The following is a 71679-nucleotide window of genomic DNA, read 5'->3' as shown; positions in this document are numbered from 1 at the left end:
TGTCAATAATCACACCTGGGTATGTCAGTGGAAGGAGATTGGTTTAGAAAAGGTCTCCTTATCCAGGCAAGAGATCTCACAGTTCTTCACAAAGGCCAGTCCTCTTTATGGAGCAATGATGCTCAGCACCTTCCAGGAGCAGGGCCAAAAAGATTTGAGATACTCTGTAAAGGAAGAACAGTAACATGGAGCCTTGTCACCACATGGTGGCTCATGAAGCAAGCTCCCTGTACCCAGAGCTCCAAGCACGCAGGCTTTAAGTGGTAAGAGAAACAAACAAGTTCTTGTCCAGTACCTTTTCCAGTACACTGCCCTAAGTGCTAGGATAGGAGACTATCTTATTTTTCCAAGAGCAACATTGTAAATTCATTTTGGTTAATGAATAAGCAAAAACATCTTCAGATATTAATCACACTGAAACAACGGCAAGAGGTTATTCCCATCTTGATATCCTGTAGGTGGCTTTGCTCAGCGAGATAGCATCAGTGTTCCCTTAGGGTGATTAATGCTCTCCTTGCAGGTGAGGTTTTTATCCAGTTGATAACTCATAGTTATTCCCAGGCCCATCAGAGACTGACTTTTTGAGTTCACAGGGTGAAGCTGACACTAACCATGCAGTACTTTGTTTATGCAGCTCTTCATACTGCCTCCTCCCAACTTTCTGTGAGGTCCAGGAATTGGCAGAGGCAGGGCATGAGTCGCTGAGGTGGTGGTATGCATGGTGTCCTTCAAGGCACGTGTCTGGAGTACTACAAAGTTAACTCAGTTTGACACTTCGCTGGCTTCTGCATCTGAGCTGGGTGTCTCAGAGCTGCAGCCTCTGAAGAAAGGCTTTTCCGTTGCAGTCCTCCTGTCATTGAAGTGTATTTGGGAGAAGGCCAAAGCAAGCAGATAGGTTCTTCTCTTGACGAATACAAGTTGCTTTTAAATAGCTTAAAAATGAAAGAACCCGCTGTTTATACATATATATGAATATATATATATATACACTCGCAATAGTGTTGCATCTCATGCCAACAGATGTTACCATTGCGAAGTCTTTGTGATAGTGACCTCCTTAGGGAGGAGTGTGAGATATTTCATAGCTCATCTCTCCTATCAAAGTGCCACTGACTATAACAAGGGTAAAGCACCTGCTTCAAGAGCCCAGAGCAGATGCCCATTGAACTGAGGCTCTGCATGTGGTGAAAGTTTTGTGGAAAATGTGATAGCGACTCCACAAAAACAGAAAGACAGATAATTACAAGACTGGCGCCTTTGGTTAGAAAACTAGTTTCTATCTGGACATCTTAATTAAACACCTGCACATAGGCACTGAGCCTACTAACAGCTGAGATGGATCCACAAGTACTGGATCAGGCTCTCCGATTGAGCTGCTATAAACCTGATTACAATTTGTTTGGAAAATAGTTCCCTATCTATGTTATAAGGGTTTAGACTTAAAATACTTTCCCTACAGACAAGTATTTTTGCTCTCTTTGTTACAGTGTTTTCGAGCTGAGAAGTTTCTCATGTATTCTAAGGTCTTTCAACAGAACTGTAGCATGTGCCTTGACATGACTTAAAAGGCAATGATGGCTTTTCATTTTTATTATTATAGGAAACCAAACATTTAGAACTATTTTTTTTTTTTTTGGTAGCTCTTAACGTCTAAGAAAATGACAGTTCTGCAAATCACTGGTTTGGATATAAGCCATTAATCCCACACTCCAACTGTCTAAATCCTTCTTTAAATTATGAAGTTTTGGGTTAAATATTTGAGATAAGTCATGAAGATGCATAAAGTTTGTATTCCCTCACTCACTGCACTTCAGAGGGAATTAAGTTCTCCTGTGAACTAAAATAGAGAAACAGGGGAAATCCCATGATAATATTTAAAAATGCATTTAGGTCATCAGCTATGAAAGATCAAATGCACAAACAGCTGTTAGAGAAACAGTTTCACCACATGTTCCTTCCTGGAAGCCAGTCTTCAACAGGAGCACAGCTTGGCCAGGTAGAAAAGTATCTTCTCCCCATTTGCAGCAATCTATGCACCCTTTCCTACAAGATAGGAAATGGGAAGACTGGGGAAGGAATTGCATCTTGGATATACATTGCCTGGATGCATGCTTGAGCAACAAGACTCTTCGCGCTGCAGATGAGCAACACTATCACTGGCCTTAGTTTCATCCATTTTTAATAAGAGTTTCCTGATCAGGCCCCTAAATACAAGGTTATTATCACCTACCTCTGAGAGAAGGTGCTGGGCTTTGCATACCCTGCCTAGTTGAGCATTAGGACAGCCCTCAGCTCGCTGCCTTGGCTTGCAGAGCCTCCTGATAGCATGGACCCATATCTGATACATTGCTACAGGCACTGCTCCCCACTGCAGGGCTCCAAGTTCCCCTCCAAGGCTCATTCCAAACTGATCATCATCCGAAGCCCTCCCTAGTAGCAGGAAGGCAGCCTAACCAGGTTTTCAAAATCTGACCCTTAAGCACAAACCACACCAGTCTGACACAATGATTGCTTTTGTTTCTCAGTTATTTGTACCACATTGTATTCGTTGTTTCTTATATGCTGGAAAGACATAGTCAATGGTACAGCTGATGGTGCCTTTAATGACAGAATCATTTAGGTCAGAAAAGACCTTTAAGATCCAGTTCAACTGTAAATCTGAATCCATGGCATGCAATTACATAGAAACTGCCCATAAAGAAACACTGAAAATTTAGACCCAGTATTTTTTTCACTTCTTCTTTATCCATGTGGAAAACCCACAATTACCTGTGTCTTTTGCTATGCCTCCTTATCAGAATACATTCTTTTTGTTTAGATTTTTTTTAATTTATTTCTTATGCCACAAGCCAATATCTTATATTACAGAAAAGGAACGAAAAAGCCATATTCTGATGTCCCCTTACTTTCCCATGGTGCCTTCCCTCATTAAGGCTATAGAGTTGAGGATAATTTGTTTTCATGTTGATTCCTACAGGGAAACTGGCTGGGCAAGTAGATTCCCACAACAAAAAGCTACCTGAGGAGCATACACAACCATACACGCAGGTAATTTAGCACAAGAAAACTGGGACCAAAGACAATGGCATTGGGAAATGGACCCAGTTTTTCTGTCACATTTCAAGAAGTACAAATATGTTTATAATGTCAGCCTTAGTTTCTCCACTTGCAGCAAGTCTGCTTCCACCTATCTGATCATTCACTACTGGGGTAAAGAAAACGTTTTTACTGAAAATATTGCTAGAGGCAACAGATACGTCCATTTCCAGAGCAGTAATTACATGAAGAACTCATATAGAAAAAAATAACTCTGGAACATGATAGATTTAAGGAGTCAAAACCATCCATTTAGCACCTTGTGAGAGATCTTAGCTGAATACAAAGGTGTCAGAGATGTTGGATCCTTCATCTGTGTGCAGCCTTCCCAGATACAAGTAAACATTTCTTTTATCTACCTAGACTTGCTCTTTTTTACCTCGGAAGAGAGAAAAATAATGCAACTCACACAGTTGAGGCTTTAGGTAAACTCTGAAAGAAAAGGAAAAAAAAGAGGGTCCTTTTTTTCCTCAGTTTTCAAAGAGCCACATTTCAAGTAAAAAAAAAAATAAAAAATGTCAGCCTGAAGTAGTGTGACTGATTCCTTTTGAATTATCTCAGCATGGTGTCATCTTATCTGGAGTTTTCATTTGTTCCTGTGACTAGTAATTGGGCCCTAAACCGACTAACAGATTTAGCAGGATCAAGCTCTCAAATTCAGAGCACTGTGAAAACATAAAGAGAATTTTTGATCTTTAAACTGAAAGATAAATGAATGTTATCCAGGTGACATGTGCCATTTCAAGTACTGAAGTAAGGGGTTTAGGGAGCAGGCTTTTTGGTATTTGGTGTCTTCCTTCGCTAATAGTAAGATCTAAGTCACTCTTTGCTCCTGCCATCTTGAAAACTCTCTGAATAATAATACATCTGTGAAAAATGAGTAACAGGCCAAGCTTATACATTTATGTATCATTTGCCAATATACCTGCCTTTCCTGGAGTAACCAGTTCTCCCAATTCAGAGACTACAAAAGAGGCCTTTATACCATTAATACCATTTTGCTGTTTGTTAGTTTTGACTTGCAGATTAACTTGATACATTTAAAGGACTCAGGATGGCATATTAATTTCTATCAACACAGATAAAATTACATTTGGAACAGACTAGTTGCAATCTGTATTTTTGCATTATAATCTTACGCGAAGTGTGTGAAATTAAAATTTACCATCTTGCTCTATGATAAAGCAAACAAGTTTCATTTGAATTCACTATATCCTCTTCTTTTGATTTAGATCCAAACTTAAAGCAGCTCTCAGGTTCATAGACCACTTTGGTGTTTTGTCACCCCAAATACTTATATTCAGCAATGGAAAAAAGACTCATTAATGATAATTATTTTTGGTAGGCATAGACTCTAGTTATTCAAACTCAAAAGAAAACAGGTGCATATATCTAATGAACAGATTACTAAGAACTTCTGGATACATTAGCCTTACTTTCTAAACATAACTGGGTGAAAAGACTGATGTATTACAGGCTGTATGCTATTGAAAAAAATAATATTTTCCTCTTCAAACCCCCTTGTAATTTTAGTGCTAAGTCTAATTATTTTCAGAATCTTTCTTCCACATCCTTAAGGACTGCTGGCCTATTAGTGGCAGGGTTTGTGTCATTAAAACATTTTTTCATATGAATCAAATTATTGGAAGCAGCTAGAGGAGCATTTATTACTGAGGCATTCTCAGTTCCCTCTAATGAGGTCAGAGAAGCTGAACTTATTTTACATTTGGAACAGATAATGCTAATCAGCTGTTACTGAGCACAGCTTCAAGGTGATTGCTGTGTCCCAGTAAATCTGTGTCATATTTCCAAGTAGATAGACGTGGAACTACAACACATTAAGAAGTGGAATGTATCATCTTAATTATTAATATTTTATGTTGATGACTCAATTACCTGTCATATCCTATAGGAACACTTTCACAGAGTGGGAAATGTAATACAGCATAGTTATCTCTTAATTTAATACTCAGTAAATTTCCATGGGAAAAAACACCTCAGATATGTTTGCTACTTTTTAGTGTATTTCTATTTTACCCATCAATGCATGCACTTAACTGCAGTTAAAAACAATATTTTATTACCCATTTCTCAAATCCCTTCCTCAAAACTCCTATGAACTTAAAATTATTTCTGAACTGGCCTCAAGTTATTTAAATTTCACCTATGAGTGTCAGACAACTCCAAGTAAAACTTCCAACAATTAAGTGCAGCTTTACAAACTTTAAAGTCATAACCATTAAAATATCATTTCCAGTTCAGTGCAAAGGAACATTAGCAGACTAAAGCCTAGAAGCTAATGAATTCTAGCGCTCCATACTCTAGGAACATATCTTTATACATTCACTTATATCTCCCTCATAAAGCCCTTTATTTCTGAGACCTACTCTCTACCTATGTTTCTCCCAAGTCTCTTAGCATTCAAGTTATCTTTATTCACATCTTTATAATGAAATTCTCTTGCCAGACAACAGAATTGGTAACCCCTGCATGCCTGAGCTCCTGATGCAGTATTCCCCCTTCTTGATTTTTATTTCTGAATCCATCTGATCAGAATTAAAACTGCCTTAAAATAATCACAAGCAGCACTGTGTCTCCCTGTACAAAAATTTAGGATATAGTTGGCAATGCATTACAGGATATTTTGGAAATACTAACAAGATTCAAAGCTGTGCAGAAATAAATCATTTCCTTTTGTTTTATTGATTCTCTGTTTGACAACTGATTCCTGAAAATGACATGCAGACTATACTGTATTTTGAATTTATATTGTATTCTTGTAGCTTTCAACTAGAGTCCTCCAGCTAAGTGTTCAACACCATAAAAAAACCTAAAGAGATATGTCTTGAACCATTTAGAAGTGCCTTTTGTCTGATGCCTTTAACGTCTGGCATTTCCACAAATTAAAAAGTAGTATGTTTCAGTGGATTTGTAGATACAGCTGCTCTTCTGCCCAAATTTTCACTGGTTGCTGTTCACTCAAATAGTAAAGAGGTTAATGGAGAGGAATTTGGGGAAAAAAAAAAAAGTTACATTCTTCCATTCCATTTAGTGTTATTACACTGTAATGCCAACTTCCAAAAACTGAAAACTGTTGCAGCAGCAACTACAGAGTAAAATTGAAGGTCGTTACCTGTTAGCAGTTTCTGTGTTAGAATTAGAACTAGTCTTTATACAAAAAGAGGCTCAATCCAGTCAACATGTAACTATCACTTTATAAAATGAAAGCCTGGTAAGATTTCCAGAAAACTCCATGGGTCCCCCTTGCAGGATTAGTTCTGCCATGCGAATGATTGGGGAAAATGGGAGTGGGGGAGCAGAGACAGCAATAATAGCAGAGAATACATGAGGCAGGCGAAGGGCAGGTATTCTGTACTCTGCATGCACTATTAAAAATCCATCAAAACCCCCATAATTTTTGCATTTAAAAGGTTTCTAATAATGCAGCACTAAACAGTTGATAACGGAAGAGAAAAAGATGTCAACCCATTACTAGTACAGCAAGACAGTCTAAACCAACACCTTATCAAAGGCATATTTATAAATAAATAAATACTTTCCAGCACTCTAGCTTTCAAAAGTCTTTTGCAGCTGTTGTACTACTTTAGCACTTTAGTTAGTTTAGTTCTATTGTTGCTTTCTGCAAGTCTAAGGAAGAGTTTAATAAGGACTCTGGAAATTAAGCAGCAGCATCCCAGAATTCTCCCTACTAGCATTTAAAATGGTCCAAGGCAATACAGCATTTATTCTTAAGTCTAACCTTGACTCCTTTACTATTCACTACATCAACATTAGATCCATTAAGTACTTCAGAAATGTCATATTCAATTTCATCATATATCTTAGCATCTACCTTGGAATTAGGAATTGGCTACAATTTTGCATATATTAACAGCTCATATTTGCAATTCCATTTACTTACTCTGTCAAAAATAGCAAGGAAACAGTCCTCCAAAGATTCACCTTTACACGAATACATTTAACATTTTTATGCATGTTTTTATTTACATATACATAGGCAGTAACAGCAGCCTTCAAAGGATCCTTCCTTAAATACCATTCATACACATTGCTTATGAGCACCTAAACTTTATTAAGGCTCTTTCAGTACAGACCGGTGCATTGTGATTGACGACTGTAGGGCACACAGATTCCTAAGCAACATCTAATAGAAGAAATGTCTCTATAAGAAGATTTTCTTGAGTATCTAGTAAGTGACCATATTTCAGTGTTGAATATTTCAGCATTTTGTGCTGTGGATCAAATTTGTCGCAATAGTGCGGTGGGTTGACCCTGGCTGGATTCCAGGTGCCCACCAAAGCTGCTCTGTCACTCCGTTCCTCACCTGGACAGTGGAGAGAAAATATAATGAAAGGCTTATGGGCTGAGATAAGGGCAGGGAGGGATCAGTCACCAGATACTGTCATGGGGAAAACAGACTCGACTTGAAGAAATTAGTGTAGTTTATTATCAATGAAATCAAAACAGGATAATGAGAAATAAAACAAATCTGTAAAGCGCCTTCCTCCCACCTCTCCCTCCTTCCCAGGCTTAACTTTATTACCAGTTCTCTACCTACTTTACCCCAGAGGTGCAAGGAGATGGGGAACGGCGGTTATGGTCAGGTCATCACATGTTGTTTCTGCCTCTGCTTCCTCCTCAGGGAGAGGAGTCCTTTCCCTGCTCCAGCATGAGGTTCCTCCCACAGAAGACAGTCTTCCACAAACTTCTCCAGTGTGAGTCTGTCCCACAGGCTGCAGTTCTGCATGACTTGCTGTAGTGTGGGTCCCTCCCATGGGGTGCAGTCTCTCCCACAGGCTGCTCCAGTACGGTCCCCTGTAGGGTCACAAGTCACAGCAAACTGGCTCTAGCATGGGCTCCCACCCCATGAGTCCACAGGTCCTGCCAGGAGCCTGCTCCAGCATGGGCTTCCCATGGGGTCACAGCCTCCTTTGGCCATCCACCTGTTCTAGCATGGGGTCCTGCATGGGCTGCAAAGGGACAGCCTTCCTCACCACGGTCTTAGCCACAGGCTACAGAGGAATCTCAGTTCAGGCACATAGAGGACCTTTTGCCCCCCCCCCTTCACTGACTTTGGTGTCTGCAGGGCTGTTTCACTCACATATTTTCACTCAGTTCTTCTCTGGCTGCAATTACTTCTGCACAATAACTTTTCTTCCCCTCTTAACTGTTTTGTCCCAAAGGCATCACCACTGTCACTGATGTGCTCAGCCTTGGCCAGCAGCAGGTCTGTCTTGGAGCTGGCTGGCATTGACACTGTCCAGCATAGGGGAAGCTTCTGGCAGCTTCTCAGAGAAGCCACCTCTGTAGCCCCCCTCCACTACCACAACATTGCCATTACATACATATATATATACGAATATATATATATGTATAATACCACAAACCCATTACATAGAGATAACCACCATGTAGTTACGCTTCACGTTCACAGAATCACAGAACATGCAGAGTTGGAAGGGACCTACAAGGATTATCAAGTCCAGCTGCTGGCCCTGCACAGGGCCATCCCCAAGAGGCATACCATAAGCCTGAGAGCATTGTCCAAACACTTGAACTCTGGCAGGCTTGGTGCTGTGAACACTTTCCTGGGAAGCCTGTTCCAGTGCTCAACAAGCCCCTGGGTGAAAAACTTTTTTCTAATATCCAACCTAAACCTCCCCAACACAACTTCAGGCCATTCCCATAGCTCCTGTTGCTGGTCACCACAGAGATCAGTGCCTGAACCTCCTCTTGCTCTCACGAGGAAGTTGTAACTGCAATGAGGTCTTCCCTCAGTCTCCTCTTCTCCAGGCTCAACAGACCAAGTGACCTCAGCCACTCCTTATACGGCTTCCCCTCAAGACCCTTCACCATCTTCGTTGTTCTCCTTTGGACACTCTCTAACAGCTTTATATCTTTCGTATATCGTGGTGCCCAAAACTGCACACAATATTCAAGGTGAGACCACCCAAGTGCAGAGCAGAGCGGGACAATCCCCTCCTTCAATTGGCTGGCGATGCTGTGCCTGATGCCCCCCAGGACATGGCCCTCCTGGCTGCCAGGGCACTGCTGACTCATATTCAACTTACCATCAACCAGGAGCCCCAGGTCCCTTTCTGTGACACTGCTTTCCAGCATCTCATTCCCCAGTCTGTACAAACATCCGGAGTTGCCCTGTCCCGAGTGCAGAATCCAGCACTTTCTCTTACTGAACATCATGTGTTTGGTGATTGCCCAGTCCTCTAATTTGTTGAGGTCTCTCTGCAGGGCCTCCCTACCTTCAAGGGAGGCAATAGCTCCTCTGAGTTTTCTTCTTCTACAAACTTGCTTAGTATCCCTTCCAGTCCTGTGTCCAAGTCATTTATGATGATGTTGAAGAGCACAGGGCCCAAGATGGAGCCCTGTGGAATCCCACTAGTGACAGGTCACCAGCCTGATGTTCCCCCAGATGTTCCCCCATTCACTGTTACCCTCTGTGCTCAATCCATGAGCCAATTGCTCACCCACCACATGATGTGTTTATCCAACTGTGTGCTGGACATTTTGTCCAGAAGGATTCTTTGAGAGACAGTATTGAAAGCTTTACTGAAATCCAAAAAGATTACATCAACTGGCTTCCCTTGATCAGCTAGGTGGGCTACCTTGTCATAAAAGGAAATCAGGTTTGATAAACAGAACTTTGCTTTCATGAAGCTGTGCTGGCTGTGACCAATGACAGCCTTGTCTTTCATGTGTTTTTCCATAACTCCCAGATTAATCTTCTCCATAACTTTACCAGGCACTGATGGGAGACTGACAGGCCTGTAGTTTCTGGGTTCCAGCTTCCAGTCAGCTGGGACCTCTCCAGATTCCCAAGACCTCTCAAAAATCATTGAGAGAGGTTTTGCAATGACATCAGTCAGATCTTTAAGGATTCTAGGATGAATCCCATCAGGCCCCATAGATTCGTAGAGATCCAGCTGGAGCAGCAGATCTCACACAATTTCAGACTTGACTGGGAGTTGATAATTCTTGCAGTCATGGTCCTCCAGCTCAGGGCACTGAGACCCCCTTGGTCCATCATCTGTGTTGAAGACAGAGGCAAATAAAGAGTTAAACACCTCTGCCTTGTCTCTGTCCCTGTTTGTGAGGTGACCATCCACATCCTGTAACAGGTCAATGATGTTTCTATACTGACTATTGCCATTAATGTATTTGAAAAAACTCTTTTTATTGTTACCCACATTTCTGACCAGCTGCAACTCCAACTGAGCTTTGGCTGCACGAATTTTCTCCCTCTAGAAGCAAGCAGCATCTCTGAATTCTTCCCATATCACCTCACCTTGCTTCCACTGGGCATAGACCTCCCTTTTTTGCTTTATTTCCAAGAGAAGATTCATTTTCAGCCAAGCTGGCCTTCTGCCTCACCTGCTTGACTTCCAACATTTGGAATTGCCTGCTCCTGTGCCCTTAGGAGATGATGTTTAAAAAGCTGCTTTTCCAAAGGAGAGCACAGCACAACAGCAAGGACAAAAAAAGCTGCTCAACTGTATTTATTATTGCATTTTTCAGTCTAAACAGCAGAAATATCAGAGGTCCATGAGCTGTCTCCATGATTGAGAAGAACATAAACCTGCACAGACAGGAGGAGAACAGGGCATACTGATGTTTTAGCAGGCCTATTTCATTGGGATGCATCTTAAGCAGTCCTTAAGAAATCCTGGAATCACTAAGGATATACAAAATTAATAGAAAAATGAATATTTAAAAATATTAGAAAAAACATGTCTTAGCTTGTCATAACCTAACATCATGATGTAAAATGGTATGATCAAGCTAGCAAGGGACTAGACTCAAAATTATCCTCTAAACCTTCCTGTGTAGCCTAAGTAGATTCTGTGAGGAGTGATTTAAATCCCCTGCCTAACTTTATTAATTATCAGGAAGGCAATTTATTCACATTGACTCCTCATAATGTAAATGCATATATAACACATGAATCTATTATATTTTAATTGAATGAGTTCAGATAACATTGAAAAAAATTGTAATGTTTTTGAGCTAGCAGTTTGACAGACTGAACAAACTGGAATACTTTATCTAGATTAGCTCTATGTTATCTCCACTCTTCACATTGCTTCAAGGTCAAGATCACAAAGCCGAAGCTCTTAAAGTTTTGATTTAGTTAGTACATCCAAACTCATTATGCTAAACCAAAGTCTGCTTTGCAAGTTAAAAAGTTTCAAATTAGGAAACATTGTGCTTGAAATGGAAGCCTGAAATGGATGGCATCATAGATGAATGGATGGCATCATGTGCTCGAAACTTGCACATCAGGGCTGTGTTTTTAATGTGTATGCTTTTGTTTCCCAGAACACAAAGAGTAAAGAAAAATTACATTTTAAATGGCTTATTCATTTAGAGATAATAGCTTGTAATAACTCCAGCTGCTCTTTTAAGTGCATATGACATGTCAAGATGCACTGTCATGGATTTTGCTAAGACACAAGAAATCTAGTGAGCAATGAGGTATTGCAAGCCAGAAGTCCATATTCTCAGTTTTGCAGTAGCTTCACCCTGAGAACAAGTGGTTGTAAAATGCAAGTTGTAGATCTCCATTTTTGGAATGGAAGAACTGAAAGTACAAGCCATCTAGACTTTCTGACAGCCACATGCCACTGATCAAGAGATGTTTCATTCCTACCAGGAATCAAGCCATCATTCTACATCAGGAAAAAGGATGGAAGAAGGTGTTTTGCTTTTATGGCATACAGATACCCTTCCTTTTTTTTTTTCCAGCTGCCTATTCATGAAGTCATCCTTCTGCAAGTAATCCTCCTAGGCCTCAGAACTGCTTTCCAGGAAACTGCTGCTGCTGACTTGAATAACTTAAGAAGGAAGAAATAAAAAATATAGCAAAGTGAGGATGTACAAATCTCCTCATTACTTTCAATAAAGCTCAGCTTTCAAGTAAAGTAGTGTTACCCAGTTCCTTCAAGTTGGACTAGAAGGCAATCTAGGCAAGAAAAGCAAAATTATCTTGGGGTTGAGGGTACACACAGGGTACAAGGGTGATCCAACTACTTTAAGTATTTTGATGTAACTTAGCTAAGCAGAGGTTCACAGGAAAAATCCCCCTGATTTACAGCTACATGCCCTTTGGGTCAACTGGCAGTAAGTTGGGCCCCTACTTGGTTACCCCTAAGAGGCAAGTCGTAGACAAGTAAAACGTGGATATGAAAAAAAAATCTTGAAGCAATACTTGCCTGCTTAAGTTTAGTCTAAGCAATAAGCATGTCCCCCTTCTGGGCCCAGCCAAAATTATCAAAAGGGATGTGGTTAGAAAGTTTGCTAATCTGATAAGCACCTGAATTTTGGCTGGGTTGCTTGTAAACAGAGCTGACACATTTTTCTCTACTCAGGACATTGTAGCTGTTCACATTTGTAAAGTTGCTGCAGACATAGCTCCACCCCAGACAGACTATGATGACTGTATGCAAAGGCCATAAGGAAGAAACTGCAAAACCAGCAGGAAGATTTTTTTGGTGCTTACCAGTGGGTAGGAGTTACTTAGCACAGTAAAGATACATAGCAGCTACCCAGGCTAACCAGAACCGCCTGAAACTGCTGCAGTCTTGCCCTCCTTCTGGTGGTACCATCCTCTAGCTACAGACTGGTCTGGCAGTTATGTCAGTTCACTTAGAAGTCTTTTAATGAGTACCTATTGAGGGATATTAATTATACAAGCTTTCATGTTATGTATTAACTGGACCTGGCCAAGCCTTTCAGCAAGCCTTTACCTGTAGCAGGTAAAGCAATGCTGTGAAGTTCCATGTGGGAAATGCCAAGCAGCCTTTGCACTCCCAGCAGATGGTGCCACGAGGATCTGTGCTTCATTGATGCATTTTGGTTTTCATGAGCAGTTCCCACTCTCTCAGGTCAGGCACTTCTGTGTTGTACAACAGTGCTGTTATTCAAACAACTTGGCCTAAGCAAACTTCATACCAGGCACAAGCATTTAAGGATGCAGCAAACCACATCTCTGCAACTAGAAGTCTTCAAGGAGTCAGGTCTGAAGCAGGCAGGCTACAGAAGTAAGCTGGCACCATTAGTTCTTTCTGGCTGTATTGTTCAATCAGGCCAAGTACTACTGCTTTTGTGGTCACCTTCAGCAGGGACAAGAGAGGTTACAGCTAAAACAAGCTCTGTTGTAGCAAGGTAACCAATACTGCTGATTTCCAACTTTAAAATTATACATCTAAAGAAATCTGAAGTCCCATTAAATCTCAAAGTACTCAGTATTTTAGCAGCTTACTCTTGTGTGCTTAAATAGACCCCTGCATTTTGCTTAGGCCAAAGTCCCATTTTAATCTCCTTTTCACAGCGTTCTGGTACTCGCCCCATGACAAAATATTTCTGCTTTACTTTCAACACTATCTGTTTCTCAGGCTTTTCTACAGACTCCTCAGCCAATTAACTGATTCTCAAAAAAACTGTTACAAATGCAATAGGACTACTAGATACACTTTCTGAACATAATACAGAATATAATGCATAAACACTAACAGCTTTCCTCCTGCCCAAACAGCTTTTTCTTTACATCATGAGAAACAAGTATTACCTCAGTCCAGGATCCAGATTTTCTTAAGTTTTGATGCTTTTCAGGTTGGTGAATAGAAAACAAGCAACATAAAACCACCAACAGTGAGGGAATCATCTTTTTATGTAACCATTGCCCCATTTAGAGAAGTCTAAGGTGCCAACTCAGTAACCAAGGAAGATACATTGACTGCTAGGACTAGTTACCCTGATCTCAGCATACAGATGACCTTCAAATATGCTGGTATGCCAGTCTTGTCCTATGTGCATCCTGCATGTTTTAGCAGAGTAGTTCCACTGTCACTGACAGGTGAGAACCCAGCAGCCAACTCTCAGTGTTGTGCAGGTGCCTGGTGCTCACAAGTACTGATGGAGGCATATGACACGGGTCTGACTGTACCCCAGCTGCATCTGCAGAGTTTAATGGTACCAGATTATCTCCAGCCATTAACTCCAGTGACAAACCAAAAAGAACAAAATTAGACAGAGACACTTTAGAAGCTTCAAGGAGACCAGAAGACTCCCTATCCCAACACTATTAAGTCTCCAGATCAAGCAACAGTGAAAACCAGGCAGAGAAGACTCTCCTGCCTTCTGCCCCTCAAGGGAGGAAAGCATGACATGCTGTTCACCTATGTCAGGATATAGAATGCACCATACTCTCAGAGCAAAGCATCATCATTTGAAATACTTACCTAGTTTAGGTTGCTAGTGCTGGTCAGGTAATTCAGAAACAGTGATCCCAATCTAGTTTAGATTAACACACATTTAAGAGGGTTTGGTCTTTTGACATAATAACAGGTGTTGGAGTTTAATGTATCCAGAAGACAGCTTGAAGTTGTACCTTAGTAGTTGCAACAATTAGGCATAAGCAGGGAGAGATCACAAATCCCACCCACTCCCTTCCAGGATCATCAGCTGTGCTACAGTGTGATGATCTGTCTTACAGAACCAAAATTAAACATTTTGAGCTTGCTTTCTCTCAGGAGAACAGAATTTTGCAACATCTGCTTCAAGTCAACAAGCTGTAAATAGAGCCAGAGCCTAGGAATAAACACTTGGATTCCCAGGATATTCCCAGGTCCGTGCAGCCATGTTGCTCATCTGCCTCTATAGTCACAGAAGTATCCCCCCCAAGTTCTGTAAGCTGCTTTCCCCTCCCAAGTCATTATTTAATCTTTAGAGAGACCAAGAGCCAAACTATAGCATGATTATTTATTATCCTATTTTGGTAATACAAAGGCAGCTTTACAAAAACGGCCAGCAGTTGTTACCACAGTGAAATTTGTTATACCCTGATTCACTGTCAATTGAAAGCTGCAGACAGGCAGAGACAAACTGCAAGAGACAAAGTGCTCTTCCAAATCACTCAGTTAGCAAAGACAGGTTTGAACACATTCCAGTGTAGCCCCATTATCTGTCACTGACTACTTACTTCCAGGACATACCCAGGAACAAGAACCTTAAATTTAGCTGGCAGTTCTACAACTGCTATGGTTGCTTAAACTGTTGAGAACAAACCATTCCTCTTCCTTTATAGGAAAAGTAGATGAATATAGCAAACTGAAGTGATACAGAGGAGACCCAGATGCAGCTCAGGACTGCTGACCAGACAAGGAATAGTCTTGTAATTTAAAGTAAGCATTTAAAGAAGTATTTTTGGTATACATGTTCGTCAAATGGAACTGCATGTTTCCCTCTCCTCCACCAAAGCAGTGGTGGTAGAGTGTTTGTGGAAAAGGGGAGCCATGTAAGTTTGGTGACTGATGACATTTTGTAAGAAAATTCACACTTCTGATCCATAAACCATAAGGTAAGGTGTCTAATTTAGTCCTTCAGCTGGGAAACCTCATAGAGATATGCACCAAGCATCTTCACCCCCTGGATGTAGTTGTACCTGGAAAGAAGACAGCTTCCATTAGCATTGTCTTAGCTGAGCTGTATTTCTAGCACATGTGGATTTTGCAAAGCCCACACATCAGTCCTATGCACATGACAAACACTGCAGGCAACAGGCACTACTCCCAAGCTTCCTGCATCTCCCCTGGTAAGACAGAAACACCACTCTGAGTAGTGGGTAGCCAAGCTTAGAGACCAAAGTATAAAACCTGCTTCTGGTTTCAAGTGTATAAAGCCAGAAACAGTAAAGAGATCGAGATCCCACTACAGATTAGTTACCCAGTCATTCTCTGCTAGGGAGAAATGGCACTTTGCCTTCCAGAGCATTAAAGAAAAGCAAGAGTTCAATTCTTAGTGTTTTCCATAATACATGCCCCCAGTAAACTCACCTTGGCACAGGGATAAAAACTCTTACCTATTTAGCTTCTCATTTTGAGAGTGGGCACCATCATCTGCAGCTCCAACAGGAAGCAGCATGACATTCTTGCCTGTTGCTTCTTGAAAAGTAAGGGTAACAGGAATGCTTCCTCCCTCCCTTGTCAGGTCTGGTTCAACTCCAAAAACTAGAGAAGTGATATTCTAGTCAGTTTGGAGTTATATTTGTTTTTCTAACAAATCCTTACTTAAGCCATCAAGTACCAGCACTAGGTGCTGGCCAAATCAGCCAGACTGCACAGGCCACAGAACCATGGAGCTTCCCCCAGCAGATGTAGCACTGGAGTATTGTTACTTTCAGAGTTCAGTTCAAACACTTACACACCAGGACTTCATCTTCATCTGAAAGCCTGTCTATACTCCAACAGAAGTTAGATTTGCTCTAGCTGCCCTACCAAAACCAATTAAGATGGGCGCTAGAATGACTAAGTTTCAAGGAATTTGGCTAAGCAGGTGATCTGAACTAACAACCTCACATGCAAAAGCAACAACACACCAACAGACTTGTTCCAGAACAATAATGAATGAATTGAATACCCAGTTTCTTTCCTTCCTCTACCTCAAACTTCAGTTTGCACATGACACACTTCATTATTTAATGAGCCAAAGTTATTAAATAAGTGCAGAACACTAAATATTCAGCAAAAATGACCTCTTCAGTGTTTCTTGAGGTGGTGGAACAATGTCACAGTTGACAGCAGGTCTGTCATCACCTTGGCACATACTGACGAAGCAATAGATGTTGACCAGATCAAAGTATACCCCTGAGACGGACTGAAAAGAGAGGACTGAAAATGGAGGCCCTGATCCTGACAACATACTGATGCATCCTGAAGAAGCTGTCCCGTGGGAACAGAGAACACTGTCTCATGAGAACAGGAGCACTGTCTCATGAGAACAGAGACCTGTTTTGAACGAGAGTGGTTGGGAAAAACATCAACATAAGAAAAAAATAAGAGCAGGTGCTCGGGACTGTTGTGGGAAAGAAATGGGCTGTTTTGAGAAAGAGCAAAGTTGTTATGAGAAAGTAGAGTTTAGAAAATACACCTATTAGCTGTAAGAATTCTGGTGTGAGAGTTTGAACTGTCCTATCCGTGTGCATTATGTGTGTTCAAAAACTGTACTTAAGGGGCTGTGCAGCAGCCCTGGGGTGCTGTCTTTTTCCTAGGAATAAACTTTGCTGGAACTTTTTTTTTTCGTGTCACTTTGGTCGTTCTGACATTAACAGCAACAGAACAAGAGCTTTTTAATCTTACCAACACCAAGTGAAAAACCCACTGACCTGTCTTCACGGCCCTCCTACCAGCCATGTAGTGGGGATGGTTGAAGTCTGACACCCAGGGTTTTCCACCATGGCCTAAGTACACTTTGAATTTGTTGGGACTCTGCAGCTCCGCAAACTTTTTGTTCAAGTAGTCTTCAACCTATAAGAAAGATTGAACAATCTTATCTACTGTTAGCATTTGTAGGAACACTAGTAAAGTCCATATTCTAAAAGCATCTTAGGGACTTGCAGGTCACTACAACAGTCCAGCAATACTTTTCCTATTACTCTTATTTCATTATTCCTATGATTCTCTGTTCTGAAGTCAGAATATATCCTTCAGGCAAATTAACAGTATAGTGTAGAACACTTAGCCAGTATGTCAAATACTTATGCTTTTGAACATGCATTTCTGGCAGTCCAAGTGCCCTACAATTACATTAGCATTTACTCCTAAGCCCCTTCTTTGGGTTTAGAGCAATTGGGTAGTCAGACGACAACAGTCCAGTGTGGCACCACAAAATGAATCCCTGAATTATCTTGTGTTGAGGTGCAGAACAGGGAAGACAGTAGCAAAGTAAGCAAACAGAACTGCTTTAGAAAACAGAAAAATTCTTCCCCCAGGCATGGGGAACAGGAGAAGGTTAGAGACAGTTGTTTTGATACCAGCAATCCATGTCAACGTACATGCTTTGTGACTTCTTCAGGAGTCATGTTTGGCACAAGCCTGATTGAGAACTTGCCAATCACTTTCCTAGGAACCACAGTCTTGGCTCCAGAGGCTGAGAAGGCTCCTTCAATTCCGTGGAGAGACAATGAAGGGTACCTCCACCTATGCATAAGGATATCTCTCTGCAGAAGCAAAGAGAAAGATGCAAGGTTACGTGAAGTTTGACAGCATTCCCTGAAGTATTGATTTCTTCAATCTAATTAAGAATTTGCAAGAAACAGTGCTTTCCCCCATGGAGAAATGCAGCTCATTGAAGACCACTCAGAAGCTGTTACTCCCAGTAAGCACACATTTTGATATACCAGCTGGATTCTCAGCACCGTAACAGATTCAACAGCTCTAGTTCACCTTTCTCGTAGTTCTACGGAACTTACAGGACATGATCAATCTGCTTCTGACCAGGACATTTATAAGGTGCTCAAGCAGTGTGTAGGTGAAGGCAGGTGCCTTCATCACCAAGACACACGTGCTGAAGTTCATGTATTTTCTAAAAGCCTCACCACTGCTCAGACTGAGGCATACGGTGTGCTTTTCTTTTTATCATCAGTTGTATTTAAATGCCTGATCTCCAGGTTGATTCAATTGACCATTATTGCCCTCCAGGTACACTTCCTGCATTTCCTCCTTGTTGCCTTGGACACAGCTGTTGAGTACATTGGACCCTGAATTCAACACAGCTGTTGAGTTGTCCTCTACAGACACAGCTACAGTGTCTCAAGCCTGAACCTCACTGCAGAAATTCAGGAGACTTAGGAATTTGGTGGCCTTTATGTGAACAGTTTGGTTTGTTCCAGGTACAACCTGCCCCTATTCTTCTCTCAAAGCAAATGTAACTGTCACAGTTCAAATCTCTCAAGCACATTGTTTCTCATCTGGAAGTTACACGTTTCTCACCTCCCTCCCATACCTCTCCTTGGCCTTAAAACCCTTCTTGTGTGCAGCTTAGAACTCCCTTAGCTAGGATTTCAGTTTAGCCAAGACTGAACAGCCTCAGTTCAGTATCACAAAGAGCATCTTGCCAGCTCCTCCTTATATACAAGCTATAATTCATCCATTACTTTATAGGACAAGGCTAAACAAGGAAGCCTGTGTGCTCCCAGTTAATATAAACCTGAGCGTGTAAAGACAAGGTTGAGGATATAAATTGTTACTTATACCTATTTGAGTTGAGTTTGAAGTCTCCTCCTGACAGTACTAGGACAGAATACAGACCTGCACATGTAAACTTGCCTTTTACAACATCTGTGTCTGCTTTTTATGACAGGAAATGTATTTACATCTAGGGTTTTAAAATTAGTATGTAATACCTGTACCTTGCGAGATTCAATGCTGTTAAAAGCATTCATTTGGAAAGCTCCCAGGACAAAGATTTAACTTCAGACATGAGTTTACTGACCTTGAGCCTGTTCAAAGATTTGGGTAGCTGCCGAGTTCATGACTGTGAAACAGTCCTTGCTTGCCAGTCTAGAAGGATGTTCAGTATGTCAGCCTTAAATTCACCACAACTAGATTTGAAGCTGTTTTTTCACCTAATGAGCAATCATCTCTAAGCAACTACTTTATTTCTGATAATACATTGAACTTCCTACAGATGTAGGAAATCAGATGTTTTGTGTAAATGTGCTATCTGACCTCTGAAAAATTGCTAACATTCTTATCTAGCATTAAGAGAACAGCATTAGATAAAGAAATTTTTGTACAAGTTTGAAATGCTACTTATACACAGACTAAGGAGCAAATTTAAAGTTGCCCAGGCTGCTTGCCTTAAACATGGGATAACCTAGACTAAATTTTCAAGCACCTAACACTAGCCATACCTCAGCAAAGTGTTAAGCATGCAGTCGACCACACAGTAGGCAAAACTATTTTCAAGGCATTCTCACCATTTTAAAGACATCAGATGAACCTCTGCCTTCTGAATTACTTGGTAACTACAAATATATCTACAGAAGATCAAGTTAACATAGACAGCTTGACCTAAGCAAGGTAGGAAGGAAGGAGTGCAGCATACCTTTGTATCATGCAGGAGTCTTGTTGCTCCTACATCTTTTGCATATTCTGTCAGGTCAAAATCAATCTGGTCATATGATTCCAGCTCCTCATCAGTAACAGGCGCCACTGCTTCATTAACACCTGGGATGAGGATTTTCCCTTTCTTGTCTACAAGACAACCTGTAAACGAGAAACACCTAGTGTCAGTATTCAAACCAGAATATACAAGGTGTCATTGCTGGGAACGCTTTCCTTGGGAAACACAAGTCTTGGCCTTCTGAAAGCTTCATAAATGTAATGAAATTCAGACCTCCATCTCCCAGAGCATGCACCACTGAGCATGGAAGGCACTTACAGAATTTGCAGCTATCCAAAATATGCACTTGCATGCTACTTGTATTAATTCTACTGTTACATTCTACTGTATTTACTTCTACTGTTACCTTTGGTTGGCTGAGTCCAAAGGAGTTCAATACCACATCCATAGCAGAGTTTGAGAAGGCAGCTGATTTAATTAACATGTAAATTTGCAGTAAGATTTTAGAGGAAGCTAGAGTAGATAGACAACCTTTTGGCGAGACCTTCACCATATTTCTGTATCTCAGGCACTATCTTTGCATACCTGGCAAGCTCCATTTCATTGGCCATTGCTTTTCTAGTGTAAGCAGCCCTTACCAACTTCCCCACTGCAAACTCACTCATGTTTTAATGGTTCTTATTCTCATTTTAAATGCATTTAGTGAAACCTGCTTTTTCTTACCCATTAGAGCAATGAGATCTGTCATGGCCTCATGTACTGAACCACCATACACACCAGAGTGAAGGTCTCTGTCACAACATTCCACCTGATTGAAGTGAATTAAGATTCAGGTTAATTTTAGCATGAAGATACTGTCAAATACACCAAAGACATTTACCCTAGCTTTTTCCTGCATGTATTTTGAGAATGCGTCTAGTTTTGAAACCAGACCACTCAGTTGTAGTACATTAAAACAGATCTGCTTTGTATTGCTCTGGAATACATGCCTTTAGTACTGACTGTCCCAACCTTGGGGACTTGAGTGGTGATATCTCTTCCTGCAGTCAAGGATCACCCTGAAACAACCCTCCAGAGAAGGTTGCTGGCTTCTCCTCCTTCATACATCTGAAAGCTATCCCTACCACACAAGCATCAGATAGGGTAATGAAATAAAATTATTCAGACAATTAGGAGAAACCATTTTACTTAAGCAGTCAGTTTCACCTTCTCTGAAGAAAAGTTGTTGGCATGAAAAAGTTTGAGCTACCACTCTTCTCCGGTAGAAAATTCAGTTTAATAATACTGGTTTTGTAGTGTATCTCAGCACTTACCTCTATGAAGTAGTAGCAGATGCCCCTCAAGCCATAAGTGATACAAGGCTTCTTCTTGCCTAGCCAGTAGTTGTCAGAAATGCACACATAATCCACATCTTTGAAGAAAGTATTTCGTTGAGCAAAAATCAGTTCATCAAGGCCTTCAGATCCTGATTCTTCCATACCCTCTAGGCAGAACTTAATATTTACTGGTAAGTCCTTTGAAATGAAAAACAAGAACAGACTAAGTATGAAAATGCTGTACTACTTCAGCAATCAGTAATTTTCATTTGTCATGCTCAAAGCAAAAAAAAAAAATAGACATGGGGAAACTAGATCCATGACAGTGGAATTTGTTAATTATGCACAAACTATTATAAAGTTTGGACTGCACTTACATTGAGGACACTTATACCACCCTTCATCTGATGCAATTCAAAAACTCTTCAAAAAGTTTTAACTGAGCTCTAGAACAACTCATTCCCAAGCCCCTTAACTGTGGGAACACAGCAGAAATCTGCTGCCAAAGGTAAGCCCCCAGGCTAGGAAAACTAATATTAACCACAGAAATTGCATGCCACTGTAGGAGCATTAGAGCTACCCTGTCTATTCAGACTACCATATTCTATATACCTAGACAGGAATAGAGAACTAGTCATTCTTCTCACAAGTAATAGGAACTTGTCTGGCAAGATAAGGCAGACACCCTGAGCTATTTCCAATTGCACATTTTCTTGAACGGAAACAGCAAAGCTTGCAGGTCAGTGCTACTAAGTTAACCCCTTAGAGCTCAGTGGCAGTGAGACATTAAGTTTTGATAAAGGTCAAGCTAATTTGACATCCTTACATGATAGTGATCACATTTGATTATTCATCATGCTCCACATGCTTGCATATACATTTTCCTTCCAACACATTTCATTAAAGGAAAATTGTTTAAAGTGCAAACCAAGCAACTAACAGACCAACTTGTCAGCAAGTCAACTCCGCCCTACTAGTACATAAGTGAATTTACAGGACTACTGCATCATTCCTCTGATCAGCCAAATAAGCAGGCTTCCCTCACAAGCGTTTGTGGCTCAGATAACATTTATTGCTAGAATCAGTTGTATGTAGAAAAGTAGAATATGTTTTGGGCACAGACCTGGTTAGTTTGTTGATAAGCCTCCAAGGCATTCAGCCAGGCAAGCACTGGACCTTTGTCATCTGTTGATCCTCTCCCATACAACTTTCCTGTAGAAACAAGATAAAAATTAACCAGGGTGGAAAAAAATTAGCATGAAGATTCACCTCTTGCCTACAGGAGGAAACATCTTTTTGGATAGTCTTTTTATCCCTGCTTATATAAAAACTTTCATTTCTGATTCTTCTGAAGTAGCAATTTTGCATCCTGCTTCATACACTCTTGCAAGTGGGACTGCTATAGTTCTCCCACTTTCAGAGCTACCTCACCTTTTTCCCCCCAGCTTTTCCCCGGACAGGAATTGAATATAAGTCTGGAAAAGATGTAACTGCCTTATCATTCACAATAATACAATTTTCTACAAACATAGTAGTAAGTGTAAGAAACGAGCTCCCTCCTTTTAACAGAAACCTATCCAGTATTAGCTACAATTCAATAACTGTTTGAAGAGTAAGAATTCAGTAGCTAGTGACAAATCAGTTCACCGGATTCTCCAGACAAAACTGGATCTCCTTAGAAAAGACTTTAGTCAAAGGCAAGTTTTACAGGCTCCAGGGAATTTCCAGAAAATGTAGCACATGGGATCACAGAGGCAGATATCATTGCAACTCAGAGCTGCAGCTACAACCCCTAAGCACCAGGTGTAACCACAGTGACAGAACAGGACAGACAGCTTGCAAGGTAAAGAGCCATTGGTGAAAATGCCTCTTGCACTCCTAGGCTGCACAGAGACAAGCCACAGCCCAAGGTAAATCTAGGTCTTGCTATCAGATGAGAGAATCCAACTTAGTAACTTGGACTCTGCTGCCTATGACCAAGGGCCCAAGTAGAAATACTGGTTACCACAGATACTCCTTTTTCTGGCAATCATTACACTTATGCAAGACAAGTGGTTAATGTCCTTCTATTCATATGACCTTTGACACTAACACTGAGAATGTGGAACAAGGAAGAGGCTGTTGGTAGCACCAGCTTTAAATAGAAAAGAGTTTTAGTCATCTTGGCTACTGGCAATGCTGTTTCGACAGGAGTTACTGCACCATTTCTTCATTCCCATTTAGAGGAGAGGGACAGTTGTCTGGGCACCAGCTCTGCAAAACACAGCTTCTGCAGTACTCATGGCAGCACAGTTTGCAAACGCAAGGCAATCCAGGGAGACTGCTGTGACACTCCTGTCTCCAGGCATAAAGAAGTTGTGTTGAGTATTTTTCCCGGCTAATGGTTCAAAATCCCTGTAGTCTTGACATGACCTTACAGGCTGCAAGTTGTGAACAGCACAAGAATCTAGTTCTAAAAAGCTTTCTGGCAACAAACTGTTACCATGGAAAGCAGCAGTTAAGACTGTGCTGTAGCTACAAGGAAGATAACATGCAAGTACATCCTAGACTATCAGAAAAGGAAACAAGCCCTGAGACCAGCTGAGATTTTGCAGTTCTACTTTTTTACCATTCTCCCTCCTGCATATTTTCATCTCAACAGTATTAAATAAACACTCATACCTGTTCTTACTCTCCTCCCTTTCAATCAATAGCACAACTTTGGAACAATTGGGGAATACCACAGAAGTGCTCACAGTGAAATCCACTGCTCTTACCGTCTCTTTCTACCAGTGTGAAGGGCTTACTATCCCAGCCATCCTCTAGTACTGCTGGCTGAACATCCAGGTGACCATATACACACACTGTCTTTTTGCGTGGATCTGTGCCAAGCGTTCCCAGAACAACTGGTGGTAGAGGGATCTTTGATCCATCAGGCAGCTAGAAATAGGAGGGAAGAAGTTTTATTCAAATGTGGAATGTCAGAGAAACATGTTTTTATCAGATAAATGAATTATTTTAATACTGTGGAGGTTATGACACTAAGGGGACAGACAGCTAAAAAAAACAACTAAGCTACTTTAACTGATTGCCAGAAGCAGGGTGCCAGAGGAGGTATCGTGCCAGTTAGCTTTCCAACAAGTCTCAGTAACAATGAGAATGTTCCAAGCCACTCAGAACTGTTAGCTTTAAACTACCAATCCTACATCAGCCTTTAGCAGAGCAAGCTGACTGCACACCAAACTGCCATGTCTAATGCTGACCTCAGCATAAGCGATAAACTCCATTCAATACTGCATTCTGTGTTGCTTATCACTGCACTTTCGTCCTGTCTACAGTATAGCTCCCTAGACAAAAATTTCCTGACAGTGGTATCTCTGAGTGTAACGTGCCTACACCCAAATAAGATCAGCATAACAGCTGTATTTCTCTATACAAGCCTATGCTGTTAAGCTAAGGGCAGAGTAGTGCTGATGAACTCGGTTCAAGAGTTCAAGAGTTGAACTTGGCTTAGTTCTTTGGAATACCCCATAAGCAATTATCACATGCTATTCTCAGTCAGCATGTATTTCCCTTTTGGTGAACACATACTCCTACACACTGTTCAGCAGATCAAGATCAGCTTGCACTTTTTGCTTATATGGGCTCCAAACTCCAGGTTTTTTATCAACAGGCTACATGGTCCTTGGCCAGCTGCAGCTCTATATGATTAAAGAACTACTGCAAGAATTTACAGTAATCAGTACACAGAACAAACTGCTGTGCAGCAGTAAACTTTGATCAGGTAAGTTCACCAGTTGCTTTACATTGTCCTTCATAGATATAGCAGGAATGTACCTAATACACTGACTAGCTCTGTCTATACTTAATATAAAACCAAACACTGGAGTTAACTTTTGCAGCTGGATTAAAGTTTTCTAAATAATAATGTTATGCATAAAACTTTAAAATAAGCTACCAAAAAGTTAGTGATGAAAGGAACAACTTTGTCTCTGAATTAACTGAAACACTTTTGAGGGGATTTTAGGCTGTATGTAGCAGCAGAGCTAGAATTATCCTACAGATTCTCTCCCAAGAGGGCACACGAAGTCAGCTGTTTCCTTGCTGGAACCTGCAGTCCTACAAACAAGTGTAATCCAGTTGGCAAAGGCAAGAACTGCTCAGAAGGTCTCAATACGTGCAGATTTCACTCAGCATTCTTTCCCACCAACTACAGTGATAATCTTCTAAAACTAGCAAACATTCCAGCACAACAGGATTTTTAATGCCACTATCCAAATGCTCGTCTAATAATTTTGGTATGGGTCTTATTCTCTGGCATATAGTGACTAGGCACTTCAAAGGAGCAGTATATCAAGTGGATGGTTCCTGAGGACAAGATTATTATTATCATCATTCTCATAAGCACATACATTTCTTGGGCAAAAAAGCAGTCCAGATAGCTAAAAACAAGGAGGGAACTCATTCTTTTAACGATACTTTTGTATCTGGTAAGGGAACAATGCAATCTAGTGACAAATGTAACACTTTAAAAGAGCCCAAAGGTCTTTTGGAAGACTTATTGAAACCTCAGACAGTATCTTTACACTCTATGAGCCTAAGGATCAACACCAGCCTGTCGTTAAAAATGACTAGCACTTTTGTTTGCAGGTGTTCTGTTCATTCAGAAAAGTATTTAAAACACATTTAATACAGTCCAAAATTTAATACAACATGTTTAACTGATCTGGATCCCAAAGTTCACTGTAAAGAAAGGTTTTTAACAGAAAGCTCAGACTGTGTGGCAGGAAACACACCACACCCCAGCAGGTTCTGACTTTTTAGGCCACTACCCACAAGACCCTTGCGTGGTGATCCTGAGCAGAAGATTACCAGACATAAAAAATTAGCAATCCACATAGTTAATCTGAGTACACCAAAGCCTGTGCTAGGCTATGCTGCACATAGAACATAGTTTTGCTTTCCCACCTGTATTGTGCTGTGCGTATCCCTGGACTGCAGGTTAAACTGAGCCACTTGATGGTAACCTGAAGGCAGTTCCCACTTGGCACTGGTGATTACACTGCCTGCATGTCCTTGACTTTATCTAAAAGTGCATCAAGAAGTTTTCATGTGAATATCCCTTTTGTCTGGCAGTGGAATCAGACAGCTTGAAAAAACAGAATGGTATCACATTCCCATGAATGGGATCTAAACAGCATGCTGCGTGCTGGTTGGATGCCTGCTAGATGCTGCAGGGACATGAGTATCTATACTGTCCTCTTTCTTTATAGTGGTAACTCTAATAAACAGCATTTTAAATTATACTTTATGGAGACTAAGTGCCTTTCTTACTGGGAACATAAGAAATCAGCACCTTCTTGTGCAAAACATCTTGTCTTCCAAGTGGACTTTTTCCACTAAGCTGACATGGAGATGTTCACGTACCTTTTGTTTCCCAATATCCATAAGTTGGGTTGTGCCTCCCAGTCGCTCAATATCCCTCGCAGCAACCTCCATCATGCGTTTGATTTCACCCCTCTTCTCCGGCCATGCTGACACGCTCTGGATCGCCACCCACTCAGCCAGGCGCTACAGAAACATGGAAGAGCTACAGGTTTTACTACACATGACAGGCACTATACAAACACAACACCTTGTGATTCAACAAACACTGTTTTAAGTTAAGCTTTAATTGAGATAAATCCACTCTGTCCTCTGCTCAAAGAAGTACTCTAACTGCTAATATTACACTCAAAACCTCACTCTGCCCCTGCAGTACAGCACAAACTCTACAGATATGTAAGGTAAGGTTAAGAGTATGAAAGCTTGTGCATACTGTGCTTTTTTGGTTGCTGTTCTTTAAGTATCCAGAACCAGCTGATGTCTTTCAGGCCTCTCAGAAAGGACACTTGAGCTTTTTCTCCCTGTGTGAGACCAGCAAGAGCAACTGGCAGAAATCAAGCTGAACACTTGGCATAGTTCTTGCCTGAGTTCACGGTGCTGTACCACTGATTCCTTCACAGGTAAACAGCACTGCAATACAAGCTGCAACTAAATAGCAGGTCAAGCAGCAAAGTATCTCTTTGGAGAGGGTAACATCTGCCTCTGTACCCCAACATAAATGGTTTCATACAAGAAAGGTTTATTCCAGCCTCATTCAGAGCTTTCATCTCCCATTTCAAAAGAAAAGAGACTACAAACCTAGCTCTGCATTCAGGAGCCAGTATCAAACTTCTCATACCTTTAAATAAGTCACTGTTTGCACTATACAGTAATAGATCATTTCCTAATAAATCTAACATGGACATTTATGTTTTGGAACAGAACCTATGCCTAAACTTAAAGAACAGTTTTCTAGCTTGACTCAAATCAGTTTCACCTGCTGCTTGCTCTCCCCTCTCTCCAATCACTTCAGATTACTCTCTCTTATTGGGTATATTATACAGGTGCAACAATAAGCTTGAAGATGACCATCTAACTTTTAATATCCCATAGCTGCCCATGCTGCAAGACAAAACTCAAAGAAAACTTACCTGAACATAGAGGTCCTGGTGTTCATCAATGTATTTAAAGACAGTTTTAAGAGTGGACATTTTCTGACTAGAAGTGTTGCTGAAGATCCTGTGTCAGAAAAATAATTCAGCCTTCACAGGTTTAAGAAGCAACAGTCAGTAATCAAGCAGCCACACAAGACTTTCACCTTTCAACTGCTAATGCTACACACCAAAGTGTAATAACATAAAACTTGAGGCCCCTCCCTTCCTTGAAATCACCCAGTGACAAAAGCATATTTAAATTTCAACACCACTTTTTCTGCCTCTCCCCTCAAAATAACTTTTGAAGTTAAACTGAGCAAGCTTATATAGAGACTGTATATATAGTATAGTATACCTGATATAGTATATCTGTCTGTAGAGATACTTCAATTAAATCATACACTTCATTTCACTGCAAAATTACAGGCAAAATGTTACTCAAATGAAATGCAACTTCAAAGAGTAGATTTCATTATGAGTTCAATTACTAGTGTGCCACAGGTTTGAATGCTAGGAGCTAGATGCAAGAAAGCACCACACTTAATGTTCTACAAGGGCACTTAAAAGCAGGCAGCTTAAGAACTGTGCTTTCTTCTGCTTTAAAGTCCCAACCTGCCACTCAGACTTCCCAAGAAAGGTCAGAGTGAAGCCATAGGAACAGAAGCCAGCCCCAGCAGGCCATGAGCAAATGGTCACTGACTACTTCAATGCTACCACTTCCTTCTTTTGTTTTAGTTTCAGCTGAACTTCACGAGAGAACCCAAGACCTTTCCCCTTCTCAGTTTTCTGTCTTCCTTCCCAGTCTGAAATCAATATTGAAAAGATATACTGTTCATTCAAGCAACAAAACCAACAAGCTGAAACTCAGATCTCAAGTTCAAAAAAGATACAGCATCTCCCCTGAGACAGGAAAATCATGAGCTTTACAAATCACAGAATGGGTAAGGTTGGAAGGGACCACTGGAGGTCATCTGGTCTAAGCTCCCTGCTCCAGAAGGGTCCCCTATAGCACATTACTCAGGATTGTGTCCAGGAGGCTTTTGAATATCTCCAGAGAAGGAGGCTTCCTGAAATATGCCTCTGAAATCCAAGCGCCTGGACTAGGAGAAAAACTCCAGTTTTTCTTGTAATACACTGAACAAGCACTTTCAGCAGCACCAGTCACTGTGACTCAGTATGTTGCTGAGTCAGCTTTACACCAGATCCTTTAAGCCTTTCTTCTACTTCTACACAGTAGTCACAAGACAAGTATGATAGTTGTTAAAGCATCTGACTGCTTGTCTTAGGATTTCTTGAACAGCTGACTACTCTGTATAGCTGAAACTAATACTTTTAAGCTGCAGGTTTCCCACACAATATACTGCAATACATGCACCACCCCAAATTTAAGACGCACACATTTTCTTTCAAGCAGGGTTGTACTTACAGAGATACTGGTGTTTGACATACAAAAATCCTTTCCCTCACCGGAGAGAGTTTCTATTTAATTTAAAGCATCCATCAAGTTTAAATTTGGATAATGACTTTTAAACACCAATTAGAACAACTCTAAACCACCAGACAGGTCAAGCTTCCTCTTTAATAGCCAGGAAAGGTGAAAACTAAACACCTTCAGAAGGATTATATGGACATAACTAAGTTAAAGGAATGCTTCTCAGTGAAGCTGGGCTTCCATAATGAAACCACCATCCTCACATGCAGTTAGAGCTCAGGCAGGATTCAACTGGAGCTCTTCAGAGAAACCAGTACACAGGCATCAGTCCAGTGCATCTGACTCTCCCCTTCACTCAACCGGTTCCTATAGCAACATCAGGACTCTCGCTTCACAGCACAGACACAAAATTACAGACAGCAAATTAGAGGGAGGCTGATATCCTGTCCAACACAAACAAGATCTGAACTATTTACTAAGGTGGAGACTACTTTAAATATCACCTTAAACATAGCTAAATAGTCTTAAAAACCAGAGGGGCATTGAATCACTCGTCACACTGCAGAGCTGCAAAAAAGCCTGCTCCAGAAAGCTCTGAACTTGGAAAAGCAAATGCTGCTTAGTGCACAGCAAAAGGCTGGATGTTACTTCCTCTTCCCTCTGCAAAACCAGGGCTAGAACTTCCTGTAAGTCCTTCAGACTGGAGTACTGAACCCTTCCTACCTACGCAGAAGAGACTCCACTCTCTTACCTTTTCACAGGACTATACAACAGTGGCACTTTGAAATAAACTAACCTAAGAGATTATCAGTGCACGGAAACAACCTGGCCCTTCTTATCCACAGGCATCGTTAGTGCCCCAGAAGAGAGCAGCGAACCAAGTTAGGAGCGGTCCGTAGCCATCGCCGGGCGCTCGCCGCCCCCCAAAGCCACTGCCAGGAGCGGCACACAGCCCCGTGCCCTGCTCTGCGGGAGGTTTGACTTAAAGGCTAAATTTGCTATTTTATAGGATTTTGCAGCACAAGGGCTCGGGGCGGAAGGGAGGGAAGCCCGCCGTGGGCTTCCTAAGGACTGCGCGGGGGAGTCTCACGGGGAGGGACAGCGAGCGTGGGGGAGGTGACGGGGGGCCAGCAGCAGCACCCTCCGAAGGACAGCTTCCCTCCCGGGGCAGCCACAGCGCCGCCGCGCCCGGAGGCCGAGCAGACGCTTCCTACCGCGGGATACAAGGCAAGGCAAGGCCCGGCCAGCCGGGCACGCCGCGCAGCCGGCATTCCCGGCGCCTCTCCGCCAGGCCGGGCCAGCCTCGCCCGCCGCGGCACACGGGGAAGGGGCCCGGCCGCTCCCGCCCCGCCACTCACTGTTCCCACACCGTCCCGGCTTCCCCTGCGAATGGCTCCGGTCGCCGCCACCACTGCGCGTTAAATACCCCGCACGGCCCCGCCCCGCGCCGCGCGCTGCAGCGACCAATCCGCGGGCAAGGAGGTCCCCGGGGGCGGGGCTTGTAGCGGAGCGGGGCGGGCGGCTCCTGTGGGACGGTGGGCGGGGGTCGTCGGTGCTGTGAGGGGGCGTCGTTAGCGCCCGAGGTGTTAATGAACTTACCACTCAGCAGTGAAACGGGATGGGTCAGGATGTGAGAGAGAGAAACACGAGAAATATTACGGGGGATAATAAGCGGGAATATCATATATAGGCGAATATAGTATGGGAGAAATTTGGGGGGGTCTTGAGCAGAGTCTGTCTGGACAACTGAATTATCCCAGCCGAGGATAGGAGTATACTTATGCTCTTCCTACATTTGTTGGTTAGGTAGGTTAAACAGATTTAAGTAGATTTAGATATAGTTTAGCTCGGCCCATAAAATAGAATTAGTTATAGAATAGAATAGAATTCTATTTTTTCTATTCTGTAGAATAGAATAGAATTCTAATTATAGAATTAGTTATAGAATATCCTGGGTTGAAAGGAACCCACAAGGATCATCTAGTCCAACTCCTGGCCCTGCACAGGGCCATCCCCAAGAGTCACACCTGAGTGCATTGTCCAAATGCTTCTTGAACTCTGTCAGGCTTGGTGCTGTGAACACTTTCCTGGAGAGGCTGTTCCAGTGCCCAACTACCCTCTGGGTGAAAAACCTTTTCCTAATATCCAACCTGAATCTCCACTGACACAACTTCAGGCCATTCCCATGGGTCCTGTCACTGGTCACCACAGAGAACAGATCAGTTCCTGCTCCTCCTCTTCCCCTCGTGAGGATGTTGTAGACTGCAATGAGATCTCCCCTCAGTCTCCTTTTCTCCAGGCTGAACAGACCAAGTGACCTCAGCCACTCCACATGTGGCTTCATGTGCAGCCTATGGGTGGGGTGGGAAGCACCACTGCACCTCTAGACCCTTCACCATCTTTGTTGCCCTCCTTTGGACGCTCTCTAACAGCTTAATGTCTTTGGTATATTGTGGTGCCCAAAACACACCATATCCAATACAATAGGCACACAATATTCAAGGTGAGGCCGCCCCAGTGCAGAGCAGAGCAGGACAATCCCCTCCCTCGATCAGCTGGCGATGCTTTGCCTGATGCCCCCCAGGACATGGTTGGCCCTCCTGGCTGCCAGGGCACTGCTGACTCATATTTAACTTACCATCAACCAGGACCCTCAGGTCCATTTCTGTGACACTGCTTTCCAGCATCTCATTCCCCAGTCTGTACGTACATCCAGGGTTGCCCCATCCCAGGTGCAGAATCCAGCACTTTCCCTTGTCAAATTTCATAAGGTTGGTGATTGCCCATCCCTCTTAATTTGTCAAGGTCTCTCTTCAGGGCCTCCCTGCCTTCATGGGAGCCAACAGCTCCTCCCAGTTTAGTATCCTCAGTTGGATAAGGGAAGTGCAGTGTGAACAGTAAGTTGTGAAAGTGAAGTAAGGTCATCTAATGAAGAGTTCTCTCAGCTCCTAACAGCGGCAGACAGGAATAAAGTAATTCTACATGCAAAAAGGTAAAAAATCAGATAATGCTTGCTGTTACCTTGTGCCTGCCCTAAATAAAGCCAGCCCTTTTAAGACAGGAACTGCTGAAGCTGCTGCTGTTTGTGAGTAGTGGAATAGCTCTGATACATATAGCTGTTAACTATGCATGGATGTAATAATTCGGTAACTCATACTGCTTTACAGACATTCTTGAAATAAATGTAAAATGGTGGTTGGCCCTTGGCTGTAGTAAAAGTAGTTGTAACTTGAATTACTGAGGGAGGTTCACCTCTCAGTCAAACCTATTGGGCAGTGTGCTTCCCAGTGCCACAGATGCTAGGAAATGTGCTGATGAAATTTGCTGAGGGTATAAAGCTGGGAGATGGAGTCAGGACAGGGAAGGAACAACTCAATGACCCTGAGGATCACAGAAATAAAACCAGGAAAAAATTAGGTATCTGGGAGCTCATGAGGTGGAAATGAGTGAGAAAGAGAGGGGTATATCAGCTGGTCACAGGAGGTCTACCGTAGGAGAGAACTACATAATTTGGTAACTCAGCTGGTGGTGCCTTGCTGGGTGAGAACCTTGCATGAGGCTGTGGTGAGTGTTGTCCCATGTCAAAGGCACAGCTCCAGTCACACAGGAATGATGAGCTGAAACTACTACAGCAGATCTCTGAGGGGCTGCTCAAATGCTCAGGGAAACTAAGGGTCTCTGAGCATATGAATTTGGTTTAAGTAACCTATAGAAAAGACTGAGGAAAGGCACGGTTGCAAGTATGCTTTGTAGAATCATAGAATCACAGGACGGTTTAGGCTGGAAGAGACCTTTAAAGAGACTTTTAAATGTCTGATGCCCCTGCAAGGAGCTGAGACATCTTCAGTTAGGTCAGGTTGCTCAGAGCTCCATCCAACCTGACCTTGAATGTTTTCAGACTGGTGTTAATGCTGGATTAATGCATAAGGAGGAGGAGAACTGTTATCCATAGTGGCTGTAAAGGCCTGAGGGCATCCCCTCCCCTGTAGGTTTGGCTTCCTGGGTTAGGGACCAGCCATGGATGGAGCAACAAGGGGCTGCCCTGTCCCACTGGGACACTGGGGAGAGGCTCAGGGGCAGCCAGCAGGGAGGCAGCAGCCAAGGGCTTCCACAGCCCATGGGAGCTGCTTTTGGCTGGGCTGCCAGTGCTTGGCTCATCTGAGCTGCAGCTCCAGTTCTGCCACAACCCTGGTCTGGCCATGGGCCGTGCTGAGCTGGAGATTTACAGACTGATGCCTGGCCTGGCCCAGCATTAACCTGTACCCAGGGAGGTGCCTGGAGCTGGGGCTGCCCTGGTGCCCCCCAGATACCTGGCTCCTGGCTGGGAGTGGGATGGGCCCTGGCTGCCAGGCTCTGCCCTCACAGACCCCCATGGGGAGCTCCTGCCACTCCTGGCACCCTAGATTTTGAGGAGCCCCTGGCACCAGGACTCCCGGCACTGCTCTGTGTTGGTGGAAGAGCAGATGGCAAAACGTACTGCAAATGGACCAGTGGAACTTAGAAACTGGAATAAAGTTTCTGTCCACACTTACATTAGGAAAAATATTGCCCAGAAGCAATAGGGGAAAAAAAGGTGTTTGTTTGTTTGTTTGTTTGTTTGTTTGTTTGTTTTAAAAAGGGAAAAAGAAACTGCCTCTAAAAAGCAGTTTGTTGCATTTAGGAAAAGTATTAAGTGACACGACAAAGCATGATTCCTGGTGACCTATTTTCATTCTCATGTTCCTACATGGAAGCAGTTTTTGGTACTTTTTTCTCACATCCTATAAAACACCCTCAAACAAAAATAAGAATCAAGGACATGATCTGCCAAACAAAAGCACTGGGGAAGCATACAGTGAAAATATTGTGTATTGTATTATCAGAGTTTTCTGCAAGCCTGTATTGATCTAAATCCACAAAGGATTGTGTGAAGACAAGCATGGAAACCACAGAGTAACTTACCTCAGGGAAAACAACAACAACTTCTTTTGAAAGATAACAGGCCCAATTATCAGCTTTGAGTGCCTTATAAATTGTCTTTATGGAAACACAGTTTTGTTTTACAAGGCTGTTAATTTGGAGGTGAAAAGAATATATGCATACATAAAAATCCTTTGGGAACAGTGGAGAAAGGAAGGGTAGGAAAAGACACATTTATCAGAAATGGCTTAGGGACAGGGGATGACAAAACAAGGTACTTTATAAAGAAAATGTAAGGATGCTCAGCTTTCTCTGGTCCAGGCAGAAATACCTAAACATCTAAGCTGCTCTATTACTTTTTTAATATGTTGTCTTTGAAATAGTTTTGTTCTAAAGAAATAATTCGTAGGTGGTTGTGCTATTGCTTTTAATCACAGAGGTGTAGCATGTATGAGTCAGCTGAAGTAAAAGCAGCTGAATAGGTGAGGAACCTGAAACATAAGCACTGGTCTGGGAGAGGACAACTGTGTGGATCAGCTTTTTAGATTAATGTGGACTGAGAGCCATGGGGATGTGAGAGGCCAACAGAGATATCATTAATAGCTGTGACCATGCTTTCTGAAAAATTCCATGCAAAATGATGAAATGGGACAGAAAGTTGCTATGGAAGCTACAGTAAACATGCAAAATCTCACCCTCATTTCTTTTGAAATTAATTTCAAGTGGTGGTTGTGTTCCTATATGCAGGTGTATGGCATCTACAAATTTCACTTTGCTCAATTTTTTTGTCTTTTCTGCTAAGCGAGATAAGTACACAATGGTTACTTTACTACACTTCTGAGGGGAAAAAGGAAAAAAACATAAAAAGCTGAAATTGGTTGTCTTCTGCCTCTTTGTTGTATCTTGCTACTTCCTGCTCAATCTTCCCTTTTTGTCTTTATTTTGCATGTTTCTAGTTAGGTGAGTCACAAGCCCAACTTTCTACACATTAGGCATTCACACTACATTAGGTAGACTGCTAGACTGAAAGGAAAGATTGTGTATACGGATGTGCAGAACAGTGCAGCTTTGTTGGATTTATTTGCTTTCCTGCAAACAATAGTTTTTGGACTGGTGACAGTAAATTTAAAGCAATAGCATAGGCAGGTTGTAACTAATGTTTAAAGAATTCCCCACTGGTTGCTTTAGTCCCTTCTAAACCGAAGTGTGTCCTATTTATATCACACCCATGCACTGCACCTATGTGGACATTTTGACTCCATTAACATTGTTTGCCTTAATGCATCCACTTCTGCTGGGCTTGATTTTGTTGACTGAAGATGAACAGACCTGCTTGCACCTGGAAATTGCCTTGCAATTGACCTTCCAGCAAAGTAAGCCTCACCCATTACCCCTGGCTTTTCAAAACCAAGTGGCCTCAAAGTCCAAACTCATTTAGAGGAATAACACTAAAGTAAACCAAATCCAAGTATCATTTACTGTTCCCTCTTTTCCAGTCAATACTATGGCTCCTGAAGTAACCTTGCCCTGGGCTCCACAAAAGCAGGGCTGCTTATGTGATGTACTGTAATTGTAGAGTGCTGAATATTTAGGTATATTCATTAATTTATATATACATGTGTGCTTATGTAGTAATTAAGGAGTTTGGTCCTCGCAAGCTTCTTCCAACAAATAAATACTGTTTTCTTTTTATAATAGGTAATTAAAATACAGGGCAGATTACACGACCTGTGTAGAAAATGTTGATGTTTATGTGACATAGCCCAGTATGGGGTGCCCATATGTCCAAGTGCCTGGTCAGAATCCTGTTGGAGGGCTCCATGACACTTCACTGAACTATGTACCAAGCTTTTGCTGATGTAAACATAAATGTGGACACAGAGGAATGCTGCAATTGAGACAAGAACTGAATCAAAGTCTAGAGACAAGGTCCTGTGATCCTTCTTCCCATCCTTGCATAATGGAGACTACTATGAAATGGAGCCTGTGTGGCTCAACAGCCCAAGTAACAATAAACACCAAAGAACCCTTTTTCCTCTCTCTGCTCCTTCCATCCCTGTGTCCCATCATTTATTGGCTGCTCCTTTCATCACCTCCAGTGTCGTCTCACTATACTGAGCCTGGCGAGTAGAGGATTTACATTCCTAGGGCATGTATTTCCCTGTAGATCCATCCAGTCCAACTCAGAAGAGTTGCTGCACTGATCTCCCATGAGCCCCCATAACGCCATGGAGCAGACAGATGTGCCTGCCTGTGCACAGAGTGGCTCTGTGCTGCTATACTAGGTTGACTTTCTGGCTTGGTTGCCACAAGCTTGAGGAGCTCTGCTCTGTGCCCTTCAGTGGAGGGCTGGATGATCAGGATGCCCAGCATGCTCAGGGATTGTCTCCTTCCTCACCAATCCCTACAAACCTCTTCCTGTCCCCCAGCCTCCTGGCTCAGTAGTTGATGCACCAAATTTTTCTTCAACTCTGATAGCCCGTGTATCAATAAGGTTGTAACTTTGCTTGTAAAAATGTACTCGGAAGTTTGTTGTAACACACTTCAGATCCTTTGTTATCTTCAGAAAGTACCAAAACATCCTGGATTACTCTGAGCCTTCAACAGTCACCAGTCACTTAACTAAGCCAATTCAGGACACCATAGGTATTGAAGTCTCTCATCTTAGGCACTAGATTTGTCTGCAAACCATGACAGGGAAAAGTAGAATACAAGGGTCTTGCTATGCAACGCTTGCTCCTTTTTTCCACCATAAGGTGGTTTTGCCCTTCCCCACAAGTGATATTTTGCTGAGTCTGTACACTGTATTGCAACCCGTGTTTTCCCTGTCCTCTTGTCAAGATGCAGCAGTGACGTGTTGGCAATGTCACTATCAAGAACCTCAAAATAACCTGAAGACTAACTAAGCTGTCTAGAGGGCTAGAGAGACTGCCTCAAATTAGAGAGAGAGGCAGAGCACCAGCAAAAAAAAAAAATAAGAAAAAAAAAAGGGAAAAAACCCACCTCTCTTCTAAATTCAGTGTACAAATTGCGCAAATATCAGTGTGCTTTTGGCAGCATTCTCCCAATTCCACTAACATTGCCCAGAAACAGGCAGTCTTTCTATTTTGAGGATCTTGTGCTCAGAGAGAGCGGGTACGGCTCCCACTTCTGATTCTGAGGGACAGATGAAAGAATGATGTCAGAGGCTGTTAGTAAATTCTTCAGTCCCAGCACCTTGGAGGACTGGCATGCAAACTGCAGAGCCAACATATCTTAGAAAGTCATTGAATTGGCATGCCAAATGATTCCTTGTTTGCTGAAGTGTTAGTCCAGCTGTGCCAGTGCTCTGAAAGGAGTAAAAAATGCACCTACATTCCTTTGTTCATTGTCTGTTCCTCTGCCTGAGTGACTAAAGCACTCTGCTTCTGCCTGCTTGTCCTGGTACTTTGCATTAATATAACAAGTCCATGGCTCAAATGGGAGTGGTGGGATGTGTGTCATGTAACAGGACACGTGTAATGGATGGGCAAGAAAAGGGTCAATAGCTCAGCTAGTTGTGGTCTGACTGCAAATGAGAACCACAGCCCTTGGAGACTGCTTCAGTCCAACACTTTTCTTTGGAATGACCAGAGAGCCCTTTTTCTTCTTAATCTCAACTACCTTGTATTTCATCCCAGTGTTTCATCTCAACACCATGCCTGGGTTATCCATGCTGAAAGCACATGGAATGTGCCATATGCATGAGGAGATGTCATTTTCAATTTCTCCTTGAATATATTTTGGATTGTTGGGAGACTTCGTTTTGGTCTTTTGTAAGTTGTTGATTTGCCAAAGTGAAAGAGAAATATTAAAGTGACTTGGCCAGCACTGCATGCTCTCCTTCATGAAATGGAGCCTAAATGCTTCCCCAGCTGGAATTTTACTCCAAAGATGCAGCTCTGCAGGACTGCTTTTCTGTGCCTGTTGCGATTTCACTGTAATTCCATTCCCCCTGCCTTTGTGGATCTCCTCTCTTCCCAGACTGAGAATAACATCCAGAATAGTGCAATCCCTGTTTTTCACTTTTGGACACTTGCTATGAATTCTTTTGCTAAGAACATATGTATGTGCATCTGTACATCATGGACTAAAAGCACTATTTGGTTATATGCAGAAAACAGGGAGCTGCAAAACCAGGAAATTTTAAATGCTGTCTAATAATGGCATCTCTGTGTATTCCTCCTTTTATACATTTCAGTGTAAATCAAAAGCAATTCCACTGATAGTAGGGAATTAATACTAGATACAAGAATTAAGGCCTTCTTTGCTGTTGTTTTTCAGAAGAAGCCTCTCAGTAGAGATGTGGGAGAGGGACTCCTACAACACATTCTGAGAAGAGAGGCTATTGTGGTAGATAACTAAGGCCTATGAAGAACAGAAAAGGTAAATCACTGAAGGATAAAGAGAACTGAAACATGTAAATAGGGAAGAAAAGGGGATTGTACTGAAGAAAAATGACAGAAAATAGAAGACAGGAAAAGGATGAAAACATGTCACTTCAGAAAAAATAAGAAAATTAATGCCAAGTTAATTATAAGAAGTTCTGGAGCAAAAGCTTCATTACAGAAGGGCATTTTCCAAGCTTGTATGAAGTTCTGCTTTTAAGAAAAAGGACAAAATTTTGATTATTCATTGCACCAGTGTAGGTAGGAACAACTGGCTAACTAAGTGGTGACTTTTATAATCACACATCCTTAAAGCTTAAAACCAACTGGAAACCACAGAATGACTCCAAGTGCAGTGGCCACCGGCTCCTGCCTGTGACAAATTAAGTTTGTTCAAAAGATACGTTATTGCTTTAAAAAGTATCTCCCATTCAATTTAGTTTCTCATCAAAAGACAACTCACAAAACCCAATCTGGCCTGATAGGAAGAGCTGCCTCAATGCCAGGTTTTAAAACAGCATAGGAAGAGACTTAGAGGAATGTTGAATCTCCTGAAAGACCCATCTACTGGGTAAACCATACACATCAGCTTGGCTTTGATGAGAAGGAAAGACCTCTCTTTCTGGTTTTTTTGTGTGATGAAGTGCACTGCAAGCAGTGTACAAAGATTGTGCCTGTGGAAGAAGCTATGGAAATCCATTTCTGAAGCTTCTCAGCCACCATCAACTCTGTTCAAAGCAGGAGGCAGCACCATGGCACTCCTTGATTATTATATTGGCTATTTAAGCTTATGTAGCAATGACCCCTCAGAAACAGGCCTGGCCACCAGAACTACTCAGATTCTCGGAGGATGCTTGCATGTAACAGGAGGAATATCATACAGCAGTGTCACTGCTGCTGCTCAGGCAGCTGGGCAGGATCCCACACTCAAATTTCTTGCTCAGGAGTAACACAGGAAAGTCACTCGCACTAATGGATGCTTAACCTTGGGATAATTATGAGCTGTTCATTGCAAGCAGTACAGAAACTGAATAGTCTACTCTTCCCTGAACAAATGTCAGTCAACATTGGATGCATGCAAACTAGCAACACACTACCTAAAGAAAAGCTAATTACTTGCAAAGTCTGATAGAAAATTAAATTTCACTAATGGATCACTTTGCAGCTTGCTCCATGCCCAGCCATTCATAATTTACAAAGAAACTGCAGAGAACAGCATCAAGGAAATAACTGAAAGTAATTAAGTTTTACAGAACAGATACTGAAAGTCATCTGTGATCTTCCTAAGTCCTCATTTTTTTTCTACTTCAGATTTGGATTTTTAGAAGAGAAATCAAGAAATGGGCATACCCCTGTGTAAATGCACTGACATCTATCGTATGTGATGGCTGCATTTAATTTGATTTGCAAGCATAGACTACTATGGTAGGCAGCCCTTGAGCCAAAAGAATAAAACAAAACAATCAGAAAAATGCTATAAATTCAGATTTGCTTATGTGCTTTCTCCCTGGAAAGTCAGTTTTCAGTTTACAAAACCTTTCCTGTGCAATATCCTAAGTATCCACTTGGCGGTTACTTGTGTCTACAACGAAGATGCTTTTTTCTATCTCTGAGAATCAGTTGTTTTCCACTTCTCTTCTGGTAACAGAGAGCATGCAAACCTCTGGAAACAGCTGGGCTGCCTTTTAAATCTATGGCATAACAGGAATCGAGCAGGTGGTCTTTGCATATCTTAGGTCACTCTTGCCAGTAGAAACAAATTTAAAATCATCCCGGTGTAAATTCCTAACATAAACTCATTTCAAAGAGACTGCAGCCATAGAGCTGGTCTGATTTTAATATATTTGACAATATGGTAACTTTTCTGGCAGTATTAGCTGTAGAAATACCTTAATGCACTGAAATGTAAATCGGGTCATCTGACTGGAGAAGATGACACAACTTTTACTCTTTTGAGCTACCACATATCTAAATGATCACAGCCCTGTGAATGCCCTCTGTATATTATGGAAAATATTCTCCCATTTAAATTACTTTGGACTGTTCATGTAAATAACAGCACAATGCCACAGGAAAATAGCTTATTAGATGGTGGGGTTTTTTTTCTTTCTACATAACCCTAGTGCAACTTCTAAGTATTTCTGGCATTGCTTCAGAGACTCATAAATGGAGGCTACAAAGAGCCAGATTCAGTATTGGCATAATGAGATCACTTGGCTTGAACTTGGTGCAAAGACTAGAAACTGCATACAGAAAGACTGGAAAAGAATGTCAGCATTTTCCCTTCTTTGTTCTCCCTTTCACCATGGACAGACACACAACATGCCACACAGCAGCAAATTCCTTTGGAGAGCACCCTTTTAGACTAGGAAAATTGTTCTTAAGTCACTGATTCCAACTTTGTCTTACAGCTAATTTTCTTTTTGGTGACTGGTAGCACAAATAGGCAAAGAATGTAGCAGAGAACCAATAGGCAATACTGTGTCAGGCGTCATTTGTGATATTTGTACAAAAATTCCAGAAGATATTTTACATCTTTATTGTTCCACCTCATTCGAAGAATTGCAAGTGAACCACAATCTGCCACAGTGATTGCCAGGGTATCTTACTGGCTTCTCCAGGCAATACTGTTTCCAAATGAGAGGGGAAAATTGGCATGAGGTTAATAAAGAGATTAATTGGAAGGGGATATATGAGAAGAGCAGGACAATTAGAATCTACCATTTAGAATCTAGAAAGCTGTAAAAGGGAAGGAGAAAATAAATACCTTTGGCTTTCCTAGGCAACTATGCCTAAGAAATACCTGATGAAAGTAAAAAGCAAACAGGACAAAGCATATTACAAATTCTTTATTCTATATATGCACGGGAAAGCCTTTTCTGTCCAAACACTTTCTGTTGTTTAAATTGGTGAATTACCCCAGGCTTTTCCCTTGTCCACAAAGGTATACTCTGCATTTTATATTGTGCCATTTTTCTGCTTCTGGTTCACAGTGTGACCCAATAAACTCACTGCTCTCTGATACCATAAAACTTCTGTGAGTAGTTTGCAACACACTCTTTTTGATTAATGGCATAAATGAAAAAATACATTTGGATTCCTCTGGTAGACACAGTGCTCTGCGGGGGAATTTCACTGCCTAAAGGACATAGGCTCATGTTCAAACCTATGTCTAACCTTGTGATGTTTTTCAGTTGCTCAGCTTGGCCAAAGAAAATCAGAAAGAAATATTTGTGTTTTAAAATAGGTAAATCTGAACAGCACTCAAAAGTTTTTTGAGCTCCTAGCAGGAAAACAGTAGGTTCGTATGTGCTCTGTGAAAGATTGGCAGACACATACCCGATTTCCACAGACAACCTGGTGCTAATGACAGCGGGTGATAAAATCAATCAAATAGAACAATAATTCCTAATGAACCAGTTTTACATTTCATTAACTCGAGTGCCAAGGTAGTTCTTAATGACTGATTTACTTTGTTTCTTTTAAACTCTCATGAAGAATTAGGTAATTAGGAAAATAAGGTCTAACAGCAGCCTAATACAACTTGAGCCTGCAATGCAGTTTGTGTCTGCAGGTGATGAGAAACGTGTGGGCTTAGCAGCTCCTTGGACTGAGGACTCCTCATGGCCCTTGTCTGAGGAGCTGCTCAGCCCACACATGGACAGACAGCACAGGTAGACACCATGCCAGGCTCTTCACCGGTGGGTGTGGGTCAAGGCATCTCACTCCTGGCCACTGAACCCTGTGGTTATTCCTTCTCTGAACTGACATTATTGATGCACAATTTTGTGATATGCCCAACGCAGCGATGAAGAGGAGACCAACCTGATGCTGACATTGTGCTCTAACTAGTAATTCAAAGATTAATTGGGTAGGAACTTATACAGTTAGTCCTGATTATTTTTACTGTCCTTAGCGTTGCTTGCCTTAATTCAAATTCTACTGATTTATTTTCATCAAGTTTAATTCTGAGTTAAAATAAGAATAGGAATATAGCTTCCTTTGGGAACACAGGATTGCAACGTGAAACGGTCACATTTTAATACATACAGGAAGGAAAATTTCTCTGATGCAGAAGCCTTTTTTCAAAGGAAAATGTATATGGCACAGAGAGACACTCATACATATTTTACAGAAGTTGGACTACAATTAACTCTGTTAGTCTAAGAACCTTGAAGTTTAGGAAAACCTAAAACTAGACTTGAATTTCTCAGCTACCAATAAATTGTTATTAAAGGGTAAACCACCTGATACTAAAGCACCTAGGCTTTTACCTGTTATTAAATCCAAGCTTTCTGGGTCAATTCTTGATCTGTTCTAAAGGTCTCTGTGTACCTGCTACAAGAAGGTATGTATACACACACATATACATGTTTACCAGACTTGTCCAACTTTTCACACTGACTGAAGTCGGTGAGATATTTGAAAGTTCAGAGGCTGAACAACTAGATACAGTTGTTCAGCCTGAATGCTATATCAAAATCTTTTGTGAAGACAGGGCTTTATTGACTGCAAATGCCTCCTATGGGATTAACTGCACAATGAAACTAGTATACTATCTACTATGAGTATCATGCAACTTGCATTTGCTTCATTAAATTCCCTTCATCTTATACTTTTATTTTTTAATAAACTGTTAAAAACATTATTAAGACTACATTAAAACCCATTATTATTTTCTTAGTCTATTTCTTCACATTCCATAATCAAAGCAGCAGACAACTGTATGTTACAGGTAGAATTGCTCTTGCAGTGTGTAGCAGCTGTTCCCAAATCAAAGACGAGGATGTGGACTCCTTACAGACTGCCAAATTGAGTGAATTTTAGCTGGTATCCTGGGAGGAAATGAAGAGTGCAATCAAAAACCTACTGATGCTGACTGCTGATCCCTGATCCAGCTGCCAAGGGAGCAGTGGCAGCACATGGCTGGGGTGAAAACAGGGACAGGACTACTCCTTTCCACAACCATTTCCATTTAGATCACCGTACCCATAATAAGTCATTGCATCCTTAAGGGGCAGACATTTGATACAGCTGAGCCAGTGGGACAGTTCTGCCTCCAGCATCCCAGAGTGCCTGGCCCTGCAATGTGCCTCCCTGCACCAGCTCTGCCAGCATGCCTGGCAACATCTCCAGGGCCTGCTGACCTCTCTGAAAATAATCTCAGCAAGAAACAGCTTTACGTTTCTCTGACCTGTTGGTGAGTTAAGAAAGCTCATTTGGCAGCGAGGAATTTCTTTCACTGGCAGAAGGGGCTGGACTATGCAGGCAAGGCAAAGAGGAAAACAGGGAGGTGGCAGTGGAGGAGGAGAAAGGAACATCCTTGTTTTTTTTCAGCAGAAATTAGAGCAGCTCAGCTATGACACCTAACCAGGCCAGAATTATCTATATTTTATTCCTAGCTTAAAGTCAGAAGTAATTAAGATCTGTTTTCAGAACTATTGTTGAAACACAAGTAACACATATACAGAATTTTACGAACATGATATCTTTTGGGGAATGCTAACACATAGAAAAGTCAAGATCTACACTTTAAAATAGAGGTGGGTTTGTAGTGCCTAAACTATTACCCAGACAGCTTAGGACGAAGCAGTAGGGAGATACTCTGGTGCTTGAATTTCCCACAGCATCTGCATCCCTCTTATATGTGGGTCACACCTCAGGATTGTTCCAGGTATTAGTATGGTAGATCTGCAGTTTTCCCTCCTAGGTGGCAGCAGTCACTGGTGAAGGTTGGCTGAACTCAAGCCTAGCTGGTATCCCTGCAGAGGAATGGCTAAGCAACTCTCCCTCTTGCCCTTCCCCACTTATTGTCCTAGGAATTTCCAAACGAATACTCCAAACTGATCAGTGACAGCTCCTAAGAGCATTTGGTGTCAGACTGAGAAATAGGATTAAAAGTTTTCAGTTCCTAGCTGCCTAGTTGGTCTTTGCTGCTGGCCACATTTTCAAGAAACAGGCTGTATTGCCAGTGTCTCAAAAGGAACCCTCTCAGTAAAAGGACCAAGGAGGGAAAAAAGAAAATTTGAAAAGGATGGCCAAAAGCAGCTTCTGCAGGTGAAGAAATGAGATGATGGAGAGAGATGGAGCAAAACACATTAAGGATAGAAGACGTGGCTTGTGATAATGACTCTGCTTCTGATTCTCTTTGGAGATCAAAGTAGTTTTGCTCTCCTTGCATCTCCCTCCTCACTGCCAGTCTCTAGAAAGCTGTAGTATTTTCAGAAATACTTTTATCTTTCCATTTTCCTTTCTACCACAGTCTGCCATCTACTTAGAAGCTGTATTTCAAGCTCTCCTCTGCATGGTAGAGGAGAACTGCACTGACCATGTAAAAGGTGTAAAGAACAACAAGTTTGATGCACCTGTGGTCTTCCCCTCACTGTTTTAAGAGGTAAAATTAGATCATGTCAATAGAGACTCCTGCCTTTTTAATGATTTGTCAGGGAAATATTCTCATTGAGCACACAATATATACCACATGATGGTACACAATATATACCCCTAAACCTAGCTCTCCAACAGTGAACTTTCACTTTTTAACATTAGTTTACTAACAAAATGTGCACTGGAGCAACTTACTGATTAAAATAAGTCTATTGAATTATTATGCATTACTCCATTCATGGGCCATATTCTGCTATTCTCACTAATTTGGGGTAAATAATTTATCCTCAGAGTGTTTTCATTAACTGCAATTCATCTTCCAGCTATAGGATTGCAAGTAGCCTGAGGTAACAAACCATAAAGGGAAAGAAAAATGAACATGTTCCTCTTTCATCATATCTGACAGTAAACTTGAAGCAGATACCCTTATTACTTTGGACTGTACTTTAATATATTAATTTTCACACTGAAAACGGTGATGGTGAGATGCTGTCAAGTGGCAGCAAAGGGTGAAAAAAAAAGAATGTGGTGGTCTAAACAGAGACAGTGAACATCTGCATCTGGAGTGAGGAAAGTATGTCAAGATCTTGCCTGCTGCATAGGAATAAACATATGGGTCTTTGATCCCTTAGAGACTTTAACGAAGTCAAATATATTAGGGGCTGTCGCATGGTGCTGACGCCTTCTTAAAAAGAGATACGGTCACAGGTACTCTCTCTGCCGGATGGTAGGGAGACAATCTATCGCTACCAACACCCTTGGACCACGTACACCCTGCCCTCTTTCGGCGAAGCATTCAGCGGGACCGCTCCGCTGGCATTCCCCGCCGGCCGCCGAGGCGGCCGGGACACAGAGATGCTGGGCAAGGGCCAGCCTGCACCCGCGGCTGGGACACGGGGCGGGCAGGAGAGGCTATGGGAGCTTTTGGGGAATCGTGGAGGTGCGGAGTGCTGCGTTACTGAATGGGCACCTGAGACCCTTCTCTCTCTTCCTCTGTTAGCTCCGGGAGGATAAAACTGGAGAAGTTACTCTAGAATAAACTTTTTCATTGTCTTTTCCCATGTGTCGGGAGGCGAAGCTTTCACAAGAGGGACCCTTCCGTCTCCAGGCTGCCTCTTTCAAAGCGTCGGGCAGCCGCCTGGATGTGAACGAGTTCCCACAGCAGCATCCATCACCCGTCAAACCGCTTTTATTCTCGGGTGAGAAACTCGGAGAGGAGAGGCGGGGGGCACGGGCAGCAGCCGCCAAGTGGCTGTAGGGGCCGCTTGGCACAGGGGAGCGCAGACAAAAGCCGGCGGAACTACGTGGCTTAAATTCAAAAGGGGCGCTTCGGGCTCCGTCAGGGCAGTCCCGGCCCGGGGAGGGGGCGGGAGCGGGGCCGGGGCCGCGGGGACGCGCATCCCGGCGGCGGTGCGGGGGGCGATGGGCGCGGGCGGGGAGCGGGACGGGCGTGCGTGGGGCGCAGCTCGGAGCCCCCGGCCCCCGCCACCGCCGCTCGATCGGGGCCGCAGCAGCTGAAGCGGCCGCCCCAGCCCAGTCCCGGAGCGACGATGAGGGGCATCCCGGGCTTAAAGAGGCTGCGGCTCAAAATCTGGCGGCGATGCGCCCTGCTGCTGCTCCTCCTCTGGGCTGCCTGCTGGGTGGTGGTGAGCGCTGCGCTGTTCCTCTTCCACAGGAGCGTCTTCTCCGAGCGCTGCACGGACGAGAAAAGCCATCGGATCCTGGCCAGGCTGGTACGTGCTCCGGCGGGACGCGGGGCATCGCCCGGCAGGACGGGGCGCCGGCGGTCCGTCGGGGCTGCGCTGAGCCGAGCACCCGCTGCCGGCCGTGCCGCCCCTGCCCAGCTCCGGCCGCCGGAGGTGCCGCATTACCGGCGCCCCACGGTCCACACGGGCGGGTGGCTGCCTCCTTTACCTCCTTTCCTCTTTCCCTCCCTCTTTCCCTCCCTCCCTGCTTCCCTCCCCGAGGCGAGGTCAGGTGCAGGCGGCGGGCCGGATCCCTGGCGTGGGATGCGGGTGAGCTGCCCAAGCTCTTTGGAAAGGGCAGCTCGGCGTGCCGCACACTCCGGAGCGGGGGGGAAACCTTCCTCCGGGTGTTGGGGTTTTTTTCTTTGTTTGTTTGTTTTGTTTTTAGCCGAAAATGTCTATGGACAAAAGTCATCTTTCAAAAGTGCCAGGCAGCTTGTATCGCCGTCTTTATGTCTGGCGTGTAAAGGTGCGATTACTCAAAATTCAAGAAAGAATATTCACTAAAATTTCCCTTAGAAATAGTAATAAAGAGATTTAGGATTGTGTAGGAAACACTTTGAGAAGAGGAGCAGCTTGGGTCAATCCTTTGAGTTAAATTTTGTTTCTTAATGAGGGTATGTGTACTGCCAACGGTTAGGTGGGAAGAGAGAAATCCTAATGGGAATTAAATAATCTATTATTGCAAGCAAGCAAAAAGCTGATCATAGATTTCCTTAATTCTGTGTAATAAAGAAAGTGCAAGTATAGGCAGTGGTCCTAACAGAGTGTTTTTAATGGCAGTGAGTTCCAGTTTCTTTACCGCAGTAGCCAGCTCGAAGTACAGCTGAGCTCAGGTTTGCAGCTGAAGGAATGATTTCTGCCTCCTCCTTACGTGGTTGGGAAGATCACTGAGATATGGAGGAGCACGGAGCCGCCAAGCTCAGGGAGGTCCAGGTCCTTGCCATCACACTCGCCAGTAAAGAGATGGACTGAGACTTGTTGCTGTTCTTCAGTTTGGAGACGGTTAGGCACGCCTTCAAAAGCCCAGGCAGGGATCAGATTTCAGGCGCAAGCTTGGAAAGTTGTCTCTATTCGCTGAGTGACAGCTCAGTTACAGACCCTCCTTCCAGAGGAAGAGTAGCTGAGGTTGCTGTACTCATCTCTCTCTGTAGGTAAGTCTTCAGTACTACCGTTAAGGTTTGTAAAGCAACAGTTTTCCTAGATGATGTTAGAAAGGGATTGTCCTTCTAGTGGAATAATTAGAAAATGAGCTCATCTTCATCAGCCCACAAGTAAGTCTTTCGACATCTTCTGAGCAAGGCATGAGTTTTGCAGTTATAAAAGTGCAATTATCTATGAAACAAATAACCCGATAATTTGAGTCTCACGCTCTTTATTAAGCAAAAATCAGCCTCTAAGAAAAACTATCTTTCTAGTCATCTTTCATATTTTCAGTAGGAGATTAGATGAGCTATTTCAAGCAAGTTGGTGAAAATGCCCTAGCAAGTGGCATTTCCAAAGGTTTTATTTCCTTATTCTGAGTAAGATGTACACCTGTGCAGATGTGTACTGCACTGACAAGGCAGAAGTGGCACAGGGCATTTTGCAGGAACCAATTTGAACTCTCTCAAAAAAAAAAATCACTCTTTCCTAATGCCAATCTCATCTTCATTTACACTGAACACACTAAATCATAGCAATCAATTCCTGTTTCCTCTGGAGAAATCAATTAATTTTGATGCCTTCCAAACCTGGCTCAGTATTGCATTTACACAGGAGAAGTACTAGCTAACAAGGCAGAACATCAGTCTCAGGCCACTGATGGTGGTACAGTGAGTTATTTAAATTTATATAAATCCTTAGCAGGGTTTACATTAATTTAAGCTTTTACATTAATTTAAACCCAGCTTTTCCGAACTTATCTTGATAAGTGCACTAAGGGCATTAAAAATTATGTAGTCAAATTTAATCAGAAACATCCAAGCAAATCCAAACCGTACTTGTGTTTGCATTTTTCTGTAGTACAGCTGCTTCTCTATAAGAATTTTGGCTTGGTGTCACTTTCGTATTTTAGTTTTAAAAATCTGGCACTTAGTGGCATTCAAAGGGCAATCATTAGGTAGATTTAAAACTGTCTCATTGACAGGTCTCAAAATGCAGCCATTAAGACAGGAGTGGCAGCATGGAGGACCATTTCTGAAAGATTTCCCTGGGGAATTGATTCTTCTTTTTATCAACAATCACCGTGATGAATTACAATCTTGTATAGTGAAGTTTGCAGTTAGTGCAAAGGTTCCTGGGTTAGTAAATAATAAATCTGTATCACCTAGTTAAATGTTTTCAGTCCACCAGAATGTGTTTTAATACTGTAAAATGCAAGCTAATATGCTGGGGAGCACAATAGTGCTATGCCAGTATGATGGAAAATGGTCTTGTAAAACTGTATGTCTTTGGAAAGGATGTAAGGGTCAAATAATTGCTTCAAGATGAACTACCAGTGCAGACTATGCCTAAAAGGCATAGATAGAAAATATCTATGATAGAAAGTAGTTCAAACTTCTTGATTGCTTACTTGAGGGAGCCTTTTTGAAATCCTTGCTTGCTTTGGTGACGAGCAGAGAATGTTACATCTGGAAGGCCGCTCTGTGTTTCATCACTGTGAGACCATGAACTCCTTGATCAAGTTTTCTTCCACATATCCTAGTTTGCAAAACACTGCACAAGGTCATTGTAAAGAATACTATGAATTGGACATTCTTTGTCAGATACTAGGTTAATAATGAAAGATTTATAGGTTAAACTGAAAAATCAGCAGACAAGTCCTAAACAGCAACCAGGTTCAAAAAGGACTTGTCTCCTATGTCTGTGAAATGTGAGACTGCTTTTTCCACAACTACTTTTTCTCATTAATGCGATTAAGAACGACATGATGTCAATGCAAGAAAATAAGATACACATTTACATGTTTGACTACAGGTGATGGACATGTGTTCTAGATGTAAGAGGTCTATGCATGTGGACCCTCTAAGAGTGAACTTGATGGAGCACACTAAAACTGTCCATGGGGGCATGTGTTCACCCATGTGAACCCAATTACATGACTAAGTCCTAAATTCTCTTACTGTAGCAGAAGAGAGTTAGGTTGTGGTCTCTCAACAGAGTTTTAAACATTCTTATACTTACAATCCAAAGAAAACCCCCAAAATTCCTTCTGTTTGTAATTCTCTTTCTAATAATGCTTAGAGTTCCAGATGGTAAGAACTGCTAAACTACTTTTGCTAAGAAAACTATGTTTCCTATTTAAAAAGGTAGAGTAAAATTGTCTTAAATTCATAGGAGTGGATTTTCAAAAGCAGGAGCATTGATCTGCATGCTCTGAAGTCTGCAGACAGCCCAGTGAGTCTGCTTGGCCATCCTGATGCTGATGTCGATGCAGATGTGTGTGTGATTCACATGTGTGGACTCAGGGTCAGAACACTCATGCAAGAGTTTGCCTACCTGGCTCTCCTTGCTGGCAATGACTGTTCTCATTTGGCCTGTGAGAACATCAAAATACAAATAAATTTTATCCCTGTCTGAACTGCCCTCAGGGAGCTGTTGCAGTCAATTTATCACCATTCTTGGATTTTGGACTTAATCCTCCATCCATTCCCCTGTGTGTTGTTTAAGGTTGAACTCCAAATGTTGCTTGGCATCAGAACATATTCTTCTGGTGTACACACCTCATAGACTGTCCTAAGAAAATAATTTACTTGAATGTTATGATCATGTTCTTTGTGTATGTAACAGCAAGTCACAAGTGAGGTGGGGCTCAGGCAGCCACTGCAAGTTCTCCACATGCAGGGGGTCCAGCCAACTTGTTTAAATGAAGGTTCAAATGCCAGAAAGAAGTGAAGGCGGCTGACACTGTCAAGCTGCCTCCCAGATGTTTGGCTTTCTACACCACCTCATCTCTTCCCCTTTCACCAGAGACCTCTGATCATCCCCTCTACTGATTCATCCAAAGCAGTCCCTACAGCTGCACTTCTGAATGTCTATAGGAATGTATCGACTGCCTCCACTTTTGGAAATGATATCATGGAAACAATTATGGGTTGAGGGAAGGACTGGTGAGGGAATCCTTGCAGTTCTTGTATGAATTTGCAATGACCACTTAACTATCAAGCAGCAGTTTCCATGCTTCCACGGGGTTATTTCTTTACAGCTACAAAAAAAAATTAAGTATTCAAGCAATTAATATTAAAATTTCACTTCTGATAATTACATATAAAACCTGAAAAGTCAGTTTGTTCTGCAGATTATTGTTTTAATAATAAAATATAGTATATATTTTAAGATTCTGAAAGTTCTTGGTCCAAAAGGCATTGAGCACAACCTCTGTGTTTCCTGGTAGGGCAGGAGGAGGTTAGGACAGCTTCATTCAGGGCATGTTGAGTGCAAGGCTGAAACATGCAGGACTGTGGAAGAAACCAGAAATCCAGCTAGCCATGGATTTTCCTGTAGTTTAAGTGGAGATCTAATTCATGCTCTCCTGAACCTTCCAGAGAAGTCTTGCATTACTATGGAAGTTATCTCCTGTGCCTTAAAGTGTTACAGCCCATCATCTCATATAGCACAGACACGTGTGTTTAAAGTTTGTCTCACTGAACTCATATGTGTAAAACACTTCAAGGTAACAGGTCATTTAGTCCATTTCCTCACCCCTGAAAATCCTGTCCTTTAGCACCCCAAGAATCCCTGTTTCGAAGCAAGACTCCCCTAGTAAAAGGTCTCTAGAGATTTCTGAAAAACTATTGAGTGACCCAACGGCTGTAGAAGGTGTGTGTTTGCGGTTCCATGACTGCTGCAAACCTCTTGAGCTTAGGACTGTTGCTCATTATTTGTCTTTCTTCTGCATGGTCCATGGGCATATGGTTCTGCTATGAATATTCTGCTCTTTCACTCCAGTGTCTTGACTACAGCAGCGGAGCCCTGACTGGTGACCTCTGTGAAGACCTGTGCGTGGCACAGAAGCTGGTGTACAAACACTGCCTTTACTATGACAGAGGTAAGAAGGTCATTCAGGCCGATTGGAGAGGCCAGCCCATCATACTGAAATCCAAAAAAGAAGTCTTTTCCAGCTACCAGCACCTCGGTATGCTGGAGGAGGTGGAAACACAGGATATACCTGAAACTGAGCTTCTGCTGATGGTAGCTTTGGAGGTCAAAAATGCCTTGGGGCTAGAACTGTCTAATAGTACCATGGGGCCCCTGTGGACAAGGAAAAAGGGACCACGTTGGAAAGCACAGGTGGCCAGCATGTGGTCCTTGCTCCAGCAGGAAGAATATATCTACTTCAGTTTGCTGCAGGACTTCAGCAAACATGTGCTACGAATTATTGGCTCTTGTGGACACTTTTATGCTGTGGAGTATCTCACAGCTGGACATGCCTGGCACAAAACTCTTTTTCCCTTGGAAAACGTGATCGGTCCCTCCCTTACTGGACACAAAAGCAGGGTGAGAGCCATCACTGACATTGCACTCAGCTTTCTGGACATGGTGCAGCATTTTGATAATGATTTCTCTCACCGACTCCACCTGTGTGACATCAAACCAGAAAATTTCGCTATCAGGCATGATCTTACGGTAAGTTACATCTTTGGGATGGTGTTGCAGCAATTTGAAGTCAAAGTCTAGTCTGAAGGTGGCTGTGTAAAAATGACACTTCCCTCCTCCTACAGCTTTTGGCCAAGGTTTTGCAAAACCAATGCATTTACAAGCAGCAGGGGAGATCCTCTGCTTCTTTTCTGCTTTGCAGTGTGAACAGCCACGTTTCAGAGCACTAAATCCTGCTGCTTGTTTTGAGAACTGCTTGCTTACTTCTGTTTTGTTTCACCTCCTCAAAGGCACTGGTACCGACAGGGTCCCTTGGATGTGGTGAGGGATGCCTCCTGAAGGCAAGGGGATCTCAAAATCTGTGAATGAAGCTGTAATTTGAGTCATGGCAACTATTTTTGGTAGCGATGCCGAAAGGAAAAAACTGTTTGAATTTGAAAACTAAGGCTGAATTCTCTGGTCTGACACAAGGGGAACTCCCCACATCCAAGCACGCACATTTGTGTTTCAATGTTCAGCTTATCTGGTCTGGAAATTCTCCAAGGACAGCGACGGGAAAGTTCCTGCTACTGTTAACTCTTTGACTTTTCCTTGCACAGCTGTAACTCAGACCTGAGTAGCTATGCATGTTTTTGAAATAGTGACGTAGCTCAGCACCACATTGCTGCATGTATCTCACATTCTTCTGTGGACAGAAATTCCTCTGATTTCAGTTGGAATTGTGTCTACAGACTGGAGGCACTGTGCAGCGAGTAAGTGTTTGAACTAGGTTCCCAATTTGCAGTGGCATCAGTGGACTTTCTGCACTCTTAGTGAATATAAAGCATTTTCGGTGACTTTAATACTATTTTTAGTACTCACTGAGAGTTAATATTACACTTGTATCTTCAGAGTACTAGATAAACATTGCCTAAACATAGAGCCATTAGGAGCAGTTAGAGTGCTTTACCTTCACCCTTCTCTCCCCTCCCATTGTTTATTCAGTGCAATACGGCAGCTGAATAGGGAACAAGTGAGGAGCTACAGCAAGAAACTAAAATAAGCTGTAGCAGTATTTAGGCAAAGCCAGGTATAGCAGAAGTTCCTCCAGGCAGGCTTTGCCCAGCTTTCTCAGTTGCACAGGGCTACAGCTGTCTGTGGATGAGCACACACCAGAGCATCTGTTTTACAGCCTTCTTACAGGAAAAGAGATTTCATTTAGGAAAAGAGGAAGAATGCTGGATATGTCTTCCCTCACGAGTCCTTTTGGTGAGTCTTGCTTTGCCAGGATCTTCCAGTGACTTCTGGGGTCCAAAGAGACAAGAGACATTTTCTGGTATAGGTAAATATGATAATTTAATATTTCCTAGGAGAATTAATTAAGAAAAAATGAATTGCTGCTCACACATGGCACTCCCAGTTGTACATTACTTATAGCTTGGTGGTATTGTGCCATCAGACTGAGAGACAGGAGATACAGTCAGACAGCTGAGGGTGGGGAGAAGGACAGAGGGTGGGGGACAGGACAGAGAGTTTCTAATCAGTGATGGAGGAAGCAGAGTAAGAAGCAGAAATTCTGTGAAGTTTTACCAACCAGTTGCAGAATGGGAACACAGTAAGTCAGCCTCTTTTTTGTCCCTTATGTTTAAGAGATTTTTTTCACTTGCTGGTTTCCTGTGCTCTGTATAGGAAAATAATAAAGCCCATAATAGTACCGCTATTCCTTATTGGAGTAATGAGACCCCTAAAGCCCAAAGAAATGTGCCTAGAGTGCAGCAGTTTCACTTTGAGGATTATTTTCAAGTGGTGGGGATAAGGCTCCAGCTCTCACTCCAGCCTTTGCTTGCTCTCCTGCAGCAAAGGAGAGGAGAGGTCGCTGCCTGGTAGATCATCCAGGAGAATTTTAAGCTGCCATGGAGCTGCCATAAGGTGCAGAGTTGGAAGGAGGTTTTGGGTGAATGCACAGTGCTCTGGGAGAGCTTCCTCTTTTACACCCACCTCAAAGAGAACTGGAAAGATTACAGCACCTTAAACATGACATTAAATCAGGTCAGGAACCAAGTTGGGTCCTTGCTGCAATTCCTGAGGTACCTTCTTCATCAATTGCAATCATAACAAACCCCACCAAAATGTAGCCGATCATAGGTAGTGTCACCCAGATCTGTTTTCACAGGGATTGGCTGGATGCCCACACTACATTTTTGTAACAGATGAACTTCAGTGAAGCCGCTGAACCCTTTGGCAGCTGTGTGTTTGGGAACCAGGGCTGGTTTTCCTAGCAGAGCAATGGATCGAACGGTCAAATGTACTCAGTGCTGGCAAAGACTCCCCCCACCTGGGAGATGATGCAGCAACTCTATGACTGGGGAAACCCTGCACTGCTTTCACGGTCTCTTCTCCAAAGAACTGAACAGCAAAACAGGAGAAAGCTTAAGGAAATAAAGAAGAAAAGAAAAAAAAGATTTGCCTGTTCAAATGTGTGAAATTCCTTAGGATATGTCATCATCATAAAGCTCCAAAAAGCCTAAAAATAGTTGAGTTTTTAAGCTATACCTCATTTCTTCAGAATTTTTCCTTAGGGAAAAAGGACTAGAATAAAATGAAGATTAGACCATGTTCTTTTTCTGCCCATGGTAGGTTTATTTGGGCTTCTACCAAACCAGACATGTTTAGTTCCTGGTGTTGATCCAGTTGCTGTTCCAGTCACACAGTTCAGTTTCCCCCGTTATTTGGGTGGTTAAATCTTAAAAATTAGACTACCATTTGAGCCCAAGTAACTCTGCTTTGCCCAGGTCCGAGATATTTTCCTCAAGGAAAATGTGTGTTAGATGCTGCAAGGGAGCATCCCCAATTTAAGTGTGAAAAGCAGCTGTGAACATTCACTGATTGCACATCCATGATGACTCTGGAAGGAGGCTGCTTTCCCTGTGGTCACCTACAGTTTGTCTCACATCAAGCAGCTGCCATCCCCTTACTGAATTGCCTTCCCTCTTTATTGCTGGGATTTTTTTAAGTGGAGCATTCATGGATGGAGTGACACTGGCGGAAACTGGGACTACAGCCCTTTGCTCCCAGAGTGGTCTCACCCCCAACACAGGCAGCAGTTCTGCAAACCACTTTGTGTTATATATTCACTGCTTTTGTGATCCTTGTGTCAGGATGAGAAAAGTGATTGATCCCTTCAGTCATGTTTTTTCTGCTGTGACCAGCTTCTGGCTGGACTCTGCTATGGGACGTATTTCTGGACAAGCAGAACAAGAACTGTGCACAGTAAGTGTGTCAAACCATAGCAATAGGACTGGGCAAAGCCAGAACCAGCTTTCAGCGAAGTTAGGGGTCTCTTTCTGCAGCTGAACAGACTCAAAACCACTGAATACAGGGGCAGGTTTGCTGGAGCAGTACCAGGTGCAGCTAACCCTGGGCGTGCCACTGCTCCCCTCCACAGAGGCAGAGTCAGGGGTTTAGTCTGAATGCTGAGTTGTGAAGTGATACCATCTGGCCCATGGATAACTGTGCACCATCATATAATTAAAAGCTTAAGGTGCCATCTGCATATGCTGCACCAGCAAGTAAATCAGTTTTCGGGATGAATAGTTCCAGCTTAAAGCAAATCAATCCAATTGATCCCAGGGAGGCATATTGCCCACAAATAATTTTCCCACTCCCAGTGTCATAAACATTGGCTGTTTTTGTTTAAAAAGTGGTATTTATAAGGCTAGTGCAGCTCAGTTAAGTGAAATAAGGCCCTTTCATTTTGATCCCAGTTCCTCACTGGCAGATGCTCTTACACAACATTTCCAGAAGCAAGGAGCAAAGAATGCCTGCTCAGCCCTGTCCTATGGTTTATGCTGTGCCAGATCTCATGGGTTGTTTTGATCCACAGGTGGTGGCCATTGATGTGGATATGGCCTTTTTTGAACCCAAAATGAGGGACATCCTCGAACAGAATTGCACAGGAGACGAAGATTGTAATTTTTTTGATTGCTTTTCAAAATGTAATCTGAAAATAAGAAAATGTGGAGCACAGAGAGCCAATAACAACTTGCAAGTGAGTAGACACAGCTGTTTTATGCATCCCTTTCTTTTAAAATCACATTGACAATAAAATGCTTGATATGTACTAGGAGACTGTGAGATGAAGACAGTCGGGTTTTTAAATGCCTCCACATAAGTATCAGTCCTGTTCAGAAATCTCATCTTGGGGCATGCAGACAGATCTTTATATTCACTAGTGCTTATCTGCCATGTTTTTATGTAGCTGTTAGCACAGTGCCTCAGACAGGAGAGCAAAGTAGGGGGAGGGAATTAGCATTACCTTCTCCACTGATAGTAAAGACACATCCTCAAGTTGCACCTCAAATACTCTGTTCAGTTCTAGGCTCCTCAGTTCAAGAAAGACACTAAGGTGCTGGAGCAAGTCCAGAGAAGGGCAACAGAGCCTATGAAGGGTCTGGAGAACAAGTGTTATGAGGAGAGGCTGAGGGAGCCTGGAGAAAAGAAGGCTCAAGGACATCTTATTGCTCTTTACAACTACCTGAAAGGAGGTTGTAGTGAGTTGGGGGTCAGCCTCTTCTCCTGGGTAACATGAAATAGGACAAAATGAAATGACAAGAAGTTGCACCAGGGGAGGTTTAGTTTGGATGTTAGGAAAAATTCCTTTACTGAAAGGGTGGCCAGGCATTGCACCAGCTGTCCAGAGAAGTGGTGGAATCACCATCCCTGGAAGTGTTCAAAAAACTTGTAGATATGGCATTTAGGGCCATGGTTTAGTGGTAGACTTGGCAGTACTGCACTGACAGCTGGACTCGATGATCTTAAAGGTCTTTTCCAACCTCAGTGATGCTATGATTCTGTGAAAGTCAGGGCTGTCCAAATCTCCAGAGGTAATAGGTGATTATAGTGGAAAGGGGTGTCCACGGGCTTCTTGACCCTGGGATGAAGTGTCTTACAGCTCACCCAGCTTGTGTTGCTGGGAGGCACTAACACAACAGAGGGGTTTGGGGAGTGTAGCTTGTTGGCCTTTTGCCTCCATCTCCCACCCCTTCACCCTCACCACTTGTTATGCAGAATCATAAAATTGTTTAGGTTGGAAAAGACCTTTAAGATCATTGAGTCTAACCATTAACCCAGCACTGCAAAGTCCACCACTAAATCATGACCCTAAGTGCCACATCTATACATCTTTTAAATACCTCCTGGGATGGAGACTCATACAATTCTCTGGGCATCCTGTTCCAATGTTTGGCAACCATTCTGGTAAAGAAATTTTTCCTAATATCCAACCTAAACCTCCCCTGGCACAACTTGAGGCTGTTTCCCCTTGTCATATTGCTTGTCACTCGGGAGTACAGACCAACCTACACCTCACTACAACCTCCTTTGAGGCAGTTGTAGAGAAAGGTAAGGTCCTCCCTCAGCATCCTTTTCTCTGGGCTAAACAACCCCAGCTTCCTCAACCACTCATAAGATTTGTGAAGTACAGGAGCAATCTGAGAAGGAGGGGCATTTCTCAGCTAGAGTGTAACCTGTGTGGATGCTTCTTTTCTATGCCTTTCTCTTCGAATGGCTAGAGGCATTTTGGATTCAGATGACATTTTGTTACAGTCCCAGGGAAACAGCAGGGCATTAGCTGTAGCTACAACAATCTGCTCTTTTTCCTTTTCTCAGGTAATCTGTGACAAAATATTCCGTCACTGGTTTTCCCCAAATCTCAGAGGACCGTTGGTTTCCCTCCCCCTGCAGCTGCAGCTGCAGAAAGCTGTGCAGGAGTGTGCTCAGCCGGGGCACATGGACACCGCCGGGCACCAGAGGACTCTGAAATCTCTCTCTGAGTTATACCACCTGCTTCAGGTCACTCAACAAGAACTGCAAAGGGCAGAGTAGACACAAAAGGCAGGACTGCAAAGGCTACACGCTAGTCTCTCTGCCATCCCTCCTACCCACTGTACATTTACAGCACAGAGATTGCTTTTCTGCTATGCAAATGAAAATTCATGGCTGCAGGTGTGGCACATGCTCTTAATATCCTATCAAGTGTGAAATTGTTTTGCGTTACCTGGATTCTGTTCTTGCTTATTTTCCTGAGCTAGCACTATACCTCTCCATCAGAATTCAGCACACCATTCACTTACCAAGAGCTGTAGACGCTGCATCTGTCTGAGAGTGGTGCTCAGAGTGAGGATGCATCTACAGAAGAAAAGTGTAAGTGCAGCAAAACTACTGTCGATAACTAAAAGAGTGGATGGGTGTGGATAAGTACATGCATGGTGCTTGTTTAAATTTCTCTGTAGAATGAGTTTTTTTTAAAGTAGGGACAGAGTGCTCTGTGTGATAATAAAAAAAAAAAGGATCTCAAATAGGGAAATGTGTTTTCACGTGAGCAAAGGGTTGCTTTTGTAGGAAGTAGTCCTGTCTGATGTCCTCAAATGCATTTTCTCTGGGGCATTGCATTACCTGTGCGATAGATAACTTTCTGGGGAGAAATTATATAAAGCTACTTCGGGCTTTTCTAGAGCAAAATAATTATACCCTTGCTGAGTTCCCATGTGGGTACTCATATTCTGCAGCGCAGAGGTATGAATAATGCCACTGGATTTTCCCATGTGAACAAGCCCTCAGGCACTTGTACATCAGAGCACTTGATAAGAAGCACTCCTTTGCCAGAGAGCAGAATTACCCAGGAATGTCAACAATCTGTCCTTTGCACTGAACAGAACAATATCCAGACCCAGAGTTGTCTTCCACAGTATTTTTTTAATGAACAAAGAGAAAATTTTTGTATTAATTCATAATCTTGCAATGAGTTACATAAATAAAGATCCCTAGATTAATTTACAATCATTAACTTTGCCTTTTAAATGTGCATAGCTGGCGGTGCAGAATCTGACACACAGGTTCAGAAGACACTGCATGTGCTTAGGCCCAGTACTGGGCAATGTACCCAAAAGCTGCATGAGGAATTAAAAACCCCACAACCAGAAAACCCAGCAGCCTATGACAGCCCTTGGCTCAGAAGGACTCTTCAGTGTTAAGACTGACAATACAGATTTTTGGATGTGACACACATAACAACACTTAATCTCTTTCATCTTTACATCCCTCAGCCTTGTGACAGCCATGAAGCCTGTGAGAACTAATTATACATAGACTTTCTGTTTCTGGAGTGGTTCTTTAAAGTAATGTTAAAGATTGCCTTGATCAGAAAAATAGGAGCTGCTTAGGAGACCTCAGTCTCCTAAAAATTAGGTCAAATTTTCAGACTAGTGCTAGGTCTATTTTATATTTCTTGCAATAAACTACCATATTTTTTAAAATCATGCAAGTCCTTAGAAAGCTCATAGCAAGAGCAATGTCAGCTGCCTTTCCTGGGGCTGGACAAACTGGTGTTAAGTCAGAGCTACAGCTTAGGAGCTCCTGACTGGTAAAGCTGTACTCAGTCCACACTTCTCCTCTACCCAGGCAGAGAATGTTTCAATACTTTAAGATCATCCTTTGCAAAAGCGGGAAGACAAAGCAGAATAAGAAGAAACATGAACTCCAGAACTAGCCCTGTTGCAAAGTCACAAAATTGATAGAGAAAATAATTAAGGTAAATTAAATAAATTATGGTAAAGGTTTGGGGATAGATAAAGTATCAGGTATATAGAAGATAAGGAAAAAGAGTTGAAGGAGAAATAGAAAAAAGAAGTAAAAAATATAGGCCCCTTTGTGAAAACATGATTTATGATGCCAGATTGAATAAAATAGCCTTCAGTCTGAAGAAGAAGAGACTGAAGGTAAGTACAGTAACTCTCTTCAGAAACAGAAGGAAGGTGATAAAAGAGAATAATAGAGAAGTGCCCTGTCCAGATTTCCTTGGTGGATGTGACCAGCAATGAGCTTAAATTGTAGCAAGTTAAAAATCAGGTTAGACATGGGTTACAGGCTTCCTGATAGAAAGGAAGAGTGAAGATATGGCACAGATCATCTGGGAAAACTTCAGACTTCACAAGCTGTGATTTCTAACTACAAGCAAGAGTGAGTGCCTGTCAGGAATTATGTACATGCAGTTAGTTATATTGATGCTGCTACCGTGAGGTAACCTTTTATTTCCCAGTCCTGTGATTATGTTATTACCAGGTTATGTTTGTGCTCTTGTGACTCCCTCACAACAAAATCCCCACTTCTGAGACACAAGGAGACATAAGTCTCCTTTATCTTACATGTACAAATCCATGGGGTCCCCTGAGAGGGGAAGGCACAGATCTCGAATGGTGCAAATGATGCTACAGAGCCTGCTGGTGTGATCAGGGTCCACGTGTTCCCCACACAGCATTGCTGCTGATTGCACCTTGCTAGATCAGGAGTGACTCAGTCTATATCCCAAGCACTGCTGGGAAACCTGAAGATCTTATACACTATTGCTTTCCTGTTTCTATGGTCCCATTCTTTCCTCCTTCCCAAGCTTGGAGGGTGCCTTCAGGGAAAAGCAAGCATCACACCGACGCTCAGTGCTTTGCAGTGTTATGCTCCACCATGGCAGGGCTCCTCCTCCGATTTTCATGTTTGCATTTGGGACAGGGTAAATTTCTGTTGGACGAGAGGTTCCACTTTTAAAACAGGTGGAAATAATGTAGTGAAATGAAAACTGGCGGCAGTCAAGTACTGGTGGAATGTCACTCTCCTCAGAAGGTCTTTCTCCTTGCAGGATATAGGAAGGGAAGCTGCCTTTGACAGATTTCTCTAACCCCCTCAGGGCCTGGCTGCAGCCACCTCTACCTGATAGGGACCTCCTTCCCCCACACCAGACTTTCCCAGAACATTAGGTTTCACTTCTTTTCAGGATACAGAGAATAATCCTCAGAAACCTCCCAAGAGCAACACAAATGGGTTATTTGTACTTGGCTGGGCTGTGAGATTGCATATCACTGATGCAGTCAGCTCTGGCTGGCTTTGGTATACGCCTTCACCAGTAAGTGGAAGGGCAAGGAGAATCTGACAGGCTGTGTGAACACAGGGCTTGGTTCTTCGCTGCCTGTCCCGCACTTTGTAAAGTCACTAAATCCTGGGAAACAGAAGAGGCAAATACTACCAGTGAAGCAAATGAAATATTACAATTTAATTAGCACAGATACCGGTGACCAAAGCAGGAATAAAACAGTAGTTGTGCCTTTATCTCCCTGGGGCAGAAAGAGAAGAAAATTAAGACACTGCTTTAGTTGCCATTTACCTTAAGGAGGCAAGTGAAAATTTCTGTCATTTGAGCCTGTATGGTTTTAAAGCCAGGTTTTTTTGGTGCAAATATCTAATTTTTTTTTTAATGGAAAAATTTATACACATGTGTGACAAGAAAGAATGGGCCTGGTGCTGCCTTCTGATGAAGCCCCTTTCATACTGCTTTGGCAGCACTGCCCACTAAAAATAGTGCTGGTATGAAGAGATACCCAGCTGGCCTGTATTGCGGAGGACACGGCCAGGTTAGGTGGATGTTGAGTGAGAGTACTGTGGGCTGTTGAACCCTGGGCTGCCCACACGATTTGTTGCAATACAACAACCAGGAGTGGGAGCCAGGATATTCTGCAGTGAAGCATTCCTGGGCTGTGGTCAGAAAATGAAAAGTTGCCCTAAACGATATCTTGCATTACAAAAGTATTTTTTTAAACATGAAAACTGTCAATTTAAAGTGCTTTTAGGCTGATTTTGAAAATGCTTAACATAGTCAGTTTTGTCACTTTCTGTTTGGAAAAAAATTGCAAGTTGTTTTCTCAGTTTTAGTTACTTCACACTGAAAAAGTTTGCAAAGCAAAAAAGGCAAAGATCGAAATGAATCGCAATTTAAAACCCAGTGTTTCGTCTGGTCTACACAGTGAAGCTTGCTAGTATCTTCAGCTTTTTCTGATGTTTACTTTTCATCCCAATTCAGATGAGAAAACAGAGACTTTTTCACTTAGCCCTGATGGTCAGATTCAGAAAAGAGGAGATCCACATACAGTCTTTGAAGGCACCTTTTTTATCCGCTTCATTTCTGCGTACTGGCCATGCTGTTAACTTGGGCTGCAATGCTTTCTGCTTGGTTTTTCTCTCTTTCAGGTGTCTCCAAAGCACATTCCTACTGGCATCCCTCTTTGGCTCTTAGTTCACCATAGGCTGTGAAGTCACAGATTGCATAAGATTCTTCTCGCTGTTCACCCCTTCCATATAAAAGATGACTTATAAATTTTCACTGGTAGGATTTGGTTGCACTGAGAAGCCACTTCAGTCTAAGTTGTCTGTTCCCATTTAATTGATCTCAGCCCCACTTCTTTGCTCAGTCAGTCTGTTACCAAATCCTTTTTGCCCTATAAAAGTGGCATTACCTCTTGATTAATTTCTACCACTTGCTGCAGTAGTGCCTTACTCAGCAACTGTCTCCCCGTATTTATGGCTCTCTGTGAAACAGGAATGGCATTAAGTCATTGTTTATTCCTTCCTTGAATCTCGGTTAGCAGCATGTGCTTCAACTTTGCAATAATCACTGTCTGTTCCCACATTTTACAAGAAGTGAGTCCAGTTGGAGGACTACCTCATCTTGAGGAAATCTTTAGGAGAGATAAATTGAACCCTTTGCTCAAGATTTTCACAGGACTACTTCTTGATTTTCTCTAAATGGCATTTTATGCTCTGCAGAAAGCATCTACAAGCAATAGTCCTGCACCAGGATGATGTAAAACAGAGTAAAACTCCTTGCCCTAAAGGATTTATGTGGTTCCCCTTGTGTTTTGAGGTTGACTTAATGGTAACTAACCCAGAAAAGCAGGTCGTTGCTATAACTAGAGGTTTCCTTACAGAGATTATAGCGTGAATTCGTGAACTCCCCCTTCACTGAGAGCATTCAGATACTTTGCTGGAGGCACCACTAGAGATAACAACAGGTATTTGGGACTGGGAGAGAACAGAGGGAAGGGTTTGTTTTCTTTTGATTAGAAACATTAACTGAACAAAGTACTTCCTAAAGGTGAAAAACGGGATCACAAACTTGAATGAGTTAGGCACTCCTGTCTGATTTTTTGTTTCCTTTGTTATAAAGTGTAGGCCCAAGCTGCCCTATTTATTTTTACATAGTTAAAGGGAAAAAAAGGGTTAAAGAACCCACATTGCAGGTTGCCTGTCTTTCAGCAGATCATATTGTTTTATGTAATGGGCAGGAAGGCGATAAATTGCAGCTTTTAATGAGTATCAGGCTGTAACACGGGAGCCTTGTGGTTGTAATATCAGTTTATGCATCTGGACAACCAACTATAAAATAAACCCATAACCAGTGTCAGTGGAAGCACACAATCAGATTAGCCACCTCGGCAGATGCTCTCATAAGCCTAAAACAGATGAATGATGAATCAGTCCCCTCTGTCGGAACTGACCTCTAGTGAGTCCAAGCAGTAAGCAGAGTCACTCTGCAGAAGCCTCAGATGCTGCCACTTTCCTGGGTCCTCAGTGAAATCAGGAGAAAGGCTACTGGGCTTTCAGCAGCAGCAAAAAGGCAGCAACACGTAGAGAGGGAAAGAACAAGAATTTTCACTTGGGAGAGTGAAAATCCAGGACAACTGAAGTCAGAACCAAAGCTAATGAGAGACTCCATACTGAAAAATCAGAGAATGCCAATAAATTGATTGAAAAAAAAATCCCGAATTCTATTGTAGTTCTTTAAAATAAAAGAAAACAACAGTACAGTGGATGTAGTGGAAGCACCTCCAAAGCCATTTGCTATGTGTGTCTAAGGATCTGTCAAGTAGACTGCAGAACTGTATAATGAGATCTGCAGCCTAAAGGCTAGACAGAATAAAATAACCTAGCAAAAGCTTTTAGAACTACTATTTACATAAATGTAGAAAGCTGCCTTAATTAGTAACAGCCTATGTCAGCCAAAAAAAAAAAAATAAAAGAGGAAAGAGTCCTTTTCTCACTGAAAGTGTTATTATGTCTATAAATTAAAGTATGGCAAAATGCTGAAATCCCTGAAAGGCTACACTCCATAATCCTGTGGTTTACTTAAAGTTTTGATCCTGCAGGCTTGGGCCCAGAAGCAGCAGAGTGATTGCTGAGCTCCTTTAAAAGCCGTGATTCTTGGTGCCTTCTGCAGTATACTTTGAGCTCCTTTTCCTGTAAACTAGAGGGGCTTTTTCCTACAGTACAAACTGTACCTAAGTGATGTTGGCAGCCAGAAGGATGTGCATATGATCCAGCGCATAATCACTTCCACAAGCATCTGCTGCTAGTGCTTTCAAGATACATGTAATCCAAGCTGGAGACTGTTGCGAATACCTCTCATTTTCCCTTGCTGGTTCCTTAGTGGTTTGCTTCCAGCTAGTTAGAAACAGAATCTCCCATCCTGCTTAAATTGGTTATAATCTCTCCAAGATTCATGCTACAGCAGGAAAAGAGCAAACTGCGTTGAGTTCAGGATGGGTTCATTCTCTTAAAGGTACGACATGCAAAGCTGCAGGAAAGAACAGAGGTCAATTTTTATTTCTAAAGAGGAGGTTCTCTGGCTAAATATAAGTAGCTGACAAAATAGGTGTTTCAACCAATATCCCATGTACATTTATGAGTTAACATTTTTCTGTATCTGCATAATTCAAAGCCCTCTGCTTCTTTGCCATTCAAAAGAAAATTAAAAAAGCACAGGGTGTTTACTACTATGAATTTCACAGGTATACCAATTACTTCTTTCCCATTTCTATGTCAGATATTTTGGGTTGTATCTTTGTCCTTAGGAAATTGATATTTTCCATTATCCCAAGAAAGTGAATAGCTGGGAATAGGCAGTTTTAATTTTTTCTCTTGTTCAAGGGTTATTAAGCACCATTCTAATCTTGCAGGGAGTTATCAGTGGTTAAACATTTATTACATGAACCAGGGCCCATTTAATGGCCTCAAAGGTCTAACAATAACTAAATAAATATCCAAGTAATTACTCCAGTGTTCAGAATTTCTCTTTTAAAGTAATGATACCAGTTTTAGCCTACCTGATTCTAGATTACATATGCACAAGTAAGTGCTTTGCCAAACCTATGTTCAGACGTCCATTCACATGGATTCTGCCTGCCTCTGAGACTTGGCAAAACTGTGCATCTGGAACAGAGGATAGAGGAGCACAAACCAACCCTTGCAAACTTATATTCGTGGTCTTCCTGTTAGTCATCGTATTCTATTGGTTGTGGAGTAAAGGCAGTGTGTGTACACATGGACACTTGTGCATCAGTTTGTTACAAATGCTTGGTGGACAAACAACAAATGCCTGTTTTTTTATTTTTCATATTATATTCTATATAAATTGGGGAAATGCAAGAGTAATTAGAAATATGAACGAGCATCGCACAGTGCATAGGAATAATGAAAAATTAGCAGAATGTTTAATGTGCATTTTTACATATTGATTTCACTGAGCTTTCTTAAGTAATTAAAGAGTTACGTTTCTTGGATCAGATTCTAGTTTCCAACTCTTAGAAAATATTGGATAAACAGTATTATATTAGCCAAACCAATATCACTGAAGAAGTATGCAAGTATACTGCATGAATTTCCATTGCCATTTCAGTTGATATCTTTCAAAAGCGAAGAAATGAAGCCAAGAGCCAGACAGGACAGTGATAAGCTCTCCTGAAAAGCCAGCAAATGGACTCTGCAGGGACAGATCTTCAGTCCCACCTCATTCATTTTCTATTAGTTTTCCCTTGAGTATGAAGTCACATGTGATACTAGCATGTTTTAGGGCTCAAGCTGAATTTACAGCAACATAATTCACTGGCATTTTAGTGCATGCTCTTGATTCATGTCAGCAGGAGAGCAGGGGCTCCTTGTGTTTTAAATGGGCAGAGGTAGGAGTAATATAAACAATAAGCTCATTTAATAAAAGGGAGAATACAGACATATAACCAGAGCCCAGTGGGTTTTCTCCTTTCCTTAGCTTTGTCTATGAAAAGGATGCCATGACTGCACCACTTGGATGCCATGTAGGGATGCTCCTCAAGGACTGTGGCACAGCCCATTGCTATCCCTTCATACATGGTGGCTCAGTGATGATGCCTGGCACGCTGGCAATGAGTCTGGGCTCTGCTTGTGCCTCAGGAAGCCCCTCTTGGCTCTGGGGTAGGGCAGGGAGCTCAAGGACTCTCCCACACCTGGACAAGGAACAGACAGATGAGGCTGACCTGTTGATTGAAGGCTGTAGCTTGACCTCTCTCCTACAATAGTGCTGAGCATTAGACAATGAGTTACAAACATTCACTCTACCAGTCCTTGATTGCAAGCTCACTGGGAAATAAAAGCTACTTCTCAAATAGACCTTCACAGGGAGATGGTGGATGAGTCTCTAACACTGTTCCCAGTGCTGAAGTGTCTCCTCCAGGAAAGTTTCTCTCCTCGATGAGATCCTTCTCAGTCCCAGTACACTGGTGGGGACCTCACCCCATCTTGCTCTTCTGGCTGCAAAACAGTCTTTTCCATGCTGAGACTGGTGTCTCAGAGGAACACCACACTCATGCCAAGAAGGGCAGTAAAAGAACACAAAACAAAGGTGGCATGATAGAGGTTCCTCATCTGTTGATTTCACCCATCCCACAGATCCAGGATTTTCCCAGCCTTCACACAAACTTTGCTAAGACCTGCTCTTATAACATAGACTGCTGCAAAAAGATTGTCGGGGTGAATTTAATACTATCTGCTTTTTCACGTGGGAAGTGGATAAGAATTGTCTGAATAATCCATACAAATAAGGTAGTCTTTTTGGAAAGTATAAAGGAAGAGGAAGAATTTGTTAGGCTCTATCCTTTCATATTATAGACAGCAAAGCACTGCAAGGCTGTGTCTAATTTACAGTCCAGGAGTTCACAGAGCTGTCAGCCAGGTCAGATGCCATCTCTGTAAGCAACGGGGATTTAAGTGCACACACCCCCCTCTCTGGGCATTTGGATAAAAGTCTGGTAGATGGAGTGTGCAACTACAGGCTATAAATATTTAAACTAGCTGATCTGAGTGAGTGTTCTCAAGCTGCAAAGATGCTGGAGCACAGAGCAGAGCTGGAGCAATGCCAAATCAATAGGTATGGGCTTTTAAAGGGTGCTTGTATGGATCTCTGGACACTTGTGGTACTATGAAGTGCTTGCTATTAAAACCAGAAGATAACAGTGTCTTTTCATCAGAGGAAGCAAGCCCTACAAAAAAACCACCCTACATCCTCTCTCTTGCACAGGAACAGGGAAGATTATTATGAGAGGAGGCTGAGAGGGCTGTGCTTGTTTAGCCTTAAGAAGTGACTGCTATGTACAGCTAATGGGAGCAGGTACAGAAGATGGAGCCAAACTCTCCTTGGAAGTGCCCGATGGCAGGAAAAGAGACAACAGGCACAAGCCAGAACACAGGAAATTCCAACTCAGTATTAAGAAAAAGTTTTATACTGTGAAAAGAGTCAAGCACTGGAACAGAGTTCCAGAGAGTTTGTGGTCTCTGTCCCTGGAGATATTCAAGCTTGACAGGACAAGACCCTAAGAAATCCAGTCTAATTGGACCACCCTTGAGCAAGAAGTTGGACTAAGTGGCCTCCATGTCTCAGTGCCAACATGGAGCCTTTCAAAATATCAACCACAGTTTTAAAATCAGAAAGGATAATAGCCTTTTTTAACTATTATTACCCCAAATACCCAAATATTTCTTTTAACCATGACTGTTATTCATATGAAGAAAACAAAAGTATGTATTTGGCTGCCATCTAACAAGTGCCCCATCCAGTTATTTGCAGGCATCTTCTACTCTAAGCTAAAACACAGACTTCACACTCTGGCCTAGCCAAAGCCAACTCAGGCTCTCAGGAAGCTGAGGAATGGGGAGAACAAGAGTTTTGTGACTGACAAGGCATGGCAGAGTTGCATTGCCAACAGTATGAATCCTCTGCGAAATTCCCGATCCCAAAAGTTAATCTCCATTTGAACTTTGAGAACAATATTATCATGGTTTAAACATTTTGTTGTCTCTACCAGACTAAGTGGGTAAGGCCCTCACTGTGTCAGGTACTGGACAGGACCAGGGTAATAAACAATGCCTGAATTTGCATTCATGTTGGGCCTACTCTGTAAAAGACCTTCAAAGGCTAGAGTGGATATCAGTAAAATGTATGGCCACTGCAAGACCTTGATATGAGAAAAAATCAGAATCAAGCCCAATAGTTTGATGTACTTTTTAGTGTGACTTAGATTCTCCCTCCCAAACAGAACCTCAGTGCTGAGAAAATCCCAGTGCTCCTCCTTTATCTTAGGTATGACTACAAGATTAAGGACAAAAAGACCAGCCAAGTACTAGAGGTATAAAGATTTTAAAAAGTAACTGTCATGTAACTAGCAGAGAATTATAAAATAAATTCTTCAGAAATACAAAAATAAATGTCTTTTCGTTGTTCCGATGAATAAGACATAACGTGATTCTAAATAATGTATCACTATTGTTAGAAGCTTTAATACTACTGCTTTTTTCCCTGAATAAGCAGTATATGTGGCAGAGACAAAAGGGTTGTTGTTTTGTGTTAAGTGTTATTTTTTTTAAAACATTATGCCAAGTTGCTGTTTTCAAACACATGTCGATGCTGGGAAGAAATAGGCATGTATCCATCTTGCCTTCAGGCCAAACCATTTAACCAGAACTGGGAATACTGACAAACTTTCTCAAGCCTTCTCTCTCTTTAGTGCAATTGTATAAAGCAGCCCTTTGCAGAGCTCTCTATGAAAATAACTAGTAAAAATATCACGCTGCATGCTTCCCTTTATCAGGTGGAAAATTCTTTTTAATGTCCTTCTAGAGAAAGGTAACAGATAAGTAGCAAACGTTCTCACAGTTGTTATAAAGGGGGATGTGTCAGTCTATAAATCAATAGCTGGCTCGATGCCACTCGCTTCTGAATGGAAACTGGCTATTTTTACAGAGTTCTGCTCACAGCAGCCGAGCATCAATGCTAACTAATGTGTAGCTATTAGGGAAAAACCGAGCGTGACAACACAAATCATGGAGCCCCTGATGAAGATCTCTGCACATGGCTGCTTCTTCTAATCACCAGCAGAATTTAATGAGACACCTGCAGTTTATAGACACTCTTGCTCCAACATAAATTGCCCTGAGAGCACGAAGTCTTCTTTTAAAAAATATTCTTTAGAAAACCATAAATGACAAAGAGTTCATTGTCACTAATAACATACTCATTATTAATTTATAATTTATGAAACCACAGTCACTCATACATAATCTGCAGTAGATGTAAAGATTAAGTCGAAGGCTGTTAAGATCTCCTAATTAGCAGTTTTCCACCATTTAGGCTTTCATTAATAAAACAGTGCTAGAGACCTTGGAATTGACCCCTTGCAATGCAGCAAAAACACTAATTGTTCATAAATCTGACCCATATCAGGCGAAGGAGAGGACTGAATGCCTCCTGTGGGTCTCTATGTAGGAACAAGCTCAAGCAGGTTGGGATTCCTCCTCTGCTTGAAACTGTAATGACATCCAGCTGATCGTAGCCACAAATTCTCCTGCCTCACCTTCCACTTCCATTGCAGTGAGTGGGAAGCTTGAACTGCCAAAAAACAGAGGCAGTTCATTAGAATGCCAGAAAGGATAAAAGTTACCTACGCCTTGTCATACCTTATCACATGTGCAGAGAGGAGGCAATAACGCCCCTTGTTTTCTAATCAGCAACACGTTCTTTGCTGCATGGCAGAGGGAACAGAGAATGGCATCTGCTAAAAAAGAAAACAAAACCAGCTCCTCTGAATCAGTGGACTCAGTGAGTGAGAAAAGTCTTGTTGCTGGGAATTAGGATGTTGTCATCCACCAGGTCAGCAGCTGTAAATCAGTGGCATGAATTGCTATATCTTTGGGGCACCCCAGGGCTTTATTGTCTTGAACCAGAACATGTGGCCACAGCACAGAAGCTATCAAACTCTCTTCAGCAGGTGCACAGGCTTCCCAGGAATTCTGCTAGGAGCTGTTTGATAACAGCATTTTGACTTGTTAACATCCGTGATGGACACTTGAGGATCTTTGGTGTAATTTTGTCACAACCTGCAAGTATCTGAGAGTTACTTCAAGAGTTTCCTTTGAAAGGCCCTCAGAAATTGTTAGCACATTATAATTTGTGATCCCTGCTGACACAAACCTGCTGCTTATAGGAGGAAAAAGATTTGTGGCATTAGTTAGTGGAACAGCATTTATTGGCAGCGTTGAAAAAAGTAATGGAGATTTCATTCTGCTCCTCTTTGGTGTCAAATACTATCTATTTGTCAGTGGCACCGTCTCCAACATTTCATACCCTTTTCCCTCTGTGGACAATAGCTGCATTTCATACTGTGCCAGCTGGTGTAAATAGACACATCTCCAGTGAAGCTGGGGATTTTTACACAGTCTGTGGACCTGGCACTGAACATCTTAAGCTGGCTGTGCAGTTGCATCAGTTATCAAATGGGACATGTCAAAGAGCAACTCTGAGTCAGACATAATAGCTGTCTAACAGCCCTGCTATCAGGAAAGCCACAAATGCTCTCACAGAAACAGTTCTGGTAGAACTGATAAGTATCTTTAACAATATGTTCCTTATGGAAAAGAAGGGCAGCACATTTTTATTCCTCTCACATTATTCAGAGATTTTTCTCATCGTCAGAACAAGAAAATGTCAGAATAGGTTTATTTGAAAAATGATTTTCTAATAAAGTAAATGGAACCTTCTTATCTAACGGGAGTGAAAGAGAATAATGTTAATGGAATTTTCATTAAAGAAAACTTCTTTGCAAAATAGTACAGACCATTGGGAGAGAAAAATTAGCAGTCAGATCCTCACTGGCTGCAATCTGGCGTTGTTCTAGTGACAGACTAGCATCTCATCTAGTGTCACAAGTGAAATTACACAGTCAAGTTGTGCACTGAGACATGCATTTGTTATGCACTACCTCGTACTTGTTTTTTGTTACCTCAGGACAGAGAAGTAAATTCATTTTTGTTAATGAGAAATATGCAGGTGACATCTAACAGTGAACTTCTCGAGGGTTTGGCCTTCCTTAAAAATCAAAACAAAAATAACCTAAAAAAATACACATTTCAGGTATTAATCAATCCTTAGTGTTTCAAAACCTCATTCTTATAGCCTACGTGAGTTTTTGCATGCTCAGTTCTTATAAACACAAGGTCATTTTTTATCACCTACACCACAGGGGCCAACCAGTGGACCCCCTTCACCACCACAGCTGAGTCTGCAGCTGTCTAACAAGTGAGCTGTGTTAGAGCCTGGGCTACTTTGGTAAGCAAGTTCCCAGTCAAGTTCTAAAAGATTCAACAAACATCATACCTCTAAATTATATGAAGGAAACGTTGATTTGATTTTTTTCCCCCCACATTTTAGTATTTGCTCATGCTTGAATT

The 71679-nt window shown here is 42.3% G+C and overlaps 2 protein-coding genes across 3 annotated transcripts; one reads left to right on the top strand and one right to left on the bottom strand.

Moving 5' to 3' along the window:
• Positions 1-14083: 14083 nt before the first annotated feature.
• On the bottom strand, positions 14084-30702 carry CNDP2 (carnosine dipeptidase 2). 2 transcript variants are annotated; one of them, XM_051812760.1, is made up of 13 exons: positions 30638-30654; positions 28203-28259; positions 27845-27932; positions 26757-26900; positions 24107-24269; positions 22474-22562; positions 21348-21548; positions 20758-20842; positions 20017-20177; positions 17963-18127; positions 17294-17435; positions 15992-16139; positions 14084-15574 (listed from the first exon to the last, which is right to left on the bottom strand). In XM_051812760.1, exons 3-13 carry the CDS (start codon positions 27902-27904, stop codon positions 15505-15507), a joined length of 1428 nt encoding a protein of 475 aa, XP_051668720.1. In that variant the 5' UTR covers positions 27905-27932; positions 28203-28259; positions 30638-30654; the 3' UTR covers positions 14084-15504. The 2 variants fall into 2 exon arrangements, with proteins under 2 accessions (XP_051668720.1, XP_051668719.1); XM_051812759.1 differs by lacking the exon at positions 28203-28259 and having other exon boundaries at positions 30638-30702.
• A 15714-nt stretch (positions 30703-46416) lies between these two features.
• Positions 46417-60474, top strand: DIPK1C (divergent protein kinase domain 1C). The gene is made up of 4 exons (XM_051812797.1): positions 46417-46704; positions 51646-52323; positions 56156-56320; positions 57940-60474. Exons 1-4 carry the CDS (start codon positions 46522-46524, stop codon positions 58153-58155), a joined length of 1242 nt encoding a protein of 413 aa, XP_051668757.1. The 5' UTR covers positions 46417-46521; the 3' UTR covers positions 58156-60474.
• The last annotated feature ends 11205 nt before the right edge of the window (positions 60475-71679 follow it).

Source organism: Manacus candei, unplaced genomic scaffold (genome assembly GCF_025592945.1).
Source record: "Manacus candei isolate 608988 ecotype Guabito, Panama unplaced genomic scaffold, ASM2559294v1 h1tg000088l, whole genome shotgun sequence".
In the NCBI taxonomy this organism is placed as follows: domain Eukaryota; kingdom Metazoa; phylum Chordata; class Aves; order Passeriformes; family Pipridae; genus Manacus; species Manacus candei.
The sequence above is the reverse complement of the archived record's forward strand: the minus strand, read 5'-3'. Positions and strand labels throughout refer to the sequence as shown.

Excerpts from the sequence above, each read along its gene's own strand:
- CNDP2 (XM_051812759.1), bottom strand. The coding sequence starts at position 27,904 with ATGTCCACTCTTAAAACTGTCTTTAAATACATTGATGAACACCAGGAC. Across the intron at positions 20,178-20,757 it reads AGATCTCATTGCTCTAATGG|GTTGTCTTGTAGACAAGAAA; the intron begins GTAAGAAAAAGC and ends TCTCGTTTACAG. Across the intron at positions 16,140-17,293 it reads TAGGAGGGCCGTGAAGACAG|TTTTTGGAGTTGAACCAGAC; the intron begins GTCAGTGGGTTT and ends TCACTTCTCTAG.
- DIPK1C (XM_051812797.1), top strand. The coding sequence starts at position 46,522 with ATGAGGGGCATCCCGGGCTTAAAGAGGCTGCGGCTCAAAATCTGGCGG. Across the intron at positions 52,324-56,155 it reads CTATCAGGCATGATCTTACG|GTGGTGGCCATTGATGTGGA; the intron begins GTAAGTTACATC and ends TTTGATCCACAG. Across the intron at positions 56,321-57,939 it reads GAGCCAATAACAACTTGCAA|GTAATCTGTGACAAAATATT; the intron begins GTGAGTAGACAC and ends TCCTTTTCTCAG.